The following is a 72,089-nucleotide window of genomic DNA, read 5'->3' as shown; positions in this document are numbered from 1 at the left end:
AAATAATGTTCCTCGCCCTGATATGTTACCCAGAGCCAGGCTGGGTACAGCATCCCAAATTTAATTTTGCTTTGCCAGGTCCGGCCCAATGTCCTGGTAGACTCTGATTTTATGTCTGTCCCATTGCAAGTCTTCGTCTGTCAAGCCCATCGAAGGATCCTTTCCAGGTCCTGGTATCTGTGCAGCTTGCAATGACCGCTCTCAGCTGCTCCCCTGCTCCCCTGACTTGAGTTTTGGCCAGAGTGACCTGTGAGCCCTGTTGATCTCCAGTGGCTTGGGGAAGCTGTCCCTCCCCACCAGGTTTCCCAGCATTTGGGCCACGCAGTCGGTCAGGAGCCTGCCCTTGATTCCCTCTGGCAGGCCCACTGTTCTGATGTTCTGTCTGATGTACCATCAATTGGACGCGAGACACGATGAAGATCCAAACTGTGGCTTTAATCAGCTAGTTGTTAGCCCGGTGGTCGACTACAGAGAAAGGCTGACCGCCGGGAAACCTGGGTACTTATAGCCCCCTTGGAGGCGGGGTCTATTTGCCTCTCGACCAATTGGTGAGCAGTCACATGACTAGTCCCAGCCAATCAGATGAGAGGCACATGACCAGCCAGAGCCAATGCTCTGCACAAATTGCAGTGCTCCCACTCATATCACCACATTCACCCCTTGTGGAGAAAGAAGGCGGGGGGAGGGTGGGGGTGTGAGGGGAAGAGAGGGGGGGGTCTGAGGACTGGTGATATGAGTAAAGATAATTGAAGATATGGGCTGCCCACTGGCTTGTGGCAAAATAAACAATACTACATACTAAAAAAAATTACAATAGAGTCCAATAAAGTCCCATGGCTGCATCAGATGGTCACGATCAGCCTGTTGGGTGCCCGTGATGTTCTGGTTAACCGTCGCAGTGGAGCCGGTGACGTCGGGCCGATGATTGTCCTTGCCTCCGGGAGCGTCGGTCGTAGATATGTCTCCGTACCCCGGGCCGGTGGTGGAGACGCTGTAATCGGGGAAGGGGGGGTATATGCGCTGGGTCGTGGGGGCGCGGCGGGGCGCTGGGGGGAATTGGGGTTGTGGGGGGGGTGTTGATGTAGGGGGAGAAGGCCGCACGCCGGCGGGTGCCAGGTCCCGAAGCGAGACCGTATCCTGCCGACCGTCGGGATACTCCACGTACGCATACTGCGGGTTGGCGTGGAGTAACTGGACTCGCTCAACCAACGGGTTGGACTGATGCACCTGCACATGCTTCCGGAGCAAGATGGGCCCGGGAGTGGCTGGCCAGGTCGGGAGAGGGGGTCCTGAGGACGACTTCCTAGGGAAAACAAGAAGACGTTCATGAGGTGTTTGATTACTGGTAGTACAGAGGAGAGACCGGATTGAGTGAAGGGCGTCGGGGATGACCTCTTGCCAACAGGGGATAGGGAGATCTCTGGACCGTAGGGCCAGCAGGATGGTCTTCCAAATGGTGTCATTCTCCCGCTCGACCTGACCGTTACCCCGGGGGTTATAACCGGTCGTCCTGCTAGAGGCTATGCCCCTAATGAGCAGGAATTGACGCAGTTCGTCACTCATAAAGGAGGATCCCCTGTCGCTGTGGATGTACGCGGGGTAACCGAACAGGGAGAAGATGGATAGGAGGGCCTTTATGATGGTTGTTGTGGTCATGTCGGGATAGGGAATGGGGAAAGGGAAGTGGGAGTGCTCGTCGATAACACTCAGGAAATATGTGTTACGGTTGTTGGAGGGCAGGGCACCCTTGAAGTCTATACTGAGACGTTCAAAGGGGCAGGATGCCTTGATCAGATGCGCTCGTTCGGGGCGGTAGAAGTGCGGTTTGCACTCGGCGCAGACGTGGCAGTCCCTGGTGACGGTCCTGACTTCCTCAACGGAGTAGGGCAGGTTGCGGGTCTTAATAAAATGGTAAAAGCGAGTGACCCCTGGATAGCAGAGGTCCGTGTGGAGGGAGCGGAGGTGGTCAATCTGCACGCTGGCGCAGGTACCACGGGATAGGGCATCGGAAGGCTCGTTGAGCTTCCCAGGATGATACAAGATATCGTAGTTGTACGTGGACAACTCGATCCGCCACCGCAAGATCTTGTCGTTCTTGATCTTGCCCCTCTGTGCATTATCGAACATGAAAGCTACTGACCGTTGGTCTGTGAGGAGGGTAAACCTCCTGCCGGCCAGATAGTGCCTCCAATATCGCACAGCTTCGACTATGGCCTGTGTCTCCTTTTCCACCGAGGAGTGGCGGATTTCGGAAGCGTGGAGGGTTCGTGAGAAGAAGGCCACTGGTCTGCCCGCTTGGTTCAGGGTGGCCGCCAGAGCTACGTTAGATGCGTCGCTCTCGACCTGGAATGGGAGGGACTCGTCGATAGCGCGCATCGTGGCCTTTGCGATATCCGCTTTGATGCGGCTAAAGGCCTGGCAGGCCTCCATCGACAGGGGAAAGGAGGTGGACTGGATGAGGGGGCGGGCTTTGTCGGCGTAATTGGGGACCCACTGGGCGTAATAGGAGAAGAAGCCCAGGCAGCGTTTGAGGGATTTGAGGGAGTTGGGGAGGGGGAGTTCCATCAGGGTGCGCATGCGTTCAGGATCGGGGCCTATCACTCCGTTATGCACTACGTAGCCGAGGATGGCTAGACGGTCGGTGCTAAACACTCACTTATCCTTATTGTAGGTTAAATTAAGGAGTTTCGCGGTTCTGAGGAATTTTTGAGGGTTGATGTCATGGTCTTGCTGATAGTGGCCGCAGATGGTGACGTTATCGAGGTACGGGAAGGTAGCCCGTAACCCATGCTTGTCGACCATTCGGTCCATCTCCCGTTGGAAGACCGAGACCCCATTTGTGACACCGAATTAAACCCTGAGGAAGTGATAGAGGCGCCCATCTGCCTCAAACGCGGTGTACTTGCGGTCACTCGCGCGGATGGGGAGCTGGTGGTAGGCGGACTTAAGGTCTACCGTGGAAAAAACTTTGTATTTCGCAATCCTGTTAACCAGGTCGGAAATACGGGGGGGAGGGTACGCGTCCAGCTGCGTAAACCAGTTGATGGTCTGACTGTAATCAATGACCATCCGGTTTTTCTCCCCAGTCCGAACTGCCAGCACTTGGGCTCGCCAGGGACTGTTGCTGGCCTCGATAACTTCTTCTTTAAGGAGCCTCTGGACCTCGGACCCGATGAAGGTCCGGTCCTGGGCACTGTATCGTCTGCTCTGAGTGGCGACAGGTTTACAATCTGGGGTGAGATTAGCAAACAAGGAAGTGGGGTCCACTTTGAGGGACGCGAGGCTGCAGACAGTAAGGGGGGGGAATAGGGCCACCGAATTGGAAGGTCAAGCTCTGCAGGTTGCACTGGAAATCCAGGCCCAAGCGTGCCGGAGCGCATAGACGGGGGGGAGAATGAGGAGTTTGAAGTTTTTGAAAACCCTCCCCTGGACCGTGAGGTCCGCCATGCAGCACCCGGTGATTTGGACGGAGTGCGAACCCGAGGCCAATTCGATTTTATGCTTAACTGGGTGGATGGGGAGCACGCAGCGTCTTACCGTGTCGGGGTGGACGAAACTTTCCGTGCTCCCGGAGTCCAGTAGGCATTTTGTCTTGTGTCCGTTGAGCTGGATCGTTGTCGTAGTCTTGGCGAGCGAGCGTGGTCGTGACTGGTCGAGAGTGATGGAAGCAAATCGTGGCGAGAGTTCCAGATCATCCTCGGTGGCAGAGTAATCGCTGGCAGGGCCTTCCATGTTGGCCCAAGATGGCGGCGCCCAGGGCCCGCATGTGGAATCGGGGCCCCAAGATGGTGGCGCCCAGGACCCGCACATGGAATCGGGGTCCCAAGATGGCAGCGCCCAGGACCCGCACATGGAGCCAGGGCCCCAAGATGGCGGCACCCGTGGGGACCTCGTGGCAGCTGGGGGCAGTGTTAGTGGCATCTGCGGGCCGGTCGGGGCAGCTGGGAGCGGGGGTCGGGAGGACCGTGGGCCTGTTGCGGGGGCCGGGAGGCGGGCCGGAGAGGTCGGTGTGTGGCCCTGGGGGGGCGCGGGGAGGGGCGATTCGCGGTCGCTGTGCGGAACAGCAACGACCGACTTGGTCTGGTAGACCACCGCGTAGTGGCCCTTCTTCCCGCAGCTCTTACACAGAGCGGAGCGGACCGGGCAGCGCGGGCGGGGGTGCTTGGAGAGGCCACAAAAATAGCAGCGGGGCCCCGCTAGCTTGTCGGAGCGTCCCGCAGCGCAGGCCTGGGGGGGGGTTCGGGGTCAGCGGAGGACGGGTGTGGCGCATGCCACGATGTCCAGGGGGTTGTTGCGCGGCCGGGGGCGTATGCGTGGGTGTTTAGGTCAGCAACCTCCAGGGAGGTTGCAAGGGTCCGTGCCTCAGCTAGGCTGAGGGCGTTCTTCTCCAGCAATCGTTGGCGGATAGAGGAGGATTGCATGCCGGCAACATAAGCGTACCTAATTAAAAGTTCCATGTGCTTGGTCGCCAAAACTTGGGGACAGGCGCACATTCTCCCTAGAGCTGTGAGGCCCTGGTAGAATTCGTCAAGTGACTCACCAGGAAACTGCTGTCTAGTCATCAGGAGATGCCGTGCGTATACTTCGTTGACCGGCTGGAGAAAGAGTCCTTTCAGGATGTCCTTGGCCGCATCATAATCGCTTTCGTCCTCAATCATTGAATATACCGCCGTGCCCACGCACGAGTGGAGGATGTGGAGTTTCTGCTCCTTGGTGGGCAGTTGTCAGGTAACTGTTGAAACACGCCTGCCAATGTTTAAAGATTACAGGCGCATTTGAGGCATGCGGCCTGGTGCGGAGGCAGTCAGGCTTGATGCGTAGCTCCATTCCAAAATTCTAGCTGATTTAATTGATGTACCATCAATTGGACGCGAGACACGATGAAGATCCAAACTATGGCTTTAATCAGCTAGTTGTTAGCCCGGTGGTCGACTACAGAGAAAGGCCGACCGCCGGGAAACCTGGGTACTTATACCCCCCCTTGGAGGCGGGGTCTATTTGCCTCTCGACCAATTGGTGAGCAGTCACATGACTAGTCCCAGCCAATCAGACGAGAGGCACATGACCAGCCAGAGCCAATGGGAAGCCAATGCTCTGCACCAATGGCAGTGCTCCCACTCTCATCACCACACTGTCACCACGACCAATTTTCTTGGACCACCCCTTTCCTTTCAGGCTCCCCTGGATCGCCACCAACCTCTTGATTTTGGTCTCCAGGGCGATGATTTGGTCACTCTAGTCCATCAATGCTTTTTCCAGCTTTCTTATCGTGCTCCCTTGGGCCTCCAATCTCTTTCCCATGCCATCGAGAGCCATCTGCATGCTGGCCAGCTCCTCTGCCACTGCAACCTTGACTGCTGCCTTTGCTTCGGCCTTACTGTTGTGCCTCATCTCCTTCAGTTCTGTGGTGAGGGAAGTGAGGTGGGGGTACACTAGCGTTTCGGGTCGCTGGTCTCCTTCTCTTGGGGGTGGCCAGAGACCCCTCACCTAGTGGGTCTGCTGACCCATTTGTTTGCCGCTCTTTTGCCTTGCAGTAGTTCTTGGTATCCCTGTGGCTGATTGAGCTGCTGCTTCCTGCCGCTTTTACTCTATATCTTGTCGTTGAGGGCGAGGGGATGTTTCAATCCATATTGTGTCGGCTAAGTCAAAGGTGCCTATTTTTCTGTTTTACGGAGGAGAGCCATCTGATGTGCGACTACTCAGCACATCCCCATCACCGGAAGTCTCCTACAATCTTTTAATACTTCTATATGACCTTTGTGGTTTCCTGTCCAATCATGCCCAACCTTCTTTTCCTGCGAACCCTTGGCAGTTGTAATGGCTGGTTTTAATCTTCCTTAATTGCATGCAATACTGTTCTCCTGTGAGTTAAATGCATCAGCTGCATAGAATGCCTTTTGTTTCAATCAAATTTGCCTCTGAAAATTGCTGATCAAGCATAAAAGTTTTTGCTTTACATGGACCTTTCTTTTATCCATTTGGACATGCATTGCTTTATGTGTTTGCGAATTGTTTTAAACAGAACCCATTTGTCCTCAGTATTGATTGTTTATTGAATAATTGATTAGCTCAGTCCGCTCTTGATAAACTGCAGGGCCTGTAGCAATACGGAGTAACAATCTTACTTCCTTCATATGATCTAAGTAACATGTCTCAGTTCCAATCTCAGAAAAAATGCACAATGGTCGATAGGATTTTCAACCCTGGTAGAATTACAGCCAAGCCCAATCCAGCATTTCTGATAAAGGGTCATCTCCACCTGAAATGTGAGCTGTTTCCCTCCACAGGTGCTGCCTGATCTTTTCTGTGTTTCCAGCATTTTCTTTGTTTTTATTCCCAATCCAGCATTCACACAGATTCCAGGAAGGATCACTCAGAAGTGATCAGTAACGCGGGCAGCACGGTGGCGCAGTGGGTTAGCTCTGCTGCCTCACGGCGCCGAGGTCCCAGGTTCGATCCCGGCTCTGGGTCACTGTCTGTGTGGAGTTTGCACATTCTCCCCGTGTTTGCGTGGGTTTTGCCCCCACAACCCAAAAGATGTGCAGGGTAGATGGATTGGCCACAATAAATTGCCCCTTAATTGCAAAAAATTAATTGGGTACTTTAAATTTATATTTAAAAAATGAAGTGATCAGTAACAATAGCTCTGAACATTATTTTTCCTTGCTAATTAAATGGCGCTGAGGCATTACAATTTTCTGAGGTTAACAAACTCAATTTTTAATATTTATTCTTAGGACATGAATGCCACTCTCAAGAATATTATTTACTGCCCATCCCTCACTGCCCTTGAACTGAACGGCTTGCTAGATCATTTCAATTAAGAGTCAGCCACAATGCTGTTGATCTGGGACCCCATTTAGGCTGCAACAGGAAAGCAGATTTCCTTTTTTGGAGATGAATGAAACAGATGGGTCTTTATGATAATTCACGAGTTTAATAATTATTCCAGATTTATTAACTGAATTTAAATTGGTAGGATTTGAACTCATGTGGCCGGATCATTCGTCGGGGCCTCTGGATTACCATTCCAGTAACATAACCACTCTGGTAATATTCCCGAAAGACACACTTCCGTTTACTTGTATGGTTCAAGTTTTATTTGTTGAGTCATCAAGAGAAACATAGGATTTTATATATAGCTCATTCATGACAAATTTGAACTGTGATTTATTTTAATTTAAAATACATAAATGCAATATCTTTATGACAGTTCTGATGGTTACTCCAAGCCAGACACAAGACAATAGTTTTGAACAGCAGGGATTTTATTATTGAATGAGTTTTGAACCAGTATCTGATCAATGACATTTCTAGGCTCATTTGGACTTGAACTCCTGATTACAAAGTGGTATTTCTTTCCAGATGGCAATAATACCTATCCAGTTTTATGTTAAGACACCACAATCACCCATGTTGCTCAGCTTCCAAATTCAAGCTTTCAGTGGGTTTTCAGACCGACAGGCCATATTTCCATCCACTCTCAGCTCTTCCACTGCTGATTATAGGTGGGCTCCTATCTCAACAGTGCTGCTCAAAAGCACCCAGGTGAACAACAACAGAATGAAATTGATGACAGGAAGCTTGGATTGAACAGGAATTAGGTGGTGAGTGAAAGTTCTGCGGATCCATCAAATTAACGTTAGTAAGAGATAGCTAACTCATGAATAGTTAGTATGGTAGAACAGATAAGGTCAGAGTTGTGCGCAGCCTACATGGCAAGGCTGTTAATGGATGCAAAGAATACCCATAAAAACCTCAAATACAGCAAGAATCTTTCGGTGAAGTTGGTTAAGTTTAATTTCTTGAGGGCAGCACGGTGGCGCAGTGGGTTAGCTCTGCTGCCTCACGGCGCCGAGGTCCCAGGTTCAATCCCGGCTCTGGGTCACTGGCTCGGGGAGTTTGCACATTCTCCCCGTGTTTGCATGGGTTTCGCCCCCACAACCCAAAGATGTGCAGGGTAGGTGGATTGAACATGCTAAATTGCCCCTTAATTAGAAAGAAATGAATTGGGTACACTAAATTTATTTTTTAAAAAGCTTAGTTTCTTTACAAAAATGGAGAAGCAGGTAAGCTTGGCAATTACAACAAAGTTAATCTCACAGCAAGGATAAATTACATCGTGCAATAGGTGACGATTCTGAAAGGGAGGGAATAAATGCAAATCATGATTTGGAACCCAATGGTACAGGGAAGAGTGATGGTCACTGTAAATCAGTAACCAAGTTCTAATCCCCAGCAAGTATATTCAATGTTCAATAATTATGAATCATCTGTTTCCTCATGAACAATACCATGGAATATTGTATTATATTTAAAAGTCTGTATTTGTGCGCATTTCTGGTCAACGTTTTTGACTGTAAACATTTAAGTTCACATTTACAATGGAAACTGTCCAGCAACTTGTCGCACTATAATTGTGCATTCTCATCAGTCTAAGCACTGCAAAACTGTGGACATACAAAGTTAGAATGAAATATAAAAACAAGAACAAAATTTATTACTTTAAATTTAAGTTTGTATTATATCTGCACACTAGGTCCAAATATCATCTAACTCCACCTCTTTGACTTGAACTTGACTGCCCCTCAACAGTAACACAACCTCATCAGTACCACCTCTATCAGAAAAAATATCACTCCTTCTCACCCCCTGTGCTACCCCTCCAGCATGTTTCCTCCCCTTCAGTTTCTGATACTGCTCTATTTCCTCCCAACAACTTCTAATCTTGTTTCTCTTCCCCGTCAATCTTTTTGTTCTTCCTTCATCTTTTATCCACCTGACCCTCATTTTCTCCAATCCCCACATTCTACCATCCCCCTCACCCAACGTTACTGGAGCTTCCAGACATGCTATTCTCAGTCATCCCGGGTTCATTTATCCTTTAAGTTCAATCTCCATCTGGTCTTAATTCTGTACATGGAAGATTAACCTATCAGTAACGCTGGGCGGTCATGGATCAGTGTTTGTTTGGCGTCACCCGTCAGTAGCCAGTAAAACCCAGGGAAGCCAATGATCCTACAAGCAAATCTAATTTTGCAAGCTCAGGCTTCAAGAATCCTGGTATCACATCTAAAACCGCCAGCAATATTATTTATGTCCTCCCTTTAATTTCCCTTTATTCAAATTTTTTTTGCTTTGCTTTATTATTTTTGGTCTGTGAACTCATAATCGGAATGCACCTTTAAGCAGTGTGAGGCAGTCTGCTTGTCAGGACAGTGTGTTCCAGGATTTGTTTTTTGGAGCGGAGAATACCCACTGGGTGAATCTTAAGAACCAGCTTTGGAGGAAGTTGGTTCGATTGGCTGGCTGCCAACCTGTGGGTGGGGCAGGGACAGTATTCTGGCTCACAGCAGTCAGTGATCGATCTTGTGTGATGCTTATGGGAGAGCTGGTCAGAAGTGATTAGGCCTTGAAAGGAGTAGGAGCTCTCTCTCTGCTGAAGTAAAGGACTGCTCTATTGTTCTAAAACAAGTGCCTGGTACATCTTTACTATGCAGATCATTTCAACTGTGAAGGAAATAGACAGCCTTGCCAGAGAAAACCAACTCAAGCTTAGAAGGAAGAAGCATTGAAGCAAAAGGTTGTACTCCTGAAAGTTTTTAACCATTTTAGCGCATGAGAGATCTTTTATCCTTTTCACTTTATCATTTTTCTTCCCTCTCAACCAGCCTTTCCCTCTATGTTGGCTGTGTGTGTGTGTGTGTGTACATATCCTTAATAAACAAATCCAATAAACAATATACAATATTGTATAAACTATATACAATATACAATAAACAAATCCAATCCAATATTGGATTGGATTTGTTTATTGTCACATGTACCGAGGTACAATGAAAAGTATTTTTCGCAAGCAGCTCAACAGATCATCAAGTACATGAAAAGAAAAGGAAATAAAAGAAAGTACATAATAGGGCAACACAAGGTACACAATGTAACTAGATAACACCGGCATCTGGTGAAGCATACAGGAGTGCAGTGTTAATGAGGTTAGTCCATAAAAGGGTGATTTAGCAGTCTGGTAACAGCGGGGAAGAAGCTGTTTTTGAGTCTGTTCATGCATAGAACATAGAACATAGAACAGTACAGCACAGAACAGGCCCTTCGGCCCTCAATGTTGTGCCGAACAATGATCACCCTATGTTTTGAGACTTTTGTATCTCGTGCCCGATGGAAGAAGTTGGAAGAGTGAGTAAGCTGGGTGGGAAGGGTCTTTGATTATGCTGCCCGCTTTCCCTAGGCAGCGGGAGATGTAAACAGAGTCAATGGATGGGAGGCAGGTTTGTGTGATGGACTGGGCTGTGTTCACGACTCTCTGAAGTTTCTTGCGGTCCTGGGCCGAGCAGTTGCCATACCAGGCTGTGATGCAGCAAGATAGGATGTTTTCTATGGTGCATCTGTAAACGTCATTAAGAGTTAATGTGGACATACCGAATTTCCTTAGTTTCCTGAGGATGTATAGGCATGTTGTGCTTTCTTGGTGGTAGTGTCGACGTGGGTGGACCAGGACAGATTTTTGGAGATGTGCACCCCTAGGAATTTGAAACTGCTAACCATCTCCACCTCGATCCCATTGATGCTGACAGGGGTGTGCACAGTACTTTGCTTTCTGAAGTTAATGACCAGCTCTTTAGTTTTGCTGGCATTGAGGGACAGATTGTTGTAACTGCACCACTCCACTAGGTTCTCAATCTCCCTTCTGTATTCTGACTCATGGTTATTCAAGATCTGGACCACTATGGTCGTATTGTCAGCAAACTTGTACATGAAAATGAAAATGAAAATCGCTTATCGTCACAAGTAGGCTTCAAATGAAGTTACTGTGAAAAGCCCCTAGTCACCACATTCCGCCGCCTGTTCGGGGATGGAGTTGGAATCAAATTTTGCCACACTGTCACGTGTGTACAGAGAGTAGAGTAGGGGGCTAAGTATGCAGCCTTGCATGGCACCGGTATTGAGGACTGTTGTGGAGGAGGTTTGTTGTTTATTCTTACTGATCGTGGTCTGTGGGTTAGAAAGTCGAGGATCCAGTTGCAGAATGAGGAGCCAAGTCCTAGGTTTTGGAGCTTTGATATGAGCTTGTCTGGGATTATGGTGTTGAAGGCAGAGCTGTAGTCAATAAATAGGAGTCTGATGTAGGAGTCCTTGTTGTCGAGATGCTCTAGGGATGAGTGTAGGGCCAGGGAGATGGCATCTGCTGTGGACCAGTCGCGGCAGCATGCGAATTGCAGTGGATCAAGGCGTTCTGGGAGTATGGAGGTGATGTGCTTCAATCTCCCTTCTGTATTCTGACTCATGGTTATTCAAGATCTGGACCACTATGGTCGTATTGTCAGCAAACTTGTACAAGAAAATGAAACACAATGTACACAATGCAGGACGGTAGCATTGTGGAGAGCACAATTGCTTCACAGCTGCAGGGTCCCAGGTTCTATTCCGGCTTGAGTCACTGTCTTTGCGGAGTCTGCACATCCTCCCCGTGTGTGCTTGGGTTTCCTCCGGGTGCTCCGGTTTCCTCCCACAGTCCAAAGATGTGCAGGTTAGGTGGATTGGCCATGATAAAATTGCCCTTAGTGTCCAAAATTGCCCTTAGTGTTGGGTCGGGTTACTGGGTTATGGGGTTAGGGTGGAGGTGTTGACCTTGGGTAGGGTGCTCTTTCCAAGAGCTGGTGCAGACTTGATGGGCCGAATGGACTCCTTCTGCACTGTAAATTCTATGATAACCAACCTCTCAAAACACTTCATTACCACTCAAGTCAGGGCCACCGGACAGTAGTCAATGACGCACATTGTCTGTTTTTTCTTTGGCACTGGTATGATGGTGGTCTTCCTGAAGCAGGTGGGGACCTCGGAGTAGTGACAGGTTAAAGATACCCGCGAACACATCTGCCAGCTGGTCCGTGCAGGCTCTTAGTGCACAATCAGGGATCCCCTCCGAACCCCTCGCCTTCCAAGGGTTCATTTTCAGGAAAGCGGATCTGACTTTGGAAGCTGTGATGCTGGGTTAAGGTGTGTTATGGTCTGCTGGGGCACTTGACAGCAGATCGTTGGGTTCCTGCTCGAACCGTGCATAGAATGCATTGAGTTCATCGGGGAGAGGTGCACTGCTGCCGGAGATACTGCTCGGCTTTGCTTTGTAGCCCGTTATGTTGTTTAGGCCTTGCCACAACCGCCAAGAGTCTGTAATGCTACTCTGTGACTCTAGCTTGGTCTGATATTCTCTCTTGGCATCTCAGATGGCATTCTGGAGGTAGTACCTGAATTTCCTGTGTAGGTCAGGATCGCCTGACTTGAATGCCTCAGACCTGTCCGTCAGTAGGGAGTCAACCTCACGACTGAGGCATGGTTTCCAGTTGGGGAACATATGTATTGCTTTCTTTGGCACACAGTCGTCCACACATTTGCTGATGAAGACTGTGACGGTGGTGGCAATACTCATTTAAGTTGGTCGCTGAGTTCTTAAATATGGACCAGTGTTAAGTAATGGGTTAAGAGACATTGCAATTAGTTGTCTAATTTATGTTAAGTGTTCAATGATTGTCTCATTTATGTTAAGTGTTCAATGATTGACACTGATATGTAAAGGGGTTTCAGGTGGCCTCTGGATTTGGTGATGTGATGATAGAGTTTAGTGCAGAGTCTGTTAAAGTGAAATAAAGGTGTTTGTGAAAAGGAGCTGGACTTTTGTCTCTTCATACCACAGCATCGATTACGTCTAACAATTGGTAGCAGAGGACAGTTGCTGTGTAAATGTGAAGGGTTGAAAGATACAATTTTTCCAGATCAAACCAAGGAGTAAAAAAAAAGGGATATATGGCTGAACCCAGGATGAAGATGGCCGGATATGATTATCCTCCCTTATTTTCTGAAAGGGAATCATATGACCAATAGAGAAGTGCGGTAGTTATGTGGACCAAGGTGACTGCTTTAGTAAAGAGAAAGCAATGTATGGCATTGGCTCTTTCTTTATGGCAGTAAAATCCAAAACAAAGTGCTTTCTGAGCTGGAATTGGAAGAGTTTGACTCAGAAGAAGGTCTTGCGACTTTATTACTTTATATGGATAAGATTTATAAGAAAGATGACTTGTTAAGTGCGTATGAAGCATGGTTGGATTTTGATAGGTTCCGGAAAATGGAGGATTTATCTACGGAAGACTATATAATGGAATTTGGCAGACTATATAAAAGGCTGCAGAAACACAGGCTGGAATTTCCACAGTCTGTGTTGGCCTTTAAATTACTTGACTGTGCTAGAGTGAGCAACATGGATAGGCTCTTGGTTTTGACAGGAGTTCACTTTACGGATAACGATACCTTATTCAAACAGATGACAACAGCTTAAAAAAATTTTTGGGGGGAAACATTCGATTCCAATGGCTCTGATGACCCAAATAGGTCAGCCTGCAATAAGGCAGAATATGGAAGATACACTACTAACAGGATGGCGAAATCGTATGGCTACGAACAGGCCTCAAGAGTATAAAAGGAGACCGAGACAAGGAAATTATGGAGACAGAAACCTAGTTAGAACCTACAATAGGAGGATGAACCCCAGAAATGCACGGGGCATGATGTTTTCGATGTGACTCTCAATACCATTATGCTTTCAACTGTCCAACTCGTTATGATAGAGTATTTGAAGTGACACATGACACGCAAGAGTCAGAAAAGGAAAAAGATAGTGACCAGAAAGAAGGCATTGTCCTATTAACAAGCTGTTTTACGCCGGTAATGAGGGTGTTGGTTGCAGAATCTTTCAACTGTGCCGTATTGGACAGTGGCTGCACATCTACTGTGTGTGGGATTGACTGGTTAAAATGTTATCTGGACTCCTTCGAAGCTGAAAATCGTAACAAGGTTAAGGAATTTAAAAGTTCCACAAGTTTCAGGTTTGGGGATGATATCACTCTGAAGTCGCTGAAAAGAGTGGTGATCCCTTGCAATATTGCTGGAGTAAATCATTTCATTAGCACGGATGTTGTATCAAGTGAGATACCTTTGCTTCTGAGCAGACCGTTGATGAAGAAAGCGCACATGAAGCTGGATATGGAACAGGATAAGGCGACAGTTTTTGGAAAGACAGTGGACTTACAATTTACACAGTCGGGACACTATTGTATTCCATTATTGACAGATAATATTTCAAGTAGAGTGGTTAAGGATGTGTTAATGGCAGTAGATAATGTGACTTTGGCTGATAAAAAGCTTATTGTAGTAAAACTGCATAGGCAATTTGCACATCCGTCTCCTCGGAGGCTGAAAAATTTATTAAAGGATGACGACTATACTAAGCTGATAGAACAGGTTAGTGATCGCTGTGAAGTTTGTAGGAAGTACAGAAGGACACCAGCACTACCGATAGTAACCCTACCTTTGGCCAAGGATTTTAATGACATTGTGGCCATGGACCTTAAGATCTGGGATAAAGCAAATAATATATTTATTTTGCATTTTGTAGATTTAGCAACCAGATTTAGTCAATCAACGATTGTACGAAGTAAAGAAAAGAGAGTAATTTTGGATAAAATTGTGGAAAAATGGATCGGGACAGGAATGGGTCCACCAGCAAAATTCTTTATGGGCAACGGGGAGAATTTGCTAATGATGAGTTTAGGGATATGTGTGAAAACATGAATATCAGAGTTATGAACACGGCTGCAGAATGCCCATTTAGTAATGGTGTCTGCGAAAGAAATCATGCTGTTATCAATGACATGCTTCGGAAAATTTTGGGAGATCGACCAAACTGCACGCTAAATTTGGCTTTAGCATGGGCGGTACATGCAAAGAATTCATTGCAGATGGTTGGGGGCTATAGTCCTTATCAATTAGTGTTTGGTAGAAATCCTATAATTCCCTCCATTTTGGATGAGCAGCCTCCAGCTTGAGAAGGGACTACAATTAGCTCAGGTTTTGCTGAACATTTAAAGGTAGCATAGCAGTAGAAAAGCTTTTTTGGAAGCAGAAGTCTCTGAAAGAATTTGCAGAGCTTTAAGACATAACGTACGGCCATCAGATGCCGTTTTTCCGCAAGGAGACATGGTATACTATAAGAGAGACAATTCTAATGAATGGAAAGGCCCAGGGAAGATCATAGGCATAGATGGCAAAACATTTATTTTGTAACATGGTAATCAAACTGTTAGGGTACATTCCTCAATGATAATGGGTACCGATTACGAATTTTCAAATTTAGACAGAGCAGACAGACATGACGAGGAACCAGTGTCATCTGGTACGCATGTGTTACAGAACTATGAGGACCAGTTAACTGATATAGACAGGGTTTCTGTAGAGGAACACGACACTTCTGATAAATTAGATCAGGCCATTTTTCCGAAAGGGCAACTGCCAAAGGTTGGTACAAAAGTGACATACTTGCCTGAAGGGTCTAGTCAATGGAAGGATGCAACTGTTATTAGTAGAGCAGGGAAGGCCACTGGAAAGTATAAACATTGGTTGAATGTACAGCATTCAGGGGAGGAAGTTAAGACAATGGATTGGGAAAACGAAGTTCAAAAATGGAGGGCACAGAAACGCAGTGCCAGGTCAGATAGTACATCAGATAGTGAACAGGTCCGCAGGAAAAGGCCGAGAACTATTGAATGGACATCCCACAGCAGAAGGGAAAGATCAAGCAGTAGCAGTACAGAACGAGATACCAGGCAGGAGAGGGGACGTAGTTTATCAAGATCTTGGAACAGGAGTAAGACTACGAATACTAATAGACGTAGAAGCCCACATGCACGTGAGATTTTGGTGGCTTCAAATAAATTAGATGAAAAAATTATGAGAGATGCTAAACAGCAAGAATTGCATAGTTGGAGTGAATTTGGGGTATACACGGAAGTACCGGATAGGGGACAAAAAGCTCTATCCCACAGATGGATTTGTACAGAAAAGGTTCTTCCAGATGGAATTTATAAGGCAAAGGCCAGGCTTGTGGCAAGGGGATTTGAAGAAAACTTAGAAGATCAGGACTTAAGGGTAGATTCACCTCCAGCAGGAAAGGTTATTTTAAAGATCTTCTTGGCTCTATTAGCCACAAAGGCATGGGAATGCAAATCTATAGATATAAAAGCTGCCTTTTTGCAGGGGCATCAGCTCCAGAGAGACATTTTTCTCTGTCCTCCTAAAGAAGCAGCTAACACAGAAGGGGTACTCTGGAAGTTGAACAAATGTGTATATGGATTAAATGATGCATCTAGAGTGTGGTACTTTTCGGTAAGGTCAGTCTTGTCAAAGTTAGGCTGTTGCCAGTTGAAAGCAGATCCTGCAATGTTTTACTGGCACTATAAAGGAAATCTTGCTGGCATCTTCATGATGCATGTCGATGATTTTTTGTGAGGTGGGACTAGTGATTTTGAAGCTATTGTAATCTCTGGTTTGAGGAAAGAATTCAGGGTTGGGAGTCAGGCTTCTGGTGCATTTAAATATATTGGCTTGGAAATCGGACAGACTCAGTTAGGGGAAGCTTTACGTCAGCAATCTTATTTGGAAAGCATCAGCCCAATAGCAATTAGTCGTGGCCGGGTTTCACAAAAAGACGCAATGGTTTCGGAGATAGAAAAAGAGCAACTGCGAAGTTTAATTGGCCAACTGAACTGGTTAGGAAGACAGACTAGACCGGACGTGAGTTTTGATGTTTTAGAGTTGAGTACAAAGATGAATGATCCCAAAGTGGAAGACATAATAAGAGCAAATAAAGTGTTGGCCAAACTAAAAATGCAGGAGTGTGTTTTGAAGTTCCCTGTTTTAGGTGATCCTAGGCATTTGAAACTCATAGTTTATAGTGATGCGTCCTATGCAAATTTATGTGATGGAGTTTCAAGCGCAGGAGGTTTTATAATTTTCCTTTTGAGGAACAATGGTAAATGTTGCCCTCTTGTGTGGGAAACAAAGAAAATAAGGAGAGTGGTCAAAAGCACTTTGGCTGCTGAGACGTTAAGCTTAGTGGAAGCGGTGGATATGGCCTTTTATATAAGTCAGATATTGACAGAAATTTTGGGATTAGTGGATTTGGGTAATATACCTATTGACTGTCACATTGACAATAAATCCCTGTGGGAAAATGTGCACTCTATAAAAAGTGTCAATGAAAAGAGGTTATGGATAGACATCGCAAGTTTGAAGCAGATGTTGGACAGAGGGGAAATAACAAAAATTAAATGGGTTGACAGTAGCTATCAACTGTCACTGTTTTACGAAAAGAGGGGCTAGTTCACAGAAACTTTGGATATTGTGAATGAAGGGCGGCTGTTCCTATGAATAGTTTTTTCCCTTCTACTCAAAAAAAAGGGGGAATCACGTGTGTGTTTTAGTTTCTTGAAATTTTAGTTTCTTGAAATTTTAGTTTCTTGAAATTTTAGTTTCTTGAAATTTTAGTTTCTTGAAATTTTGTCTTCACATAATTGTTTTTTTTTTCTCCAAGGAAGGGGAGACTGTTAAGTAATGGGTTAAGAGACATTGCAATTAGTTGTCTCATTTATGTTAAGTGTTCAATGATTGTCTCATTTATGTTAAGTGTTCAATGATTGACACTGATATGTAAAGGGACTTCAAGTGGCCTCTGGATCTGGTGATGTGATGATAGAGTTTAGTGCAGAGTCTGTTAAAGTGAAATAAAGGTGTTTGTGAAAAGGAGCTGGACTTTTGTCTCTTCATACCACAGCATCGATCACGTCTAACAACCAGTCCACTGTCTCCAAGCAGTCATGTAGGAGCTCTTCTGTTTCCTTGGACCAACACTGCACAACCTTCTTAGCTGGATTCTCCCGCTTGAGTTTCTGCTTGTATGGCGGGAGAAGGAGCACTGTCTTATGGTCTGATTTCCCAAAATGCGGTCGGGGATGGAACGGTAGGTGCCCTTGATTTTTGAGTAGCAGAAAATATATGTCTTTCTGTTAAAGAATAAACTATTATTTGTGTTAAATTTACAAACCAGGTTTTTCGGGCTCAGTTATGGTTCTCATGTATTTTTAAATAGCATCTAATTTCACTTTTGTTGCGCCCCCGGGTCAAGTGGAGCTGGAATTGCCCGTGCACTAGCCCCGGTGGTCGTGACTATATGAATTCCTGTGGATCCCCTACTATCAGACCTGCATTCTGCATCCTGCAACTCAATGTTGAGGGGCCAACTGCCACCAAAGAACTAATCAGCACTCTTGCCACACAACTAACGTGATCTGTATCCAAGAAACACACACCCCAACCAATGGAGCTGGGAAATATAACATTTACTGCTTTGACCAGATATGTCATGCTACCCATCCAAAGCATAGGTGGGCCATTTATGTTTAATATATCACAGAGGTAGCCTATCTCTCTTCCACTGAACATGTTGACATCATTAAGATTGAGTTCTTCAAGATAGTAAATGTCTGCAAGCCACCCCAGCCCCAGGTGAGACAAACATGTTCTCCTTGCCCGATCACACGCAGATGTTGACAGTGGAGCCATCAACAGCCACCACACAAACTGGGGCTATAATGAGGTTGACGCTGATGGCGCAAAACTTGCACATTGGGCTGCACAAAATGACCTCAATCATCCATGACGCCAAAAGCTGGGAACTTGCCACTCTGAAAGATGGAAGCACGATGACTCACCTGACCATTGCTGGGTTAGCTCCAGAGATGTCAGGCACCAAGACATTACAAAATCATAAGAGATTCTACAAGCACACTATTGGCCAAAGCTTTTAGTGATTGCAGAGTATTTCAAATTTCACAAACGTGATCAAGACGACCAGGAATCAATTGCACAATTTGTGGCTTTATTAAAAAGACTTGCAGAGTATTGCAAGTTTGGTGTATTAAATGACACAATTCTGGACAGACTGGTCTGTGGTCTGAGAAGTGAGGCAATGCACAAACGGCTGCTAACCGAGAGTAACCTTAGTCTGAAAAAGGCCATGGAAATTCTTGTGTCGATGGAGCTGGCAACGAAAGAAACTCAGCAACTGAGTTTGAGTGCTCAAGTACAAAAAATGCTTGAAACCCAAGCTCATACATGCCACAGATGTGCAAAGACAGGATATTTAGCTGCGGGATGTTGGTGCAAGGACATTGTCTGCAGAAGTTGTGGGAAAAGAGGCCACAAAGAGCACGCATGCTGGAACAAAGTGGTATGGAAACAGACCAAATGAAAAAGTGTTCAAGCTTTGCAAAAGGGTCAAGAGGAACAAGACGTTTCGCAGTCTGGGGACAAATTGTCACTGAATGAATTAGCTATTGCTGGTGCTCCAAATAGATACTGGGTCACTCCACGGGTGGACAGACAGCCAGTAAAGATGGAGGTCAATATTGGGGCTGTAGTCTTGTCAGTGCCAGAGACTGTCTATAAGGCAAAACTCCCCACATTCCCTTGAAACTTTCAAGAATAGCATTGAAGGCATACACTGGTGAAGTGGTGCATTCAAAGGTCACATTGACCCAGCTGTACAAGTGAATGGACAGCTGGAAGATTTGTCTTAATATACAGTAAAGGGCATTGATGGGTTGAACATGGATAGAAAAGATTAAAGTAAATTGGGCCGAAGTAAACTTGATGAATAATGCAGAATCAGGACTTATAAAAATTCTCGAGAAACACAACAGCATGTTTGATGGCAAGCTGAGAAGCATGAAAGACATCACCGATACATTGAAGAAGGGAGCGAAGCAAAATGTTTGAAAGCAAGGTTGGTAATGGGCTACACCAGTTATTGAGGATGGAACTGTACAGATTTGTGGAGATTTCGACGTCACTCTAAACCCAGTAGTGTACAGAACAATACCGCTCACCCCATATTGATAATTTCTTCGCAGGATTTGCAGGAGGCCAATATTTCAGCAAGATCGACCCAAGTTAGGCATATCTGCAAATTAATGTTGACAGAAGTCTCAAGAGCTTCTGACTACTGTAACACATAAAGGTTTGTTTTGGTGAAGATTACCGTTTGATATCACATCAGCTCCAGCATTGTTCCAAAAAGCAATGGACCAAACCGCGAGTGGGTTAAGTAGAGTCTATTGTTACCTGGATGACATTCCGGTTACTGGTAAAAACGATGAAGAACACCGTCGGAATCTGGATGTCACTCTTCAAAGATTGGAGGACTATGGATTGAGTCCGTTAGGACAAGTGTGAATTCTTCAAGTCTTCAGTTAAGTATTTGGGATGTGATAGATAGAATATCTAGAGCAGAGGAGGCCATTCAGCCCATCTAGCTTGCACTGACCCCTGAAAGAGCAACCTATGTAGGCCCAGTCCCCCATCCTATCCCCGTACCCAGACCTAACATGCACATCTTTGGACACTAAGAGGCAATTTAGCATCGCCAACCCATCTATGGACTGTGGGGGGAAACTGGAGCACCCGGAGGAAATCACGTAGATACGGGGGAAAAGTGAAAACTTCAGAATTACCCAAGGTCTGAATTGAACCCTGGTTCCTGGCGTAGCAATGCTAACACTGTGCCACCATGCCGCGGGCCTTCACAAATCTCCTTCAAAGGTCAAGGCTATTACAGAATGTTAACCAGTTATGATCCTTCTTAGGATTGTTGAATTACTATGGAAGATTTGTTCCAAATTTGGAGACCATTTTAAAACTGTTGTATAACCTGCTGCGCCAAAACAAGTAGTGGAAGTGGTCCTATCAGTGCAATATCGTGTTTGTGCAAGCCAAAGAAGCGTTGCTCAAATCTGAAGTTCTGACACATTTTGATCCAAACCTATCTCTACAGATAGCGTGTGATGCATATCCCTATGTTGTTGGAGTGTGGGATCACACACCATGCCTTTGGATGAAGAGAAACCCATTACTTTAATGTCCAGAACATTGAGCAAAGCTGAATGTAACTATGCAGAAATCCAAAGAAAAGCCTCAGGAATTCTTTTTTTTTTAATTTTTAAAAAATAAATTTAGACTACCCAATTCATTTTTTCCAATTAAGGGGCAATTTTAGCATGGCCAATCCACCTAGCCTGCACATCTTTGGGTTGTGGGGGCGAAACCCACGCAAACACGGGGAGAATGTGCAAACTCCACACGGACAGTGACCCAGAGCCGGGATCGAACTTGGGACCTCGGCGCCGTGAGGCTGCAGGGCAAACCCACTGCGCCACCGTGGTGCCCTTCAGGAATTATCTTTGTCGTAAAGAGATTCCACTTGTATGGAATAGGAACTGTTTTTGGCCACGCACACCTGTACCATCAAAAATCAAGTCTTCATTGTAATGCAGATGGACTTTCTCATTTACCACTACCAAAAAGTTCACCAGCAAGTGGTTTGAAAGTATCTTCTATTTTGAACTTGAAGCTGTGCGGATCGGGGAGGGGAGTGAGGCCTGCGCAATGTGGCAGCTGACCAGCTTGACTGGGCCTGGGCTATGCAACAGGAGCGAAAGAGATTGGAGAGCTGATTGGAGAGTATTTCTCCAATACCACTACTGAGCAAAATGAGGCAAACTGCAAGGGAATCTGACCAGCACCCCCGCATCCTGGCTGACATATGGCACAAAATACAATAGGCTGAAGCTGGATTTCAATTTTTTGTAACCGTCATTATAGTATGTTCTATCATTATTTATAGTATGCTGTATGTATTTATGTATCGAGCAATCTGCCAGGACTGTAAGCAGAACAACTTTTCCTTTTCACTGTACCTCAGTACACATGACAATAAATAAATCAAATAATAATAATCAATGTTAGTGTCACAAATAGGCTTACATTGACACTGCAATAAAGTTACCGTGAAAAGCCCCGAGTCGCCACATTCCAGCCGGCGCCTGTTCGGTTCCACGGAGGGAGAATTCAGAATATCCAAATTACCTTACAGCACATCTTTCGCGAATTGTGGGAGGAAACCGGAGCACCCGGAGGAAATCCACGCAGACACAGGAAGAATGTGAAGACTCCACAGTCAGTGACTAAGCCGGGAATCGATCCCAGGTCCCTGGTGCTGTGAAGCAACAGTGCTAACCACTGTGCTTCAGGTAGATAGGACACCTATCAATTCAGGACAAGTAAAGAAAGTATACGCGGAATGATCCGATGAGGCAAGATCGCAGAATCAAAATCTGACAGGAAACCGTACTGCCCGAGGAGATTGGAGTCAACTTTATAATTATATCTTCTTTAGGGACTCAGAGTGATCATTCGCCATCATTGAGAAAATGAGTGTTGGACAAATTATGAGGGCTATTGCGAGAATGAAAGAGATAGTGAGGAGCTATTTCTGGTGGTCTGGATTGGTTGCAGAAATAGAGGACGGAACGTTATTCATAAAGATGTGAAACCTGCCACCGTTAGCACCGCTGCATCCTTAGGAATGGCTACAAGAGGTTTGGCAACAGGTACATAATGACTACGCAGAACCTTTTGAAGGACACATGTCCTTAGTCACAGTCGTGCTCAAAGTGGTCAGAAGTTGACATAATGAAGTCAACTTCATCAGAAAAGATGATTGAGAGGTTAGAAGTCTTCAGTAGATTTGGATTTCATGAGGGATTAGTGAGTGATAACAGACCACAGTTCATCTCTTAAGAATTTGAAAGCCTCAGGGCGCCAAGGACCCGGGTTCGATCCCGGCCCTGGGTCACTGTCCTTGTGGTTTGCATCTCCCAGTGTCTGCGTGGGTTTCATCCCTACAACCCAAAGATGAGCAGGGTAGGTGAACAGGTAGAATAGCTAAATTGTCCCTTCATTGGTAAAAAAGCATCGAGTACTCTAAATTATTTATTAAAATAATCTGATATTGTCCTGATCTGAATCAAAAATTGCTATCTTGTGTCAGTGGCCAAAGGCCAGTAGTTAAGAACAGAAACTCTGCTGACTTTTTACTTCCCTCGCTCAGGAGTGCCTTATCCAATTGTACCAGTTTTACGGTCTATAATCAGTCAATTCAATAAACTTAAAGGCATTGACTTGAATTCATAGAATCCTTGTAGTGCAGAAGGCCATTCAACCCATCGATTTGTATAAATTGCCATGCCAAGCGTCAAGGCATTTCATCTCAATAAACAACAAATTTCTAGATTTTGGGAATACATGAAGGATTTATTGGTTTTACAGTTGTTTATTTGATAAGCTACAAAATCTTTATAGAAAATAACCAATTCTAGTATTTTACCCCTGCTTGACTGAAATATAAGCTGTCTCAAATGCCCTGCCTCTGCTGTGCTGCAAATGTAGTCACAAAGCACAAGGTGAAAGTTCAACAGATTAATGCTCCATTGGTTCTTCTGGTTTGTCACATGGAGCTGTGTCATCAGCTGGAGGTGCCTGTAAGACATTTTCATGAGATTAATGAAGTCACAAAAGAAAATGCAGTTCAACTTGAATTAGTATCCTTGATGAAGAGAAGATTAAAATCAGGCCCCTCAGGTCTACCGGCCTACAATTATGATGAAACAAATCTGTAGTCATCAAATTTACCACTACATTTTTAAATAAACAGGATCAAAAGGGGTGCAACTCCACAACAGTTAATCGGAGACCGGAGCAATCAAGCTTCTGTAGAAAACTCAAATGTAAGCCTGAAACAAACAGGTTGCTAACATTCAAGATACTAATGGAATTTGACCAGGCAAACTGACTCAACTGGTGGAACCAGAAGGAGGCCATCTTGCCTGCTTCAAGAAATTCCTGCATACCAGTGTCATTTGAAGACAAAGTGATCCAAGTAACGTACAAATGTTTTATGCTGATAAGCCGAGACATTTTAGCCAATTAAACTCCAGCAATATTCTATGCATACTTAAGGGAACTCCAAACCTCTTGCTTACTTGTGCCCAAGATGTCAGAGTTTAGAAAAGTGGTAGGTATCCCTATGGAAAGAAATATAATTCTATAGCAGGTAAAGAGAAACCCCAAGTCAACTGGTAAACCCCAGCAGTTTGACTTAGCATTTGGAATATGATTGGTGACAAGTTTAAAAAAAAGAAATTTAGAGTATCCAATTCTTTTTTTGCAATTAAGGGGCAATTTAGTGTGGCCAATCCACCTACCATGCACATCTTTTTGTGAGATGTGAGATCTATGCAGGCACGGGGAGAATGTGCAAACTCCACACTGACAGTGACCCAGGACTGAGATCGAACCTGGGTCCTCAGCGGTGTGAGGTAGCAGTGCTAACCACTGTGCCACCATGCTGCCCCTTTGACAGGTTTCTGCAAGTGTCAGGCAACTGGCTGACCAAAATTGACAGAATGAAGCACAGTAATTTATAAGATTGTTGCAACTAAATTCTTGCATCTTACATCAAGAATATCTTCCACATATACCAAAGTGAAAATGCTGGAAAATCTCAGCAGGTCTGGAAGCAACAGATGACCCTTTGTCAAAGCTCTGCTCTCATGCCATCCTGGTGGGATGGAGGTGTAAAGAGATTGCACATCCATGGTGAATAGGATGCGGTTAGGGGCCATGAACTGGAAGCTGTCAATATGGCGCAGGGCAGCAGAGGCATCTCGGATGTAGGTGGGGAGGGAATGGACCAGAGGAGTGAGGATGGAGTCATGGTAAGAGCTAATAAGTTCGGTGGGGCAGGACAGCTTTGACAAAGGGTCATCTGGTCGCAAAACGTTAGCTCTTTTTGCTCCCTACAGGTGCTGCCAGACCTGCTGAGATTTTCCAGCATTTTCTCTTTGATGTCAGATTCCAGCATCCGCAGTAATTTGCTTTTTTCTTCCACATATACCTTTCTCTGAGGTCTTTCTTCCAAGCCTTCCAAAAATGATGCAACATCATTGTCATCATAAATGGTGAAATCAATGTCTTTGCCCACAATTCCGATTGAGACATTCTGACAGGAAAAGCAACAGAAAATACCAATATTTAGAATAAAGTTGCACATTAGTCTGAACAATGATCTCAATAATTGCACTGTTGCAAATGTCACACTAACACAGGGGTGGGCAAACTACGGCCCGCGGGCCGCATGCGGCCCGCCAAAGGTATTTCTGCGGCCCACCAAGTCATTAAAAAAAAAAAAAAAAAAAATTTGTTTTAAAACAAAATTTTTTTTTTTTTTTTTTAATTTTTTTTTAAAGGTTAATGGGTGGGGGGGCTGTTGGGTTACTTACTGGTATAGGGTGGATACGTTGACTTGAGTAGGGTGATCATTGCTTGGCACAACGTCGAGGGCCGAAGGGCCTGTTCTGTGCTGTACTGTTCTATGTTCTATATGAGGCGCCCAGAATCATAACCGGGTGACGTAATTATTTTACTTAATATACTATGCGGCCCTTTGTGAATTGTGAATTTCTGAATGCGGCCCTTGCACGGAAAAGTTTGCCCACCCCTGCACTAACATCTCATAGCAAAGTATCCAATTATGACAGCCACATCACCCAAACAAAAGTGCCCACACACACAATCTGTCTCTTTCTGTCTATATCCAATCCTCCTCACATCATTCCGCAACCACTCACTCATTCCACAATCACTTCTGAATCAAAAGCAGCAGCTAGTGAAAGCATGTACCTCTTGCTTTTTATCCTGTCCCGCACCACAACCCTAGCTTTATGGCTTTCTCCTTCCATGAGAGACAATGGCATAATGGTACTTGACTCGTCGTTGAGATCCAGTGCAATGGTCTGGGGGTCCCTGGTTTAAATCCCGCCATGGATTTTTAAAAATTTTAATTCAATAAAAATTAAGTGAAATATTGCTGATTGTCTACATTTGACCCCAGATCCACAGCAATGTGGTTGATTCTTAACTGTCCTCTGAAATTGCCTAGCAAGTTCAAGGGCAATTAGGGATGGACAATAATAGGCAGCACGGTGGTGCAGTGGGTAGCATTGCTACCTCACGGCGCTGAGGTCCCAGGTTCGATCCCGGCTCTGGGTCACTCTCTGTGTGGAGTTTGCACATTCTCCCTGTGTTCACGTGGGTTTCACCCCACAAACCAAAGAAGTGCAGGCTAGGTGGATTCGCCAAGCTAAATTGCCCCTTAATTGGAAAAAAAAAATGAATTGGGTACTCTAAATTTATTTTTAAAAAGGAATGGACAATAATTGCTGGCACAGAATGAGGTAAAAAAAAATGACACCCAAGAACTGCAACCTGGTCAGGCACGAGGGGAACAGCAGGAGGTGGAAGAACAGGAAGACAGTGAAGGAGCACTCACTCGCTCTTACACTTATAGCCACTTGCTCAGATACTGACACTTTGCCTATGTTAAAAGCTAGCTAAGAGGTGTAACTTGCACTTGGTGAAACATGAGCAAGAGTGGCCTGCAGCTGGCACAGGGGCCAATTCACTGGAGGATGAGATGACACAAATTCTGCTGCAGCAAATTCAAAAGAGGACTTTTTTAAAAATGTATTATTTTATGGGAGGTGGATGCCCCTGGCAGCAAGGCCAGCGTTTGTTGCCCATCCTTTGAATCAGGTGGCTTGCCATACAGCCGTAAGAGTCAACCACACTGCGTTGGGTCTGGAGTCACATGTAGGCCAAGGCAGGTAAGACTGGCGGTTTCCCTTCCCTGAAGGACATTAGTGAACCAGGTGGATTTTTAACAATGGTTTACCATTACGAAGACTACCTCTTCAATTTAAACTCTGCCAGTTGCCCTGGTGGGATGTGAACCCTTATCGCCAGAACATTAACCTGGACCTCTGGATTACTAGCCCAGTGACATAACCATCTCCGCCTTGATAGGGCAACCTAAAGGCGAACAGTATATACAATTAAATGCTTGGTGCATAGGCAGGCCTGTCAAAATGCCTGCAACCAATATCAAGGAGCATGAACGGGTCCACCACCATGACATAGGGGCTTTCCTGAGAGTCGAAGCTCACACTTTCAAATGTGCAACTGATGGCTAACTCCAGTAGCACACTTGTAGACTCAACCATGGTACACGGTCTGATGGCCAATGTCTCAGCTTCAAATGCAGTACAAGCAGAAGCCTCCCAATGTCCAAATGCCCTACTGGAGGTCAAACAAGCTCAGACTTCTGCCATATACTTATGGATGCCATTGTTCAAAGGAATTTAAAAGGTACCAAAGCAGTCCATCAATCTGTCCTCCAACACATTACCAGGATTGCTGAAGTAACACCCGGGAGGATTAACAGGGACACCATGAAGTATGAAACTGCGGTCTTCTTTCAGATTGACAGTATTTATCTCCCACCAGCTCCCTGCTGTTGCCCGTCAGCCAGCCAGCGAGGCTGGCAAACAACCCAGACTGCTGCTGCTCATGGAGAGATGGTACAGTCCAAAGCCAGGCCTCCTAAGGTCAAAGGCACTCAAGGCCACCCTGCAAGGCCATTTGGAATATCCCCTACAAAGCAAACAGCCTTCTACCAATCATGCTGCAGCCACTGGTGTAGAACTGTATGGGAACACGAGAACAGGTAAACACAGAAAACAGGCACAATAGTGAAGTACAAGCATGATTAATTGATGTTTGTATGAAAAAATGGCATGATTTGATTCATAAATTTGGTTTGGAAAATTAATTTCACAGTGGCTTTTCTTTTTGCATTCTGGCCAAACGTAAATGGAGATGGCCAGGAAAAGAGGTACAGTTGCAGAATGAGGAAATTGGGGTTGCGTTTCCATTTACCGGCAACATATATGGATGAGTCAATCACAATCAGCTTGGGCAGAAAGGGATTGCATGTTAATTGTCTCCTCCCTTCCTCCTCTGACAGTTGCCATATAGCTCATGGCAATGCCTGCACAGCAGATCATAAATCTTAACACAGTCCGTATCTCTTCCAGAGCAGTCATGGCAGCGGAAATATTGTTTAGTCACTCCATAGTGTGTGCACATTTAATGTCATGTGATATATACTTCACCACAGTTTTTATATAGTATACTGGTTTGTGTTACACCAGAAACTTCAGCATGACACTCAAAACACTTCAGTATAACAAAGTAAAATAATACCTTTGTGGTAAGATCCTGTTCAGCGGGGAGTGTTTCCCTCAATGCACGCAGACCATGTTTCACTAATTCATTCAAATTACCTGGCGAGGACGAGCCAGTGAGATCGGAGCCGGTGAGTCAGTGGGGTGGGGGTGTTGTGGAAGGAAAAGGGAACAGTTAGAACAATGGTCAGTAAAAATATGACACACTCGAGAAACACAACATGCAATTTGTCAAACTTACAATCCTGGAATTCTTCCATACGTCTCTCCAGGTATGTTCGCGCAGACTGTGAACGGGCACCAATCGACATGGCCTTACAATCAAAGTAGTTGGCCGATGGGCAGGTTTGGAAAATGTGAGGGCCGATATCCTTCAGATGATATGAAAAATGGGTTTAATCGGACAGGCTGACACAGAAGGACCATTCTAAGACATTGCAGTATAAATTTTCCAATATATATATGTATATAAAATATAACACACCATATATATTAAATATAGCACTCATACAAAATCAGGTCTCACTCTGGACAGGGATTAATCCAGCTTGTTTAATCTTCTTAAAATATATGAGAGAACTTACATCATAACCAGCAATAAGTAATCCCACGCCATATGGTCTCCTTCCATATCGTTGTGTTGGAATTTGAGTTTCTTGATAAATGTGGTTAAAGAATCATCACGCTTCTCAACCAAACACAAAATTAGACAATTTTGAATATTAATTTGTTTTGCATAAAAGACAAGGGTTCATAGCAAGTCAGGAACAAAGTCCTCAACTCAAAATTTGCAGAAAGATTTTGGTAATTTTGGTGCTAGCTATGCATTAAAAAAAAAAGTTTAAATTTATTTCACAGACAGAAAAGCTGCGTTTTGTTCTTCAAAGGATACTGCTTCCAATCAGGCTCACAAGACGTGATACTGGCAGTGGCCTGTCAAACACAAACCTCGAGTCCAAACACTCCTGACGCATGAAGTTGCTGTCACAAAAAGCAAGGGGTGGAGGCATTACAAATCATAAGCATGGATGTAAATTAAGTATTAACGATGCACTTAGAAAAGTTACTGATCAGCAAGAGTCATATGCAACTGTTTTATGCACAGAAATACAATGTGATTCATCATCAAGTGCTCCTCTGGTATTTTGTTTCAACCCCCATCCACCTCTTCACCACTAGTCTTCTGGTCCACACACTCTCCTCCTTCCTCCTCCTCCTCCTCCTCCTCCTCCTCCTCCCCCTCCTCCTCCTCCTCCTCCCCCTCCCCCTCCCCCTCCCCCTCCCCCTCACCCCCCCCCACCTCCTCCTCCTCCCCCCACCACATCCTCGCCCCCCACCTCCTCCTCCCCCCACCTCCTCCTCCCACCCGCCCCACCTCCTCCCCCCACTTCCTCCTCCCCACCCCCCCACCTCCTCCCCTCCACTTCCTCCTCCCCACCCCCCCCCACCTCCTCCTCCCCACACCTCCTCCTCATCCTCACCCACACCCCCTCCTCCTCCCCCATCTCCTCCTCCTCCCCCCACCCGCCCCACCCCCACCCCCCCCCACCTCCTCCCCCCCACCTCCTCCCCTCCACCTCCTCCCCTCCACCTCCTCCCCTCCACCTCCTCCCCTCCACCTCCTCCCCTCCACCTCCTCCCCTCCACCTCCTCCCCTCCACCTCCTCCCCTCCACCTCCTCCTCCCTCCACCTCCTCCTCATCCTCACCCACACCTCCTCCTCCTCCCCATCTCCTCCTCCTCCCCCCCACCTCCTCCTCCTCCCCCCCACCTCCTCCTCCTCCCCCCACCTCCTCCCCCCCCACCTCCTCCTCCTCCCCCCCACCTCCTCCCCCCCACTTCCTCCTCCCCACCCCCCCACCTCCTCCCCTCCACCTCCTCCTCCCCCCCCACATCTCCTCCTCATCCTCACCCCTCCTCCTCCTCCCCCCCACCTCCTCCTCCCCCCCACCTCCTCCTCCCCCCCACCTCCTCCTCCCCCCCCACCTCCTCCTCCTCCCCCACCTCCTCCTCCTCCCCCACCTCCTCCTCCTCCTCCTCCTCCCCCACCTCCTCCTCCTCCCCCACCTCCTCCACCCCCTCCCCCCAACTCCTCCCCCCACCCCCCCCCCACCTCCTCCTCTCCCCCACTTCCTCCTCCCCACCCCACCTCCCCCCCACTTCCTCCTCCCCCCCACTTCCTCCTCCCCACCCCCACCTCCTCCTCCTCCCACCCCCTCCCCCCCACCTCCTCCTCACCCCCCCCCCCTCCTCCTCCCCACCCCCCCCACCTCACCCCCCCCCACACCCTCCCCCCACCCCCTCCTCCTCCCCCCAACCCCTCCCCCACCTCCTCCTCCCAACCTCCTCCCCCACCTCCTCCTCCTCCCCCACCACCTCCTCCTCCTCCCACCCCACCTCCTCCCCCCATCCCCACCTCCTCCTCCTCCCACCCCACCTCCTCCCCCCCTCCCCACCTCCTCCTCCTCCCACCCCACCTCCTCCCCCTCCCCACCACCTCCTCCTCCTCCCCCCCACCCCCTCCCCCATCTCCTCCTCCCCCCCCCCCCCTCCCCACCTCCTCCCCCTCCCCCCCACCTCCCACCCCCTCCCCCACCACTGCCTCCTCCCCCCACCTCCTCCCCCCCCCCCACCACCTCCTCCTCCCCCCCCACCCCCTCCTCCTCCTCCTCCCCCCACCCCCACCTCCTCCTCCCCCCTCCTCCACCTCCTCCTCCCCCCTCCTCCCACACCTCCTCCCCACCACCTCCCCCCCAACCTCCTCCTCCTCCCCCCCAACACCTCCTCCTCCTCCCCCCCAACACCTCCTCCTCCTCCCCCCCCAACCTCCTCCTCCTCCTCCCCCCCAACCTCCTCCTCCTCCTCCCCCCCAACACCTCCTCCTCCTCCCCCCCAACCTCCTCCTCCTCCTCCCCCCCAACACCTCCTCCTCCTCCCCCCAACACCTCCTCCTCCTCCCCCCCCAACCTCCTCCTCCTCCCCCCCCAACACCTCCTCCTCCTCCCCCCCAACCTCCTCCTTCTCCCCCCCCAACCTCTTCCTCCTCCCCCCCAACACCTCCTCCTCCTCCCCCCCAACACCTCCTCCTCCCCCCCCCCAACCTCCTCCTCCTCCTCCCCCCCAACCTCCTCCTCCTCCTCCCCCCCAACACCTCCTCCTCCTCCCCCCCAACCTCCTCCTCTTCCCCACCCCACTTCCACCTCCATCCTGCCACCACCATGAATTTCACAGTGATGCACCTCTATATTTTTTGCCCTACCCACATCAAATGAAGGGGAAGATTGCTGAAAAAAGCAAGTACATAGCAGCTGTCATTCGGTCAATTGATAATTTCAAATCTAAAATTCACAAGATCTGTTAACTTGAGAGATGTTGCGCAAAGGTGAGCAATTGGCAGCATGCCCAAAAGCTAAATGGCCTCCACCTATTCCTAATTCAAGGTTCTTTCCTGAAACATCAACATTTTTTACTCTTTAAAATGCGGATCAACCTGTTGTTCTTGTAAAATTACTACTTTTGAGGGGCGGGGATCAGGTTGACGAAGATGAAAATTCCTGAAGATTGTTCAGAAGATAGTTTATCCTAAGACAGCGCGGCAATGATACTCTTTCATGGAAAACTACATGCAACATCTGAGAGGACATGGAATGGAAATAATAAGATGTTAAAAAAGATGTAATGCTAATGTTTGGAACAACATCTGAATTCACTATTGAGACCACCATCAATTTTCAAAGTGTCCCATTTCAGAAAGCATAATCGTATTTCTGGACACATTTGCTTTCAATAGCTATGTCTCTATGATAAACTAATTGCAGCTAAACAAATTAGTAGCGGACTGACCAACTGCAGATACTCACCACAACAGCCTGGCATCAGCAGTGAGACCAGCAATGGAGATGCCAATATGATTGTCAACATGGAGGACCTTTTTTTGGTGAGCAGCCAATTCTGACTGAGCTCTCTATAAAATAAATGCTTAAGATTAATACAATAAAAGCTTATGCTGAAGGGTGGAGGCAGGAAACATAGTGGAGGAAGGAAAGAGTAGAGGATGAAAAAAAAGTGGGGAATAGTTTAGAGAGGAGGATATAGAGGTAGAGGAAAATTCACGGATAGTCCCAATCTTCCAAATGAAGAAACCCATGATGTTTTAGGATTTGAGGTGTGGTGGTGGAAAAGGTTTTTGGAGCCACTTCTTTGGAGAGAAAAGGAGCCTTGTCCCTCCAGATGAATCCTGGAGGAAGAATTGGCTGGTACCAAGATAATCTCACTTTCCTCAAAGCTCCAGAACGTTTCCACCAGTTGGGGTATGGTTAGATATAATCGGACATTCATCACACATGCTGAAACATTCGAGTGTCAGCAATTTTTTCTAAATTTAGGAGTATTACAAGTGAAATTTACCCAATTGTCATTAGATTTTTACACAAATCCCTCTCCAGCTGTAATACATTCAGTGTTGATTAGAGTTCGGAACACAAGGTACAATGATCATGTGGCACAAGGCAGCTTTTAGGCAATTTGCTCCCCTGATTGCCTGGTGGATAAACATAAAATTGTTTTGGTTCGTACTGGAGAAGAGCTAGGAACAATCAAGTTGGAGCTTCTAAAGTAGAAGACAAAAAATCTCATCTTCAATGACATGTGAGACCAAGTGAGGATAAAATTGAACCAAGCACAAACAAGAAAAATTGCACAGGACAATGGGTGATCTTTATATTGTTCCAGGAGTGTGCTAGGTACATTCCAACAAGGGAAAACGGTCGGGAACAAATGTCAGTGCACCTTAGATGACGTGGGAGATCGAGAGTATAATGAAATACAAAAAAAAAGAGGGTGTATGATGCATGTAACGAAATCTTCAAATGTGAAGCAGGCCAAATGCACTAAGTTGAGAGGGGAAGTTAAGAGTAAAACGAGACTGGCAAGAAAGATTTTGAGATTAGAAGGCAATCAGCATCAAGGGAACCAAAAAATATTTCCTGACGTGTAAATAGTAAGTAGGAGGTTTAGACTTAAGAGGTGCAGGGCAAGGTTGGAATACTTCGTGAATAGTTTGTATTGCATTTAGTAAGGAAGAGTAAGTATCAGTGAAAACAGAAATGGCAGAGGTAAAGTACAGGGTGAAAATTGATTCGTAGGATGTACTGGAAAGACTGGCTATGCTTAGAGCGGATAAGTCACCTGGTCCAGGTGACTTGTATTCCAGGTAGTCAAAAAGTAGGAGTGGGGGAATAACAAAGTATTTTCCATAATCTTCAATGCTTGTTGGATAGGACATGTCAGAAGACTGGAGAGTGGAAAATGTTATCCCTTGATTCAAGAATGATTGTAAGGATAGTGCAAGTAACTGCAGGTCGGTCAGTATAAGTGTGATGAGGTTTTAGAAACAATAATCAAGGGAGTAAAAAAACAAGCAGCTGAGAGATTTGACTTAATTCAAGAGAGCCAGCACAGATTTCAAAAGGCAGATCATGCTCGACTAATAAATTGAATTTTAAAATTAAGTCAGAGAAAAAGTTGATGAAGGTAATGCAACACACACGTCCAGTGTCAGTTGTGCTCAGAAGGCAACACTCTCACCTCGGAGTCTGAACTGCTTCGACGATAGAGTTGCCTGTTATCCTGGGAAAATCATGCCGAGATGGTTGAATGACGAGGGTTGTGCAGTACTTACTTGTTTTTTTTTTTTAAAGTGCTGTAATCTGTGCTTTTACACTGAGCGAATATATTTTCTGGTATCCTTCACGAGCGCCACAGCTGGGTAGTGGGTCAGTGGTTTGGTATGGGGGTAGTTGGTATGGTGTTATAAGACCTCAGTGTGGGTGAGGAAAACCGAAAAACTCAATCTCGCACTCAAGCCCCGCAACCAATAAGGATACTGCGTCCCCAAGGAAATAAATTTCAAGAAGCAGAGCAGTCCAGAAACGCTCAAATGGGGAGACCTTGGTGGAGGGTCACCTGCTCCCCTGCCCACCATACTCGCCACCTGACCCAGGTATACTGAGTTACTACTGCCCCAACCTCGTCAATCGAGCTAAAGTAGGATCAATGACACACTGAATAGGGCTGGCAGGCCAAGGGTAGATACTAACCTCACTCTTAGAAATGACCATGCTCGAGCATGCACCATTACGTATTTCACCCCTACTCCGACAAGAGCAGAGGTACCAACAACAGAGACAAAAAAGGTACCCAGTCTTTTCCAGAATACATGATCCATCTGTCCCTTCACAGGACACAAGCAAGGATTTCTTAATCCCAAAATAACATTTTGAACAAATGGTGTCCTGGTGTTCTCGTTTTCTCGAATATCCTTTCTGGCTTGGAACTCTTGGGATGCTGAGTTACGTCCTGATTGATTGCATTCTACCCCAAAAGGGATCCTATTGTGTAGCTCTGTCTGTTGTTCTGTAGAAGGCATACGTCATGGTGCCATGTGCTCATGGCTTTATCCTGTTATCCTGAAATCCTCTGATCTATTTGGTATCCTTTTATCCTTTCTTTTTTGTATGTACGAAGGCGCCAACTGCAACAATTTTAACGAATTACAATTTAAACCGATTGTATGAATATATGTTGACCATCTCCATGTTTGTGGAATAATGATCATTTGGCACTGGACTAGATTTGGGGGATTTGTTGCGTTTTGTGGTTAAATGTGAAACTACTGTCTTGGCAAATTTTTTTGGTATTTCTTTTCTTTGTATTGGGGTTAAACAATTGTTGACTGGCTCCTGCAACCGCAGGTCTCACATCTGAGAAAAAGACATGTGTCACTGGGGCCTCTGGATAATTGGAGCTGGAAGAGGTCTGTTTTGGTGCATGCCCGAATGTAGAGCGAAAGTCTTATCCTACATTTTCATTGGCTAGCTGAGCAATCACTACACATGAAGGTACGCACCATTTTTTAATGGCTTTGGGCAGGACGGTGCCACAGTGCTTCGCACTGCTGCCTCATGACCGACGACCTGGGTTTCAATCCCGGCCCTGGGTCACTGTCCTTGTGGAGTTTGCACATTCTCTCCCATGTCTGCGTGGGTCTCACCCCACAGCCCAAAGATGTGCCAGGTTGGTGGATTGGCCACGTTAAAATTGCCCCTTAATTGGAAAAGAAAGTGAATTGGTACTCAAAATTTTTTAAAAATGTTTTATGGCTTTATTCTCTTCTCCCCCATTCTCTAGCTTAGCCGTTCGCTGGTTTTCCTTGTATAAATGGAGGCACCAAGTTTAATGATTAAGCTGAACCAACTGTGTTGGTGTTCTCCTGTCTTCTTCTGTAAACAAATATGCAAAAGCATTTATGCTGTACTGTACCAGTTTTGAGGGTCTGTTGCATTATCTGTAAGAATGGAAAAACTCTATGATCTTTCTCATTTCTGAGTTTTGGCTTCAATACAACTTCCTATCAAAAGTACAATGCGTCTCTTCAGGGAGTAAACTATTGGCCGAACAGTACAAGGTGTTGTCTATAACTTCACGCCTGCAGAAAGGTATGATAATTTCATATTTCTGTATTGTCCACATTTTACCTTGAGAGCAACCAGAACAGCATGGGTTTTGACTTGAGCCCGACAGTGGCTGAACCTGTTTGACTGCCTCCATAGCATATTCAATCTGATGTATACGCCCCTGTAACAACAAAATCATAATTTTCGAAAATTAAGTACAGGCAGTATTGACTCATATACTATTTCAAAACATAATTGCTATAAGAAAATTATACAATTCAACTAAGGAATAATACAATTTTGTTTGGAATACTTCAAACTGAAATTATGAATGATGTTACCTGAAACGAGTTGTAACCTCACAAATCCCTGAGCATTTCCTGCAAATTCATGTTTGAAATTCTCCAAAGATGTGCAGGTTAGGTGGTTGGCCATGATTATGTGCGGGGTTACAGGGATAGGCGGGGAGTGGGCCTTGGTCGAGTGCTCTTTCGAAGGGCAGGTATTGACACGATGGGCTGAACGGTTTCTTCTGCACAATAGGGATTCTATGGTATGTGCCCCATCACAGCTCAAATGCCTCTCAGCAATGTTACAAATTACATTCTTTGGTGCTGTAAGTTAATGCACTATCCTTCCTTTATCTCTCGGCCACGCTGAAGCCCTTGGTAAAGTCATCATACTATCCTCCTCCAACACTTCCCCACTGTTGTCCAACGCATGCATATTCTCACCTCTCCAATCACTCATCGCCTCTCATCCCGCATCCAATGTTCCTTCTAAGCTGTGCAGCTGTCCAGCAAGCCAAAAGTGCCCATCCGGGCTGTGCACAATTGATCCCTTTAAGCTGCTGCGTGTAGCAATGCAAAAACACTTGCTGCACACCATAAAAGAATTACAAGGTACAATGCCGACAACCTTCCAAGAACTCTGCATTCTTCCAACTCTGGCCTTTTTGCATCCTCCACTGCTCATAGATGCCCATCGGCCATCCAAATTCTAAGCTGTGGAATTCGCAATCATATCCTGTCTCCCCTTCTTCAAACTTATCTCTTTGACAAAAATTTTAGTCAAACAGCCTAAATTTACTGGTTCAGTGTCAATTTCTGCTGCGGTAGGCTCCTGTAAATCGGTTTGGGTCATTTGCCTGAAGAGGCTACATGAATGCAATTCATTGTACAAGCAGTTTCTTCAGTTCGCAATGTTAAGTTTATCTCCTTACATACATTGGTGAACACAGAAAAAAACGTTTCCACTTTTGGGAAGTCCAAATTAGAGGTCAAGTTAGTCCCAAATAAACACAACAGTGAATTGAGAATGAAAAGTTTTGCCTCAAACAGCAGTCACAATGTGCAATGTGCTTCCATGGGGGGAGCTTGAGGCAAATTGTACAGATGCATTTAAAGGAAAGCTAGATAAGCACAAAAAACAAATAGGTTATGCTTAATGGGTGAAATGAAGAAAGAGAGGGGGCTTGTGAGGAGAATCAATGGTGGAACACATCAGTTGAGCCAAATGCCCTATTCTTGTATACTCAGTGTGACTATTTACTTGCCATTAAAAAATTAAACAAGTATATTTCCACTGCATCATAATCAATGATTCACTGCGTAAGTGACAGTTCATTTAAAAAATTGATCTGTCCTGCCTTAAATGCAATGTCAATTATCAACCATATTGAGTTGCTAATTATACTAAATTGCTAATCAGTGATGACGCCATTAAGTATCAATTGCATATTAGTATCAAGCTGAAAGAACCAAAATGAATTAAAAAACTACCCTTCAGAATAGAATTTTGCAAGTCAAGTTCTATCTACGATTTTGGCAATCTGAATTCTTTGCAAATCGCAATGAAATTGAAAGTAAAGAAAACTTTCTTACCTGCGGGCTCCAAACTGTGACATCATGGTCATATTGATTACGGAACTGTATGAAGAAAGAAATAATCAAATTTATATACACATGTAATGAACACCAATATAGATCTTCAAACTAATATAGTGATCAAGTTATTACGGAGCACAACGAAGCACAAATATTACCAGGATGCACCAGCATTCTTCAAAGATGGTATAACAGATTTCCCTTCTACATTTCACAGTGATCAAATGATAATCCCCGTACAAGTTTCAATACCAGACAGGAACAGGACAATTGGTCCGGTTTGGACCTATACTTTCTGCAAGAACAGGAAGTGATCTTATTGATACATAAAACATTCTGATGGGGCCTGACAGGGTAAACACTGAAGTTGTATCCGAGCTGGGGAATCTAGAACTGCACAACAGTCTCAGGATGAGGAGTCAATTATTAGGAACTCCTTCCCCCAGAAGGCTGTCGTGCTCCATTGTGGAAGATATGCAATATGCGATTGATATGTTTTATATCTCTCAGGGAATTAAAGGATATGGGGAGCAGAGGTAGAAAATCAGGTAGGATTATATGGAACGATGGAGCAGACTCGAGGGGCGGAATGTCCATGCCGGGCCTTATTACTTAGATTCTTCTGAGCTCTTTATCCCAATAACAATACTATAAAATATACAACATAACATATGAAAATATATAGTTTCCAAGAATAACTATGTAATATGAACATGAATATTCTTGAAAGAAAATGGCCCATTTTACTTGCCCGACAGAATCCAAAGCAATCCAGACTATGACTAAATTAACACCAATATACAGCAACAACTCGAGGGTTTCATTTTCGCTGTAATGCAAGTGGAAAACCAGGATCTAACCGGACTCCAGAGCTAAGCAGACAAAGGATCAGTGGATAAGTTTACTCCACTTTGCTTCAGAAGTCAGATTGGGATCCAAACTCCAAATTCCCAACGCAACTACTTTTCGATCACCATTTCTGGAGCCAGCGCATCATCCATCGCATTCATGGGCTCTCACAACCAGCTTGACGACACTTCCTCCCACTCCTCATCCTGTTAACACTCTATTCCATTCTAACCACTTTCCTCAGTCTTGGTCGGAACAGCCTCGATGATGCCACCTTCCTCACCAATGCTTCCGATATGTTGTTCTTGGTCCTCAACCTGTGTATTTAGCTCCACTGCAGTTGGGCATGTCATTCCACTTTCTAACATTTGTACTCCCACTCCTTCCCATAACCACAATAGTATTTCCCTTATCCTTAGCTTCCACCCACCAGCCTCCAGGTCATTCCTCACCATTTCTATCACCTCCAGCGCAATGCCACCATGAAACACATTGTGTTTGTCCCCTACACCATTCAACATTACAAAGGAACCATTCCCGCCCCAACTCCTCAGTCACATGCAGCAAAACCTCATCTGCTACTGAAAGTAAGATGAAAATGAAAATCGCTGTATTGTCAGGAGTAGGCTTCAATGAAGTTACTGTGACAAGCCCCTAGTCGCCACATTCCGGCGTCCTGTCCGGGAGGCTGGTACAGGAATCGAACCGTGCTCTGGGCCTGCTTTAAAAGCCAGCGATTTAGGCCCAGTGAGCTTAAACCAGCCCCTAGATGCAACCACCTTCTCCTTTTACTTTCTCTCTTCCCATCATCCAGCTCCTTCCAGGTGAAACAGAGATTAATAGTAATTATTTTTAATCCACACTGCATTCATTGTTCACAGTGGCAGCCTCCTCTATATTAAAAAAACAATACGATTGGGTGACTGGCTTGTGGAACAGCCGTTCAGATGGCAAGTGTAATCCTGTGTTTTCGGTCACATGCCATTTTAATTCTGCGCCCTGGTTCCACTTTGACCCTGACCTCCCACAACTCTTCAAATGAAGCTCAACAGAAGCTCGAGGAACACCTGTTCAATTCGGCACTTTACTCAAGACTTAGCATTGGGTTCAACTATTTTACATAACCTCTACCCTATTTTCATGGTGGCAGCTGTTGGTAATTATTTTGTTGTTCCCATTTATACCTCCTCTATGTCCATTTTGTTTCTATATCTACCCCAGTACCATAATCGATTTTGCCATTTAATCCAGTAGTTCAAGCTTTTGGATTGTCGGATCCTTTGTCAAATGGGTTCATAATCAAGGACCCACCATTATAACACAATATAATACGTTTTTTTAAATACTGAATTTTTCAAAGGAAACATGTGTTTATTTTCATTTTGCTCACAATGCTTCTTCATGCATTCCATGCCAGCCAGCTCACCCTTTTCCAGCCTTACATTTACACATTATTTCAGAGACTTCCTGGAAAATTTCTTCATCATAGCTGGAAAACCACTAAATTAATCTGTCCTGCCTTCACACCATTCCCTTTCAGGTTTCTTCCCCATCCTCCACCCATTTTCCTGCATAAAATCTGATACTTCTCTCACTGTTAATAAAAGGTCATCAACCAGAAATCTTAACTCTTTCACTCCCCGGTGAAAGGCTGCCTGAGGCCCCTGTTCACAGTCCACTGAGGGGCTGGAAACCATGGCAGATAATGTATGTAACAAAACTGATTCAGTTAGCATTTTATGTAATGTCAAACTTGAACTTTTACATATTGGCAAATTTTATGATGGATGTATAATTTTGGCCAAAAAAAGTATTTACGCTGCAACCTGCTGAGCATTTCCAGCATTTTCTGTTTCAGATTTACAGCAGCATTGCCTTCTGTGGGATATTAAGCACAATCACTGCCACATCACATTGCCAAGCAGCAAGGACGTGCTAAAGAACTATGCAACTGCAACTTCCACGGATATGTTGTACCAAAATAATCTGATGTGCCAAACCACTGAAGCAGAACAAGTGCTCCCAACATCCCAAATATGTCTCTGTGCAGTCCTTCAAATATCAAAACTGGCCCCACTCTCCCTATCCCCGGCGAATCTGGGCATCTCCAAAACGAATTTGCATCTACTTCCTTGATCCAAAATAACCTCATTCTCCCAGTTAATCGCACGACGTTGTGTTTGTGATATCTGCACAGACACCAAACCATTTAAAATTATCAAATCTCACTAACTGTGTGAATTAGAGGCTGGGTGAGAGAGATCTGGGGCATTCATTGCTCCTGTCCCGGGGCCGTGCGCTCACCGGCGGAGGCCGATGCGGCAGCGACAACAGGACAGCCGCCGATCAAAGGCCAGGCCCGGGGGAGGGGGGGTGGGGGGTGGAGGCCCCCGGGGGGGGGGGGGGTGGAGTGGAGGCCCCGGGGGGGGGGGGGGGGGTGGAGTGGAGGCCCCGGGGGGGGGTGGAGGTGGAGGCCCGGGGGGGGGGGGGGGGGGGGTGGAGGCCCGGGGGGGGGGGGAGAGGCCCCGGGGGGGGGGTGTGGAGGCCGGGGGGGGGGGGGGTGGAGGCCCGGGGGGGGGGGGTGGAGGCCGGGGGGGGGGGGGTGGAGGCCCGGGGGGGGGGGGGGGTGGAGGCCGGGGGGGGGGGTGGGTGGAGGCCGGGGGGGGGGGGGGGGGTGGAGGCCCGGGGGGGGGGGGTGGGTGGAGGCCCGGGGGGGGGGGGGGGGGAGGCCCGGGTGGGGGGGGGGGTGGAGGCCGGGGGGGGGTGGGTGGAGGCCCGGGGGGGGGGGGTGGGTGGAGGCCGGGGGGGGGGGGTGGAGGCCGGGGGGGGGGTGGGTGGAGGCCCGGGGGGGGGGGGGGGGTGGGTGGAGGCCCGGGGGGGGGGGGGGTGGGTGGAGGCCCGGGGGGGGGGGGGTGGGGTGGGGGGGGGGGGGGGGGGGTGGGGGGGGGGGGGGGGGGGGGGGGGGGTGGGTGGAGGCCCGGGGGGGGGGGTGGGTGGAGGGAGGCCAGGGGGGGGGGGGGGGTGGAGGCCAGGCCAGGCCGGGGGGGGGGGGGGGGGGGGGGGGGGGGGAGACCAGGCCCGGGGGGGTGGAGGCTAGGCGGGGGGGGGGGTGGAGGCGAGGCGGGGGGGGGGGGGGGGGGTGGAGGCGGGGGGGGGGGGGGGGGGGTGGAGGCTAGGGGGGGGGTGGGTGGGGAGCCACGCCCCGGGGGAGGCCAGGTTTGGGGGGGGGGGGGGGAGGCCAGGTTTGGAGGGGGGGGGGGGAGGCCAGGTTTGGCGGGGGGGGGAAAGAGAGGCCAGGCTGGGGGGGGGGGGGGGGGGGGGCAAGAAGGAGGCCAGGCCCCCGGGTGGAGGCCAGGCCCCCGGGTGGAAGCCAGGCCCCCGGGGGAGGGAGGGAGGCCCGGGAGGCCAGGCCCCATTTCCAGCAACATGACTCGGCAGAAAAGGTGGGAACAGGAACCAGCGCAAAAGAAAACACCGACCGGCTGCCAGACCGCTGCTTAAATTGACAAACAGCGACTCTGAGCGGGACCGGGGGTCTTGCCCACGGATGAGGGCCACACACGCCAGCGACTCCCCCCCCCCCTACCATTTTGCTGCTTCCGCGCCGCTTCCTCCCGCAAAGTTGATCGTGGTGCCTTGGATTGATGGATCACCCCTGGACGCCAGGCGAACACGAAGACTATCGAATCATCGGCACAAGCGGCTGTGACCATTTGGGGAGTGGCCGCCAGCAGATTGCTGAGCAGGGACTAACCTGCTGGACAGCCTGGCAAAGGGAATGCGGTGCACGGGGGGAAGGAAGTATCAAGCACCTTTAAACCAAAAGGCAACAGCAAATATATACATTCGAATAATTATAGGTCTGAGGGTGAGGAAAGGTCCAAAACCTATGTGATACCAGCCTGAAGGAGATACAAAATGCATTGCATATCAAGCTTGATACATCAATAGTTGATACTAAACCGAAGTGAGGGGATGTTCAGCTAAAAGAAATCTACAATCTGTAGATAGATTTTAATTCAATAATGATGGGACAACTGGGACCCATTGCTTGAAACTCCTGTGCTATAGGGAACTTGTCCAGGATAAAATGTGCCGGATATGCCTCAGTGCTCAATAAAAACACAGCCGCTGAGTCTTGGCAGTACTTTGTTACTATCCCAGTTGATGATAGAACTGGAAGGAAAGATCCCAGAACAGACACCCTGGCTCAACGACCATAACTGTAAAACGTGCAGGAACAGAATCACAGGACTGCGATTAGTTTTAATAAGAAGAAAAACATGATAAAATTGGACTGTGATACAACCCACCTGCACACAGGTTTTAGGATTGACCCAGATTTCTAATTGCAGCTGAATCTACAATGGTCTCATGAACAAAAACTCCCTCTTAAGCATGCTGGCTGACTGTGGGCAAATACACTTTCCACTCTGGACCCCAAATGAATGTTTGTGATAGGAAGGAAGGGTTTGCGTTTCTGTAGGTCGAGTTCCAAGAGCTTAGGAGGATATTGGAGAAGGACTTCCAAGTTGTGATCCTTGTTTGTGCCAGTGCCATGCGCTAATGAGGATCAGAGCAGAAGGGATGAGATGAGACAGAGAAACGTGTGGCTGGAAGAAATGGCACAATAATAAGGACTGCAGATTCCTTGCGTAATTCCAGGAAAAGATGGATGCGTTCACGGTTGGACTTTGATGGAGCTGGGATCAATGTCCTTTGAGGATGGTTAAATGCATACTGGGGACGGATTTAAATTAATTTTGCAAAGAGATTGGCACAATACTCCAACTGAGGCCAAACCAGTGTTCATACAAAGTTAATATAACTACAATAACCTATACTTACCTTCAGGGGAACCGGCTCTATGCAGATGGACAAGGCCTTTGTCTGGATCTTGCGTGGCTGGGTGGAAGAAGGGCACTGTTTCTGCTGGGCTCATCCGTCTGGTAGCGATCGTTGGTCTTGAACTTGTCTGTCTGGTTGTTATGCTGCACTTGGGTTGGCATAGGCCGGATCCAAGAGAGACCGAGCACATGGCTGTGTCTCTTCTTATCCCTCTGGGATTTTGCGCTCTTTGGGGCGGTCCTTAACTTGGACCCAATAATTTGACAGGCTTCGATCCACTGCCTTCGATTTTGGCCAATAAAGGAGCAGGTGCCTTGATGACTGGGTGTGTCCTGAGCGGTCATTGACCTTGGCTGTTTGGGCTTCCCTGAAGTAAAAGGGAGTGGCCACCGATTAGTCTGTATTGTATCGGTTACTGAGACAGTTCTTTTGTTCTGGGGAAATGGGCCATTAGAATGCAAATGAGCAGGGTTTCAATCGTGTCTAGCTATCTGGGTTGCAAATACACACCACAAGCTCTGAGTCTGTCTGAATCCTGGGTTGGCCATAATTCCGATGGTCCTTGCAGGTGGCCATCTGAGAGGGCTATATCCTGTCCTCTGATCCTGAACGTTGATCCTTATCCATCCCTGGAGTCCCGGTACTCTTGATCAAGGACAAGTTCTACACTACTCTGTCCTCATGTTTTTGGAGCATTTACCTAACATTTTTATTAACGCATCATACATTCATAATGTCTGAAGGGTCATTATAAAACATTTCACTGTTCTCCGCACAATTGATAACTAACTAACACTATCTAAGCCTACTCACATGCTGCTGGCAAAATATAAAAAAGAACTTATGTACAATACAAGATTTCAAAACAGCAGCATCACATTCCGACTTAATCTATCAAGTTAGAGGGTATCCGGTTTTTATTTTATCAGCGATTACAGTGTTAGTTGAGTTGGGTGAATTCCAAAGAAGGGGGCTCGGGAGTGTATATATCGGGGAGCAGGAGGCTCTTTTTCACCATTTGTGGAGTCTAAGTGGCTGGATGACACTGCAGATTATTGCAATTACCAGAAGGGCCTCTACTGTGTATGAAAGGCGGTTCCATTTGGCAATGTTTTCGCACCAAGTGGGGGTTTCAGTGTCTATCTCTATGTGTGGTGTGGTGTCCGGGCTAGGGGTGTTAGGGCTGGTGTGGTGTGCGATATAGAGGCTTGTATCGCGCGCAGTTGTAGGAGTCCCAGCGATGGTAACAATGTAGGTCATCAGTCCTCTCTTCATCTTGTCTTCTGTCTTCCATTTTTCCGTATATCCTGGAGGTGAAAGCATAATATCGGTTATTATCGTCGGTTAATATCTTGTTTATTTGTCTTTTTCTCCTTAACTTCAATTACCCATTAGAATCGTCACCATTTGTGACTCCCTCATTTTTTTTTGAAGTAACATTTTGAGAGACAAGACATTACCAAAAAAAAATTTCTTTGTAAGTGCAGAGATTCTCGCAGCTGGTGGTCGATGTGGGGAGTGGGCGGACAATTTCTCCATCCAGTCTTTCCTTTGCTGCAACCAGTGATGGCTGAGGCTCATCTTACTAGCCGAATTTTAGGGCGGCCAGTTTTATAGAGTTTCGTAGTCCCAGGTGCCAGAGGTAGTTCGCGCGTAGCAGCATATGTGGCAAACAAGTGTATCAAACGTGTAAATAGCAGATGGGGAATGACCAGAGGGTCGCGGAAGGTAAGGGATGAAGTGTGCAGACTGTGGCAAAGGGCATTCTTTAAACCACAATATACGAGCAGAGAAGGGAAAAACGAAGTCCTGCCAAAGACAGTGAAAAGTGTAAAGAACCATTCCAGAGTATTCAAAGTGATGGGAACATGAGGTGCATATGGGCCGCGGCAGGGCCAAAAATGGGTGGAATCCCCGGTAGGGCGGTGATCAGTGCCGTTGCTGCACTACCGAGCTTAACTGACCGGATGCATTTGGGGTCCTCAGGCAGGACGGGGATTAGTGCCGTTATTCCCTACCTGGGTGACCTAAACAAGCGGAAAGAATTTGCAACGCATGTGAGATCCAACAATTGTTCCTTTTACACGGCCATTGGTCAGTAATGGCGTCGGAAGGAGTAACTATGACTGTATCAAGAAATTGGGTGTCAGGCCGACATTAATTAAAACCATGTAACAAGAAGAAAGAACGAAGGAAAATAAAAAGGCGGGCAGGTGCCATCAGAAGTAGCGACACCGTAATTCTTATGTGGCGTCTTTTTCTCATCATCTGGACACCTCAGGGTTCTGTATCAAAAAGCGTTGTAAAAGGATTACCATAACCAGAGACAGAATCTGAATCATCACCATTTCCCGGTTGACAGACTTGTGTCTGCCGTTTTTTGTGCTGTGGCTGCGTGGGCCCTTGTGGAATCCGAATTGTCCTGTCTAACCAGTCTACAAGAGTTGTCGCGGTGCAAAAGGAGTTAATTTGTCATGAGGCGTAGGGGGCGGTGGCAATGAAGGGCAAGTTACTGTTGTTGGGCCTGTGGGCTCTGCTGTGCAAGGGGGTATAGGGGGCCAAACATGTCTTGGTCGTGGTACCGGGGGCTGGAGTGACTGGGGCCGGGAAGGTTGTACGGTGGTCAGTGATCGTGGTCAATTCGGGGAGGCTGGCGCTGTCGATGGAGTCAAGCTCAAGGTGGAAGGTCGTACTGTGGGCGGAGACAAGGTCGGATCTATGGGTGGGGATGTGCTGTCAGGGCTGGGGGAGGGGTGGACTAGGTTGTCAATGGGTGGGGCGGAATCGTCTGCTATTGCAAGGGAGATGTGGTGGGAGTAGCTACATTGGGTTCCATAGACTTTGAGCTGGTTGATGTGGAACCAACCAGTTTTACCATTGGGGACGTATCTTGTACACAGAGGGGCTTACTTCATCCACAATGGAGTAGGGTCCTGCAAATTTGGGGGAGAGGAAATAACTGGGATTGTAAAGGGATACCATTACTTGCTGACCGACTATGAACTCTATAGGGTGGACGGTTTTGTCAAAGCAGGCTTTACTCCGCCTCCTTCTAGCGCCTTGTCAGACAGCTGCAGCGAGCTGAGCTGCTTTAATGTTGTCTGTGACTTGTTGGCCCGCTTTTTAGGTGAGGGCAGTGACTGTGGGGCTTGCCAAATTGAGACCTAATAATATTCAATTCCCTTCATGGGTCTTCCGGTCATGAGACTGTGGCGGGGGGGGGGGGGGGGGGGAACCTGTGGAACTAGAAACGGTGTTCCGAGTAAACATAAGGGCAAATGGGAGAACTGTGTCCCATGTAGTGTTGTTCTGTTGCACCATCTTTCTAATGGTCACTTTTAAAATGCGATTCATTCTCTCAACAATGCGCTGGATTGGGGGTGATACATGATGTGAAATTTTTGTTTGATTCCAAAATTCGTTAGGACATTTTGCATGACTCTGCCGGTGAAATGGGACCTTGATCTGATCAATGCTGCGGGGGCGTCCCCAGCTGTAAATATCTGTGGGTCAAATCTTAGCTGTGGCGTCTTGCAGTGTTTGTCGTGAGGGAAAATGCTTTAGCCCATTTGTAAAGGTGTCGATTACCACTAATACGTATTTGAAACCATTTCTGCAAGGGGGGAGGGGGCCAATGTAGTCGAGTTGCAAATTTGTCCAGGGGGCATTAACAGGTCAGGTGTGTCTCAATTGTCCCCTTCTTGGAGTACCTTCAGGATTGTTCTGTGCACAGATTAAACAATTCTCAACATAATGTGTTACATCGGATTTTAAATCAGGCCACCAGCACAACGGTCTTAAATGGGCAATGGTATTGTCTATCCCCTCATGGCCGTGTCTGTCATGAAAGTGGTAAATTAACTGGTTTCTGTCCTGGGTGGGAACCACATAAATTCCATTTTTCAAAACTATACTGTCCTGTACGTCAGTGAGTCCTTGCATTGTCGTAGGGGGCTGGGAAGTCACTGTCTAAAACTTGTTTGAGAGTGTCTTCTGCCTTTTGGGCCCGGGATAGATCCTCAATATTGGTCTGAGAAACCTGGAGTGCATGTATCGGTTCACTTTCGGGGGGTTGCCAAAAGTGACCGTGGCGTGATCCTGACAGCTCAGGCGTCTGCCTTTACATTACCAGGTGGGGAGGAACGATGATGGCTTCTCACTTTAAAAAAATATATTTTTATTGAAAATTTTTTACAAAATATATAACAACAAACAGTAACAAGCAACAATAAAACAACATGATAAGCATAACACCCCCAAGACGTAGCAACGCATATATCAAACCCCCCCCCCCCCCAAACCCGGTAAACAACAAGAGAACTTGAAAATAAATTTAAATTAATAAAACATAGTCAACGCCCCCCCCCCTCCCCCCCGGGTTGCTGCTGCTGCTGACCTAGTTCCTATCGCTGAGCCAGAAAGTCGAGGAAAGGCTGCCACCTCCTAAAGAACCCTTGTACCGATCCTCTCAGGGCGAATTTGACCTTCTCCAGCTTAATAAAACCCGTCATGTCATTGATCCAGGTCTCCACGCTTGGGGGTCTCGCATCCTTCCACTGTAGCAAGATCCTCCGCCGGGCTATGAGGGACGCAAAGGCCAAAACACCGGCCTCTCTCGCCTCCTGCACTCCCGGCTCCACCGCAACCCCAAAAATCGCGAGTCCCCAGCCTGGCTTGACCCTGGATCCCACCACCCTCGACACTGTCCTCGCCACCCCTTCCAGAACTCCTCCAGTGCTGGACATGCCCAGAACATATGGGCATGGTTCGCTGGACTCCCGAACACCTGACACACCTGTCTTCGCCCCCAAAGAACCTACTCATCCTAGTCCCGGACATATGGGCCCGGTGCAGCACCTTGAATTGGATGAGGCTAAGCTGCACACATGAGGAGGAAGAGTTAACCCTCTCCAGGACATCCGCCATGTCCCATCCTCGATCTGCTCCCCCAGCTCCCCCCCACCTAGCCTTTAGTTCCTCTACTGATGCCTCCTCCACCTCCTGCATTACCTTGTAGATATCAGATACCTTCCCAATCTCCGACCCAGACCCCCGAAAGCACCCTGTCACTCACCCCCCTCGCGGGAAGCAAAGGGAATCCTCCACCTGCTGCCTAGCAAATGCCTTTACCTGCAGGTACCTGAACATGTTCCCCAGAGGGAGCTCAAATTTCTCCTCCAACTCTCCCAGGCTCGTAAACCTCCCATCAATGAAACAGGTCCCTCAACTTTCTGATGCCCGCTCTGTGCCAACCCTGGAACCCCCCATCAATGTTCCCCGGGACGAACCAATGGTTCCCCCTTAGCGGGGCCTCCATCGATCCCCACCACTTCCCCCCTATGTCGCCTCCACTGCCCCCAGATCTTGAGGGTTAGCAGCCACCACCGGACTCGTGGTATACCTCGTAGGAGGGAAGCAGCAACGGCGCCGTTACCAGGGCCCCCAGGCTTGTGCCTCCACAGGATGCCATCTCCAACCATTTCCATGCTGCCCCCTCCCCCTCCATCACCCACTTGCGCACCATCGACACAGTGGCCTCCCAATAATACCCCGAGAGGTTGGGTAACGCCAGCCCCCCCCACCATCTCTGCCCCGCTCCAAGAAGATCCTCTCACCCTCGGGGTCCCATGCGCCCAAACAAAGCTCATGATGCTGCTAGTCACCCTCCTAAAAAAGGCCCTATGGATAAAGATGGGCAGGCACTGAAAAAGGAACAAGAACCTCGGGAGCACCGTCATTTTGACGGACTGCCACTCTACCGCCAGCGATAGCGGCACCATGTCCCACCTTTTAAATCCTCCTCCATCTGCTCCACAAGCCTGGTAAAATTAAGCTTATGGAGAGTCCCCCAACTCCTGGCACCTGCACCCCAGGTACCTAAAACTCTTCACTGCCCTCTTAAACGGGAGCCTACCAATTCCCTCCTCCTGATCACCGGGTGCACTACAAATACCTTGCTCTTACCAGATTCAGCTTATAGCCCGAGAAGCCCCCAAACTCAGCCAACAGCTCCATCACCCCCGGCATTCCCCCCACTGGGTCCGCCACATACAGCAGCAGGTCGTCCATCATACAACGATACCCGATGTTCCTCTCCACACCGCCACCAGACCCCTCCACCTCCCCGACTCCCTCAACGCCATAGCCAGAGGTTCAATTGCCAGTGCAAAAAGCAAGGGGGAAGGGGGCACCCTGCTGTCCCACGGTAGAGCCTGAAGTACTCTGACCTACTTCCATTAGTAGCTACACTCGCCATCGGGGCCTCATAAAGCAACCTCACCCATTTGATGAACCCCTCCCCAAATCCAAACCTCTCCAGCACCTCCCACAGGTACCCCCCACTCAACTCTATCAAAGGCCTTCCTCTGCATCTAGCGCCACCACTATCTCCGCCTCCCCCTCCACCGCCGGCATCATAATAACATTTAGCAATCTCCGCACATTCGTGTTAAGCTGTCTTCCCTTGACAAATCTTGTCTGATCCTCGTGTATCACCTCGGCACACAGTCCTCTATCCTGGTGGCCAGGATCTTCGCCAGCAACTTAGCATCCACATTGAGGAGCGAGATTGGCCTGTATGATCCACACTGCAGGGGGTCCTTATCCCACTTCAGGATCAGAGAGATCAGTGCCCGCGACATCGTCGGGGGCAAAGCCCCCCCTCCCATGCCACATTGAAGGCCCGCACCAACAGGGGGCCTACCAGGTCCGCATACTTTTTATAAAATTCCACCGGGAACCCATCCGGCCCCGGCGCCTTCCCTGACTGCATTTGACCAATCCCCCTGACTAGCTCCTCCAACTCAATCGGCGCCCCCAGCCCCTCCACCAGCTCCTCCTGCACCTTTGGGAAACGTAACCTGTTCATAAAGCTCTCCATTCCCCCCCCCCCCCCAAACAGTGGCTCCGACAGGTACAGTTCCTCGTAAAAGTCCCTAAAGACCCCGTTCACCCTCTGCCCCCTTCCGCACCATGTTCCCACCCTTATCCATCACCCACCTATTTCCCTAGCCGCATCCCGCCTGCGGTGCTGATGCGCCAGCATCCTGCTCGCCTTCTCCCCATACTCATAAACCGCGCCTTGCGCCTTCCTCCACTGTGTCTCCGCCTTTCTGGTGGTCAGCAAGTCGAACTTGGCCTGCAAGCTACGCCGTTCCCCCAACAATCCCTCCTCCGGGGCTTCCGCGTACCTCCTATCCACATCTAGGAGCTCCCCCACCAGTCTCTCCCTCTCCCTCCTCTCCCTCCCTATGGGCCCGGATGGAAATCAGCTCCCCCCGGAATCACTGCCTTCAGAGCCTCCCAAACCATCCCCACCCGGACCTCCCCCGTATCGTTGCCCTCAATACTTCCCCGGACCCTCCTACACACCTCCTCATCAGCCAGCAACCCCACGTCCAGACGCCACAGCGGGCGCTGGTCCCGCACCTCCCCCATCTCCAGATCGACCAGTGCGGAGCATGGTCTGAAATTGCTATGGCCGAATACTCGGCATCCTCCACCCTCGGGATCAATCCCTCTGCTCAGAACAAAAAAATCTATTCGGGAGTAAACCCTATGCACATGAGAGAAGAAGGAATACTCCCGCGCCTCGGCCTCCCAAACCTCCAGGATCCACCCCTCCCATCTGGTCCATAAACCCCCTCAGCACCTTGCCGCTGCCGGCCTCCTACCCGTCCTTGAACTGGACCGGTCCAGTGGGGATCCAGCACCGTGTTAAAGTCTCCCCCCATGATCGGGCCCCCCGCCTCCAGGTCCGGAATGCGGCCCAACATACGCCTCATGAAGCCAGCATCATCCCAATTCGGGGCATATACATTAACCAGCACACCCTTCTCTCCCTGCAGCCTACCCTTCACTATAACAAACCTTCCCTCCTTGTCCACCACCACCTCAGACGCCTCGAACGCCACCTTCTTCCCCACCAGAATCGCCACCCCCCCCCCCCGGTTCTTCGCATCTAATCCTGAGTGGAAAACCTGCACCACACCCCTTCCTCAGATGAACCTGGTCCGCCACCTTCAAGTGGGTCTCCTGGAGCATAACCACGTCCGCCTTCAGCCCTTTCAAATGAGGAAAATACCCTAGCCATTTAACCAGCCCATTCAGCCCCCCTCACGTTCCAGGTGATCATCCGGATCAGAGGGCACCCCGCCCCCTCCCCCGCCGACCAGCCATAGATCATCGACTGCTCGACCCAGGCCAGCACACCCCACCCGACCCGTTCCCCATGACGATAGCACCTCTCCCCTACCCCCCCGGCCCACACCAGCTCCTTCCTGGCCATTCCAGCAGCAACCCGGTATCCCCCCCCCCCCCCCCAGGCTAGGACCTCTCCTAGCCGCGACGCACCCTCCATGGTACTTCCGTGAGTCAGCTGACTTCTGCTGACCCCGGCAACTCCCTCCAAAACCCGACCCCCCCCGACATGGGGTCATCCCCCCTCCTGCCACTCCTCCTTGGCACCGCTTCAGCGCGGGGAAAAAACCAGTAGAGGCCACGCCCCCACCGCCAGCTCCACCCCTCCTGCCCCACAGCGCGGGAAACCAGAGGAAAGCCCGCGCTTTCACACTGCCCCACCCCACCCTTCTGACGCAGCTGCCCAAATTCCAGCTCCACCCCAACCCCCAGCCCCATACAGAAAAAAAACAAACCCCCAACATTCCCCATATAACACAAAACCATACCCAACAGAACCACCCGGAAACAGACCAAGAACCAGCACAAAAAAAACATATCAAAATTACAAAAACAGCAACAGCAAAAACAGCAACAACCGTAGTACACAAGACCCCGCAGCCCCCAAACCCTAGTTCGAGTCCAGCTTCTACGACTGCACAAAGGCCCACACCTCCTCCGGGGACTCGAAGTAGTAATGCCGGTCCTTATATGTTACCCACAGACGAGCAGGCTGCAGCATTCCAAATTTAACCTGCTTGTTGTGCAGCACTGCCTTCGTCCGGTTAAACCCGGCCCGCCGCTTAGCCACCTCCGCACTCCAGTCCTGGTAGATTTGCACCACCGAGTTCTCCCACTTGCTGCTCCTCCTTCTTGGCCCAGCGCAGCACACACTCCCGGTCACTGAACCGATGGAACCGCACCAGCACCCGCGGGGGTTCATTCGCCTTGGGCCTCCTGGCCAGCACTCTGTGGGCTCCCTCAAGCTCCAAGGGCAGATGGAAGGACCCCGCCCCCATCAACGAATTCAGCATCGTGGCCACATAGGACGGAAGATCCGACCCCTCCAGCCCCTCCGCAAGGCCCAGGATCCTCAAATTCTTCCGCCTCGTGCGAAAGTCCAGCTCCTCCAAGCGGTCTTGCCACTTTTTGTGAAGTGCCTCGTGCATCTCCACCTTCCCCCACGAGGACCATGGCCTCCTCCTCCCGATCAGCGGCCTGCCGCTGCAACTCCTGAATGGCTGCCCCCGGGCTGTCTGGGTCTCAAGCAGCTTGCTGGTAGTCGCATTCAGGGAGTCCAGCAACTCAGCCTTCAGCTCCGCAAAACAGCACAGAAGAGCAGCTTGCTGCTCCTGCGCCCACTGCCACCAATTCTCGGGTGGTCTGCCGGCCGCCATTTTGTCCTCCTTCCCCCGCTTTTTCTGGGGAGCTGCTGCAGCCATTTTCTTTGCCCCACTCAGGGTGCGCACCATAAATTCCGGGGAATGTTTCTCCAAACACCTTCCCCCACCGGGAATCGTCGAAACAGCACCGTTTGGGGCCCTAAAACAGGCCCGAAAGTCCTTTGATAGCGGGAGCTGCCGAATGTGCGGCTTAGCTCCGCATTACCGCAACCGGAAGTCGGCTTCTCACTTTAATAATACCATACGTGCGGTCTTTAGCTGTCCTAAGAATGTGTTTCAACAATGCAGCTGAGGGTAGGGGTTTACCATCAGGGGATACGAATCCTCGAGACTCCCACAGGGGCAGGAATTCTGTCAAGCTATTGCACACATATAAACTGTCCGAATGTATGTCTGCGGGGGTTGGAAAGGAATTGGGGTGCTGCACTTCATATGCTATGGCTGCTAGTTCTGCTGCTTGTGATCCTAGGTGGCCGGGCAATTTTCGCAATTTTAAAGATATTTCTTCTAATGTGCGTCCCTGTGCTTCTTCTACATATATTCCACAACCAGTTATTCTCTTTCCATTTTCTATCGTGGAGGAACCATCGGCATAAATCTTTAAAGCGTTGTCTATGGTGTGTGGATTCTGCGTTTTACTGCCTGCTCATGTGTGTAGTAACTTCGGAATAAGGGGCCCTGTGTGGTGTTGGGCTGCTATGATCTAGCACTCATGTGGGGTCCCTGCATACTGAAGTTATCTGCTGGAAATGTGTGGGTCTTTGTACGTTTGACTGTAATGTCCCTTCCTTGTAACAACAGTGTCCAGCGAGCTGCTCTGATCTGGCTGACTGAACCGTCCTTTAACGTACCATCAAACAATAGCTGCATTGGGGTGGGCTCGGTTAAAATCATTACTGGGTTAAGGCCTGTGATGTATGCGAAATACTGCACTACCCAAAAGACTACGAGGAAGTGCCGTTCGCAAGCTGTAAATTCTTGCTCTATGGGATCCAAAGTTTGTGAGGCATAGGCTGCGGGTCCTGAGCGGTCATGTCTTTCCTGTAGGAGTACATGCTGATAGGGTTCGGTCAGTGGTTGCTACTTCTTTTTTAAAAAATTATTTTTATTCAAATGGCCTTTGTCCGGATCTTGGGTGGCTGGGTGGAAGAAGTGGCTCTGTTTCTGTTGGGCTCATCCGTCTGGTAGCGATCGTTGGTCTTGAACTTGTCTGTCTGGTCGTTGTGCTGCACTTGGGTTGGCATTGGCCGGATCCAAGTGAGACCAAGCACATGGCTGTGTCTCTTCTTATCCCTCTGGGATTTTGCGTTCTTTGGGGCGGTCCTTATCTTGGACCCAATAATTCGACAGGCTTCGATCTCTGCCTTGGATTTTGGCCAATAAAGGGGCGGGTGCCTTGATGGCTGGGTGTGTCCTTAGCGGTCATTGACCTTGGCTGTTTGGGCTCCCTGAGTAAAGGAAGTGGCGCCGATTAGTCTGTATCTGTATCGGTTACCTGAGTACAGTTCTTTTGTTTTGGGAAATAGGCCATTAGAATGCAAACGAGCGGGGGTTTCGATCGTGTCTAGCTATCTGGGTTACAAATACACACACAAGCTCTAAGGCTGTCTGAGTCCTTGGTTGGCCATAATTCCCATGGTCCTTTGCAGGTGGCCATCTGAGATGGCTACAGGGCCACTAATCAGGGAACTCGTATTCTAATTGGCTAATCTCAAAGACCTGGCCTAAGTCATTACAGAATTCAAATTCCACCAACTGCTTTGGTGGGATTTGAACCCACGTTCCCAGAGCATTCCTCCAGTGACAATAGCCTTATGCCACTGCCTCCCCTTGAAGATACGTTTGTCCTGAATTATCAGTTTAAACTGATTGGCATGTAGTTGCTGGGCTTAACTTTACAATCGTTCTTGAACAATATTTGCAATTCTTCAGTCCTCTGGCACCCCCAGGTCCATGGAAGATTAGGAAATTATGACCAGGGCCTCCACAATTTCCACTCCCACTTCCCTCAATATCCTTGGATACATCCCATCCAGTTCTGATGCCTCATCAACTTTCAAGTACAGACAATCGCTTCTTGGCCTTTTGGCTAAGATGAGCGTGAGGTCAGGTGTAATGCCTGGATCTGATTTGTCTCTCTTGTGGCGACCATGAGTTGGATTCAATTTGAAGTGGTTTTTGGAGCAGGCAAGGAGTTGGGTTAGGCGTTTGCCCCTATCCACACTCTGAGCTCTGTAACTCTGAAAAAGTGACAAAAACAACTTTCAAGTACAGACTGTCTGTCCAATACCACCTCCTTACCAATTTTAAACCCTCCAAGTGTCTGAATTATCTCCTTTTTCATCATGACCACTGCAGCATTTTCTTCTTTAGAAAGGACAGGTGCAAAGTAGTCATTTAATACCTCAGCTATGCCTCCTGCATCCATGCATAAATCTCCTTGCTCATGTACTCTATTCCCATATGGTAAAGCCTAGGATATTATGTGCTTTACTTTAAAAGGGGTGCAGCAACTCAGAAATCTGGGGTGCATTTACACAAATGTTTGAATGTGGGAGGATAAGTTGAAAAGGCTGTTATGAAAGCATATGGAATCTATACTGCAAAACAATACTGCCCACATTGTGATGTAAAGAGACACATGACCCAAGGCCACAGTCATTGTGGACTGGACAGACACCCGTGTAGCAGCAAGCACGGAGTTTGCTCATAGCTTAGGCTATACCTTGAATCCTATCAGAGTTATGTGTGAATCAATGTTCAACCATGCAAAACTCTGAAGCTCTTTGTGAGACCAACTGAACATAAAGCATATAACAGAATCCTTGGTTTTATTAATCATGTTGGTGAGTACAAAAGAAAATGTGTCACACAAAAGATTTATGAAACTATGGCTATGTGTCCAATTTGGTGCCAAAAGAAAGGAAGTCCAGGCTTTTTAGAGGCTACAGAAGAGATTTACCACCATTGTCCAAACAAAGAGGGACTTCAATTGGGTGGAAAGACTTTGTTCTTTGACAAACTCAAAGCTCACCCCAAAGTTTGAATGCCAAACACTGAGCTTTCTTTTTTTAAATTTGTTATGGGGAACTGGGCGTTGCCAGCTGGGCCAACATTTATTGCCCATCCCTAATGACCCTTGGACTGAGTGGCTTGCTAGGTCATTTCAGAGGGCAGTTAAGAGTCAACTACATTGCTCTGGGACTGGAGTCATATGTAGGCCAGATCAGGTAAGGATGGCAGAAAGGACGGACGAAGGGTATTAGCAAACCAGATTGTTTTTTTACAACAATCGATAATAGTTTCTTTGTCATCATTAGACTTTTAATTCCCGATTTGTATCAAATTCAAATTTCACTATCTGCTTAGGTGGATTTCAAACCCGGTTCCCAGAGCATTATCCTGGATCTCTGGATTACTAGTCTAGTGACAATATCACCATGCCAATGCCTTCAAGGGCAATGCTTGATTTTATCAGCCTGTGTAGTGTTGTGGCAGAAGAAACCCCCAAGAGAGAAAAACTTCCAGGCAGCAGGGTAGCATGGTGGTTAGCATAAATGCTTCACAGCTCCAGGGTCCCAGGTTCGATTCCCGGCTGGGTCACTGTCTGTGTGGAGTCTGCACGTCCTCCCCCTGTGTGCGTGGGTTTCCTCCGGGTGCTCCGGTTTCCTCCCACAGTCCAAAGATGTGCGGGTTAGGTGGATTGGCCATGCTAAATTGCCCGTAGTGTTAAAAGTAGGGTTAAGGGGGAGGTTGTTCAGTTACCGGTATAGGGTGGATACGTGGGTTTGAGTAGGGTGATCATGGCTCGGCACAACATTGAGGGCCGAAGGGCCTGTTCTGTGCTGTACTGTTCTATGTTCTATGTTCCATACTGAACAGTGGGGTGTATTGTTGATAGTGAATGTGGGGTTTTGGTGTACTTGGTTACGATGGGGGTTGACACAAGATCTCTGTCTTCTTTAGACTGAGGCCAAAGTGTCCTGAGGTTAGGGCAAAGCGATCGTCAAGCAGCTGAATACCTTCCGGAGTATGTGCTATCAGAGAGTAGTCGTCTGCGAACAAGAGTTCACTCAGTAGCTGTTCCACAACTTTTGTGCAAGCCTGGAGCCATTGCAAGTTGAATAGATTGGTATCTGTCCTGAATCAAATGAATAACATGTCTGAGAGTAATCATCAATAAACCTGAGATATCTGACAAGATGGTGTATTAAATTTAAGTAATTTTCTACCATTGGTAAAAGAGAAAGGACAATTCAACAGAGAACCAGAATCATCAAAAATGTTCAGTAATTCTGTAGTTTGAAATAAACAGATCATTTTTTGAGACAGTGGTTCACAATTAGAATTTTATAGATGGAAAGGCTAAATTATTGCTCCCATCCCACAAAACAAAATCAATGTCATTTTTGAGAAAATACACCTGATTAAGAAAATAGTCAATAGTAAGAATATCAATAACAGGATCAATAAACAAAACGTCTGCATAGAATTGATAAACCTGTACTTTAGGAGGTTGTAGGTTCAAATACTGTACCACCCCAGTGATGCGAATCTGTAAATTTAGGCTGACACTCCATCGTGACACTGAGGGAATACTGTACTATCGTAAGTGCCATGTTTTGATGAGACTTTAAACCAAGGCTCCCTGTACTGTCAGATGGACATAAAGGAACTAGTTGCACTATTTCAAAGAGGAGCCGAAGCTCTGGCCAACATTTCTCCCTCAAAGTACTTTGCCAAAATAATAGATGATTTGTTTATTATCATGTTGCTGTTTTTGGGACCCAGTTCTGCATACGTTTCTTAAATTGCAATAGTGGCTATAATTTAAAAGTATGACTTTAAAGCACTTTGGTGTGTCCTCCAGTCACAAAAGGTAAAATAACCATACACGTCCTTCTTTTCTCATAAGAGTCCTGTATTCGGATGAAAGAAAAGAATGAGGAAATTTGAGGAAAAGTCTGCACAGGATAAGGAACTGTGCTTCAAAAATTAATGGGACCAAAAGTACAATTACAAAAAAATGGCTGCAGTTCTCCCAGAAACAATGCACAACAATTTGCATTTTTTTTTAGAAAACATTTTATTGAAGCATTTGTAATTTTAGCATTTTAACACTCTAAACAACCGAGCGGTCCCACTCAAGCAACAACCTCACAGTAACATACCCCATTTCCCCCGCCCTACCTCCTGAATACCCATATATTAGATTCCCTACCCGTAGTCTTCACTGCTATGTCTCCCTTTCCCTCCCCCCTCCCCATTGCTGATGGTCAGTTTTCCTTAAAGAGATCGATGAACAGCTGCCACCTCCGAGCGAACCCCTGAATTGAACCCCTTAAGGCGAACTTAATCTTCTCTAGTCTGAGAAACCGCGCCATGTCACTGACCCGCACTCCTGACTTTGGAGGCTCCGAGTGCCTCCATCCCAGCAAAATCCGTCTCCAGGCCACCAGGGCAGCAAAGGACATAACGCCAGCCTCTCTCCCCCCCCTGGGTTCCCAGATCTTCCGACACTCCAAATATTGCCATCTCTGGATTCGGAGTCACCCGCCCTTCCAGGACCTCTGACATGACATCTGAGAATCCCTGCCAAAATCCCCTCAGCTTCGGAACGCCCAAAACATGTGTACGTGATTCGCCAGGCTTCCCCCACACCACCCACATCTGTCCTGCACAAAAAACCTACTCATCCGGGCCACAGTCATACAAGGCCAATGGACCACCTTGAACTGGATCAGGCTAAGCCTGACACACAACGAGAATTAATTGACTCTCCTCAGGGCCTTTTCCCATAGTCCGACACAATTTGCATTTATATTGTGTTTTTAACATTATACCAGAGCGGAATCAGATAAAAACTGACATCAGGTCAGGAGAACATTATATCAAATCTATGGTCGAAAGGGAAGGTTTTAAGGAACATCTCAAGGGAGCAGAAAGTAAGAGATGTTTAGGGAAGAAATTCCAAAGCTTGTGGCCTAGATAATTAAATATGTGATCAATATTTGCAGAGAAGTTGTGTACCATGTTTGTCTTCTGAGGTGGTCGGTGCGTTTTTTTGCTGTGGCGCGTTGGAACTGTCGATCGATGAGTCGGGCGGCATATCCCGTTCATACAAGGGCATCTTAGTGTCAAAGTATCGTCTTGCATGTCTGTATATATGTTTCTGGAACTCAGCTCTTCATTCACCTGAGAAAGGAGCTGTGCTCCAAAAGCTAGTGATTGGAAACACACCTGTTGTACTTTAACTTGGTGTTGGAAGACTTTTTACTGTGCTCACCCCTGTCCAACGCCGGCATCTCCACATCATGCCTATTCAGTTGGACAATGGAAGAGAGGCATTGGAGGAGGATGGTTTTGTCAACTATATCAAAGGCTGCAGGCATGTCGAGAATGAAAAGGAAGGATAAGTACGTAAAGATTGTAGTTACATAGGATATCATTAGTTACCTTGATTACAGCTGTTTAAAAAACTGGCAATGGTGCAAACCTGATTGGAGAGGCACGAACATATGATGAAGTTGTGGGAAAGATAAGCATGGTTTTGGAAAAAACGAATTTAAGGACTTGGAGATGGGTGGCAGTTTGAACGGACTGGCAGCAGCTGTGGAAAGGAGAAAGGCAGTGTCTGAAGAGAAGGAATTTCAGTCTGCATGGAGGCCAGGAAGTGTAGCTGAGTGGTTTGCAGTTCAGTGGCAATAGTGTTGAGAAAGTAAAAAGATGATTTAATCGGCAACTGAAGAAAAACGAGTGAAAGGTGCGAGTTCTGGACTAGAGCGGTGGGAAATCTTGAGCAAAGTTTGGCTGGGTGGCAAGGGAAAGGGAAGAATGCAAACATAGGTAGAGGAGGGAAACGATAGAGAGTAATGGAGGGAGGAGGCGGGGTAACGCATAGGTAAAAAGTGACGCTGGGAGATCATGCTTGCTGATTTGAAAATAAGGCGACTGTTTTGGTTTGAAATGCACAGCCAATTTGCACATGTTTGCAGTTCAGCCCCGTTGGACTTCCTGAGTCACGTAACGTTACACTGACAGTACCCGCAGGCACAGTGTCGCTCACATGTTGGTCCACTCATCGTTTTTAACGTGAGATTTATAACTAAATGGTGAAAGTACGAAATGCACAGCTCAGCAAATCAAATCTAAAAACGTTATGAGTTAAAGGAAATGTTTAGCAATAAGAACAAAAGCATGCTGGAAATATTCAACTGGTCAGACAGCTTCTATAGAGAGAGAGAGAAAAGAACAGGTCGGTGACCTTTCATCAGAACTCAGTAAGGTCGCAGCAATGTTAAAGAATCCGCTGTTCAGCAAATAAAGGCGGTGGCCTTGAACACATTTGTGTGACAGTCTTCTGGGAGAGTTGCAGAAATTCAGAAAGCCTTATTCGAAATTAAAAACATGTCAAATTACTAACAGTAATTAACAACAGGCGTCTTTGGCAACAATGTGTTCAAAATGTGTAAAGATCGGCACAGCTGGAGCAAATGTCGGTCTTAAAAATCAACAAACTTGAGCAGTTACTTAATTCTGCATGCCCTTATTTTGGGGATAAGATAAACATCGCAGCATCTCTTTGTCAGCTCGTCTTCAACCTCGCTGACCTGATTATTCAGATGCTCACGTAAGAGTCAACAAGCGTGGGGAAAAGTGCAAATGAACAATAATGCCATGATAATGGCAGCTTGTAAAGTACATTATTCTGATTTGGTTGAAGCAAGCAAACTAAAAATACGAAAAAAAAAAATCCCAGTTCCGTTAAACCTGGAGAAAAAACTCTACTAAGTAAAAATAGCGCGAGAAAAACCGCCGGTCAAAATATTTTAATCAAGAACAGGCGTTATAAAAATCTTGGTTTCGTTTTCGAATCAATTTCTCAATGAGCAGCTTTGTGGCCTCCACTGGTGGCGCCAGACAGTTCAAAACACATGTGCTGCGCTTACATTACAACGTAGTTTCCTACCGAGCGGACAATTGCTTTATGTTTTAACGTTTGAGTCCACCAGCCACCACTCCACCCTGGCCACACCGCTACAGTATTTTCATGGAAATAGTCTTTCATAGATTCACAGACAATACAGCACAGAATAAGGCATAATTTATTTGACAACAAATATTTCAACAGCACAGTGGTTAGTTCTGTTGCTTCACAGCGCCAGGGTCCCAGGTTCGATTCCCAGCGTGGGTCACTGTCTGTCTGGCGTCTGCACGTTCTCCTGGTGTCTGTGTGGGTTTCCTTCCGGTGCTCCAGTTTCCCTCCACAAGTCCCGAGTGCTGTTAAGTGAACTGCGCATTGTAATTTTCCCTCTGTGTACCCGAACAGGCGCCAGAATGTGGCGACTAGGGGCTTTTCACAATAACTTCATTGCAGTGTTAATGTATGCCTACTTGTGACAATAAAGATTATTATCTCTCATATGTTGCCTTCGTTGACGTTAGTGGCATATGTTCAGCATAAATTTTAGGAATAGGAACATGTTACAATTCAATCTTGAAGATTCACCTCATCATCCAACTCCAGCACAATTTTCTCAAACGATTACCTGCCTGTACATACATATTGCACTGTTCTGAAATTCATGGCATTTTTATACTTTGATAAAATTCTTTACTCAGAGAATTGTTGGGTTTTGGAATGCGCTGCCTGTAGTGCTGCAGGCAGATTCCGTAGGCGATTTCAAAAGAGAGTTGTATATATATTTGAAAGTAATGCATTTAGAGAGCTACAGAGAAAGGGCTGGGGAATGGGACGAGCTCGGTAGCTTTTTCCATTGCTGGTGCAGACACGATGGGCTGAATGGCCTCCTTCTGTGCTGTAAAATTCTTTAATTGCTTGAGGGCATAAATGCTCCACCAATTAGTGTTGTACAAATGTGTAATGCATAATCATAGTGGTTAGCATGGTTGCTTCACAGCACCAGGGACACTGCATCCAACATCCTTAGCTGACCTCATCATCCCATCTTCTCTAAACTTCCCTACATCATAACATATCGATTTCAAAATTTACCTCCTTGTTTTCACATCATTCACTCCAACATGATTTATTTCACAAACGTATACTGTTTTTCAGAAGTCCTTAAAGTAAAAGTCCAGTTGAAGTTGAAAATGTGTGCTCATTTTTGAAACCGCTTGAGCACACTTTGAACAATAATCTTTTGTAGTTTTCCTTTAATACCTCGAAACTGCAAAAAGCAACCCAAATTACCTGGAAGATTTTAAAATACAATAGTAAAGTAGATATTTCATTGAGACACATAAAAGGTTGGAACTAACTTCTGAAAAATCAAGATTTCATACTTCAATAACTTGTATTTAAGAATGCTTAAAGGACAGGCACCTCTCTTTCATTAGTTGGAATCTAAAATTGTCCAGAATTGGAAAGGACTGTTATTTTTGAAAAATGAACATTTTCTGTTTCATTGTAGTGGAAATAAAGGTGTTAGAGTCAGTGTCTACCATTGTGGAACTTCTTTGGACAGATTTACTAGAACTTAAAAGGCAATGATTTTGTTGCAGAAAGTTTACAATAAGTATATTTAATTCAAAGTCACACATAAACATTTACTGGCAACTTGACAACCACTCCAACCAATGGCTAGAACAATTTGCAACCTTTTCCTGATTCATAGAGCTCCAAAGATGAAATAGTCCACACAAGTAATTAGGAGCTTCTGACAAATGATCATAGTATTTACCTTGTTTTATTGTTGTCATGGATGAGTGTGCTTTTTTAAAAATACAGTTTTATAGGAATAGCGGTACTAGTTTAAAATTATCAAAGCATAAGATAACATCTGATGCATTCATTGAAACATACTCTGAATTTCTCCTGATATAAGAACATAAGAACTAGGAGCAGGAGTAGGCCATCTGGCCCCTCGAGCCTGCTCCGCCATTCAATTAGATCATGGCTGATCTTTTGTGGACTCAGCTCCACTTTCCGGCCCGAACACCATAACCCTTAATCCCTTTATTCTTCAAAAAACTATCTATCTTTACCTTAAAAACATGTAATGAAGGAGCCTCAACTGCTTCACTGGGCAAGGAATTCCATAGATTCACAACCCTTTGGGTGAAGAAGTTCCTCCTAAACTCAGTCCTAAATCTACTTAATTTAGTTCACTCAGCGGCACCATTTGCAATGGGTACTTTCCACTAAACCACAGTGCACATGTTTGCCATGGTATTCTACGTGCACAGATTGAAAGTTGGTTTCCCTTTGCAACTTTCTGATTGCAAATAAGATATTAAAAACAATGTGGTTGAAAATCAACCGCTTCTTCTCAGTTGTTACTTTTATTTCTGCTCACTCTTAAACAATAGAGTATATAATCGAAGGCTGCATTACCCGGGCTGTTGTCTTATGGATTAAATACTAAATGGAAGTCCACCTGTCCTGTTAACAGGATGCAAAGTGTTCCATAGTATTTCCTGGCTAACACAACAATGCCATGCATCAAATTGCTGTTTAAGAGACCAGGCTGTGGGTGAATTGGCTGCTGCACAGTGATTATATTTTGTGTTCCATTTCCTGTGACTCCTGTCATATAAGGGTTAGTATGGGACAGGGTACAGTGCCACCCACACACTGATGTAAAGCAACACATGACCTGTATTTAGAGGGCAGTCTTGTACTGGCCAGAGACGTGTGTAGAGGCAAGCATGGAGACAGCTCCTCACTTATGTAGTTACTAACAGCAAACTCACGGCTCTTCATGAGACCTACTGAACCACACATCTTACAACATGGTGGCAGTTATTGGAAAATAGGGTCTGGCACAGAAAGGGTTAATGTGGGACGGTATAGTATCACCCACACTGATATAAATGCAGATAAAAGCAAATTACTGCAGATGCTGGAATCTGAAACATAAACAGAAAATACTGGACAATCACAGCAGGTCTGACTATCTGTGGAGAGAGAAGGGAGCAAACGTTTGAGTCTGGATGACTTTTAAAAAAACTTTTATGGAGAGTCATCCAGACTCGAAACGTTAGCTCCCTTCTCTCACAAAAGCTGTCAGATCTGCTGTGATTGTCCAGTATTTTTTGCTGATGTAAAGGAATACATGGCCAGAGTCTGAGTCTTGTACTGGATAGAGACATGTGTAAAGGCAAGCACGAAAAGAGCTCTGAGCTTACACCTTATATTGCATATATGTATATAGTTACGAGTAGTTAATGAAAATCGCCATAGTCCCCGAGGATCATAGGTTGCTCACCCTTTTTCAGAGAGAGCCCACTGGTGCTGACTTAGCCTGAGGGTCACCACACATCAGGCGAGGGGCAAGGTTGAAAAGGTGGGGTTTTCATGAATAACCTCAGCCAGTATGGGAATTGAATCTGCATTGTTGGCGTCGCTCCACATCACGAACCTGCCAACCGAGCTAGCTCACTCCCCAAATACTACCTGGAACGCTGGTCCAGTGACAATACCACTACGCCACAGCATCCCCCCCATATGCTTCATCCGATGCCGGTGCTTATGTAGTTACGCACACAAACAGATTCAAAAACAGCTTCTTCCTCGCTCTTACCAGACTCATAAACGGCCCTCTTATAGACTGACCTGATTAATACTACACTCCTGTATGCTCCACCCGATGCCGAGGTATTCTTTTCTTGTAATCCAAATCCAATCAGGCGCCTTAATTTTTCAGTTTTATATACATACAATCACACACCTCATTTCACATTTTTTTTTGTTTTAAAATTTTTTTCGAGTACCCAATTCATTTTTTCTAAAAAAGGGGCAATTTAGCATGGCCAATCCACCTAGCTTGCACATTTTTGGGTTGTGGGGCGAAACCCACGCAAACATGGGGAGAATGTGCAAACTGCACACGGACAGTGACCCAGAGCCGGGATCGAACCTGGACCGTGAGGCAGCAGGGCTAACACACTGCGCCACCGTTCTGCCCTTACTCTTTTGCACATATAACCCGTTGTTACATTTTCTTTTAATTAAAAGACATTACATTGACGTATGTTTTACTGATGTACTTATCAATGTGGAAGATGCAGCCTCGAGTAAAATACAATTAAAGGGAAAATCTCATGAAGTGAAGCTGCACACTTGATGTGAACATAAATTTCCTGTAAAAAATATTTTATCTGAAAATACATTGAGTCTGAAAAGAACACATGGGTAAATGTTGCTTAAAAAAAGTTCATCTGCATGGGCGACACGGTGGCGCAGTTGTTAGCACTGTTGCCTCATGGCACCGAGGTCCCAGGTTCGATCCCGGACCTGGGTCACTGTCCGCGTGTACTTTGCACATTCTCCCCATGTCTGTGTGGGTCTCGTCATAATATACACACAAGTATATGATGGTGCATAGACACACACACTAACTGACACACTGAAAGACCAATCAACACACAGAACACAGCAGCCAATCACCAGACAGGGCACGGTTACTATAAAGCCAGAGGGCACTAGTTTTCCCGCTCATTTGGGATGCAGCCTCTGAGACAGCCAGAGCCCATAATCAGTAACACGAACATCTGCCATGTGCTAGCAGTATAGTCTGGTCAGGTTAGTCATAGGTCTTCAGTAAACTTAACATAGTGTCGACCCACAGTGCAAGCATGTTTAACAGCTCATAGTTAGATAAAATAGAGTTGTACTTTTACAAGTGTTGGTAACCTGTCTCTTCTACTGCTCTGGTAAACGCAGTCATCACAGACCCAGCATACCCAACACATCATGGTACCAGTACGTGATGTTAGAGTTTGATGGACCTACCCTAAAATAATCTGCCTTCGACCAGCGATCAGCCATCCGCTAGTATGGACAGCGTCCACCCTCCCCCGCCGCAAGATACGCAGGGTCGGTGAATTGGCCACGCTGAATTGCCACTTAATTGGAAAAAAAATAATTGGTCCTCTAAAGTTAAAAAAAAAACTTCCATCTGCATTTGAAACAAGTCAAAATATCTCGGCAGAGCATAACTCGTGACAAAATACAGTGCCGTATTTTAAAACGGTGGCGTGCCCTAAAAACTAGCATCAATTTATCATGCAGATAATGCGCCCAGCACTTCACCGGGGAGTGAATAAACACTTGCTGTCAAAACTGCACTAGTCACAGAACCTCTTTGACATCTCACATCAACTCCCTCTGACAAATGGAAGTCCTTTCATACTCTTCAGAGAGAGCTCCTGCTTTCTTTGAAGCCGGCATTGTTGCAATTGAAGTAAACAGTGGACGGCATGGACTCTTTCCATTTATAACCTCCCCAGTAGCTTCTAAGGTGAAAATAATGGATTCGGCGGGAAGCAGCCGCGATTTTATGGAGTTGGAAAAGAGGCAATTCGCATTTCAGGAGGGAAAAGAGGCAATTCGCATTTCAGGAGGGAAAACGCAACGTGCTGGATGGCAGCCGCGCGCGCTCGGCCCCCTCCAGGGATTCCATTCAGTTGAGCGCGCGAGGCGGTTTGAAGCGGGAATGCGGCGTTTGATTGGACGCCGAGTGGGTGGGTGGCACACGCGCTGTTCCGGCCGGGCATGGCGCGGGGAGGCGCTTTCAAGCGGCCTGGGCGGAGGAAGGGAGCCGTTGACGCGGGCCCAGGGGGGCGCTCGTGCGGGTGCTGTAGCAACAGCGGCTTCGCGGAGCTGGAGGGAGGCGGGGTCAGTGAGCTCAGGTCGGGTTCAATGTGTTTATGTGCGAGTGGTGGCGGTGCTGTGTATATATGAGAGACAGTGAAGTATGCGGGCTGTGTTTTTCCTATTATTCCTCTTCGGACAAAATGCGCGATCTTTCCTTCGCCCTCGCGGAGTGAGGGAGTGATTGGCGGCGGGGAGCGGTTAAAGGTTCCCGAGTGCGTGTGCGGACTAACGCACGGGGGAAAAAAAGGATCGGGGGGGGACTTAAACATGGCGTTGAGGGAGGAGGGGGATTCGGCGCCGCACAACAACACCAGCAGCAACGCCAAGTGCCAGGAGGAGAGCAGCCGAAACGGTTATGTGAAGAGCTGCGTCACCCCTCTGAAGCAGGACGGCGGCTTTTCCATCTGCAGGTGGTGTAACTTGGAGAGGCTCGGCTTGGCTCGTCCGAAACTCGCAGCCTTCTACCTCGGGGGCGGCTGCAGTGCCTTCGCAATCGTCGCGCTCTCCGTCGCGGCCAGGAGATGCCTGGACGCCGAGTTCCTTCCATCCTTGCTGCAGACTTTCCAGACGGCATGGGCTATCGCATTCCAGTCCCTCAGCCCCCTCTTTAGCATATGCTGTGCCTTCTTTTGGTTGACATTCTATCTGAGGAAGAGCAAACGGGAAAGCAGTACGGCTTGGCTCCTGTCATTGCCTCCATGTTGCTACCTCGGAGATTTCTTGGTGGTGCAAGTTTTGTTCGGCGAGGACCAGCTGTTTCTCTGCAGGTTGCTGGCCCCGGCCGTGGTGCTGGGTTGCGTGGGGCTGCTGACATTGCTCTCCACTTTGAAAGTGAAACAGAGCGTCCTCATCTTGCTGTTCGCCGGTGTTCTCAGGTTGGCTTCCATCACGAGTTTGATCGCCCTCCCAGCAGCCCTGAGACCCCTCTTGGCCTGTGGGGTCGGGATGGTGGGGGCGACCATTGCTGTGTATTTTGACTGCCTATTTCCGAGAGAAGCCCGCCGCAGGATAACCACAGAGGAGAAAATCCCAGTGATCAAACCACGCAGGAGATCGAGTTGTGTTTCTTTAGGAGAAATATCGACCAGCTATTATGGTGGCTGCAAGATGCCTCGGAGGACGTCTTTGCCTTGCATATCGAGAGAGCAGGTACGAGTTGCTGAAATTGACATTTTTTTTGAAATCCCATAAAATATCTGATTGAGCAGTTGATATTAAAGCACACGCGTAGTGTTTGCAAACATCTTCGAAGCAGACGAGCGTGTAAAGACCAACCATGCTCTGTTGGTTAATGTCTAAAATGTTGTGATAGAACGCAATATGTGCTTTATTTTGGCAAAATCTTTTGTGACCCAAAGTTGCAGGATCTGCAATGATCCGATAGTATTTTAATCGCCCAAACAAGGAAATATTTGCACGTGAAACCCTAAAGCTTTTGCAGAACATTGTACTTTCCAAGAAATAGTAAATACTTTTGAGTTGTGGAGTTTTGTTATTTTCACAGCAACATGCTTATAGTAAGGTCGATAGTGTTGATAACTGTGGTTTATTGAAGTGGAGAACTAAATGAAAAGGAGCTTTTTAATATTGTCTATGAAGTTCTTGGAAGATAAAATGTTGCAGGGCACTTGCGTAGTATTTTTAAATAATGTCTTGGGCTCTAAAAACAGTTAACAAAGCAATTAAAATGTGTTTAATTTTGTACAAGAAGGCTTGTACTGTGAGTTAAACCATAGCGTGAGATGTTGTCAGGTGTGTAATTCATTTTGCCAGTTTACTGTTATAAATGTATTTCGATTGTCAATTTGCATTTGTAGCAACACACTTCAAAAGGAGCCACAGTGACCCCCAGCCCACAACCTGTTGTTAGTTCCATTTCTCCATTGCAGGTAGAATTGTAAAAGCTAATAATTGAGTCATTTAAGAAGTGTGAAAAAATTCGGACCTGTAGACATTAGCTTATGACTGTCAAGGTTTCTATTAATAACTTAATTTTTAAGATTGGGCGAAGTTGAAGTCTGATTACTCAAATCTTTTGATTAACTGCTTTTACTTTCTAAATTTGTTAAAAATTGTTGCTGATCATTGAGGAATTTTCAGAACAGTAGTGCATACTCCAATCCAAATGCCCACTTTTAATCCATCCCTTAATTCAGGTGCAAACAATTATTAACAATGGCATGCTGGCCTTCATAGTGAGAGGATTTGAATATAGGAGCAGGGATGTCTTGCTGCAGTTATACATTACCTTGGTGAGCCCACACTTTTGAGTATTGTATGCAGTCTTGGCCTCCTAGTTTGAGGAAGGACATTCTTGCTCTTGAGGGTGTTCAGCGAAGGTTCACCACACAGTGCATGCAGATATGGAGCTTAAATCTAGAGATTTTATTATAAATAAAAGTATACCAACAGAAGCTATTTGCTTTTAACATTAAATGATAAGAATATGGTCATTCCTGGTGTAGGGAGGGAATGCAGTTTGCATAAAAATGTTTGGGCTTGAGATCTTTTAATTTTGGAATCAAAATTAGTTCATATTATTTGTGTGTCTGATATGGAACTAATCTTGCAATGCTTTGCTTTATGTTCAGCATTAGGAAAATGTGTTGGTGTAAGAGCTGATTGAACTGAAGTTGGTTTGAGAAGGGAGAAATCAGGACTTCAGGTCTCTATACTGGAGTTTAAACTTCGTATACATAGATACATAGAAAATAGGAGCAGGAGGAGGCCTTTTGGCCTTCAGCCTGCTCCGCCATTCATCAGGATTATGGCTGATCATCCAACTCGATAGCCTAATCCTGCTTTCTCCCCATAGCCTTTGATCCCATTCTCCCCAAGTGCTATATCGAGTCACCTCCTGAATATATTCAATGTTTTAGCATCAACTACTTCCTGTGAGAATGAATTCCACAGGCTCACCACTCTTTTGTGAGAAGAAATGTCTCCTTATATCTGTCCGAAATGGTTGACCCTGAATCCTCAGCTTGTGATCCTTGGTTCTGGACATACCCATCATTGGTAACATCTTCCCTGCATCTGCCCTGTCTCGTCACGTTAAAATTATATAAGTCTCTGAGATTTCCCCCCCCATATTCTTCTGAACTCCAGCGAGAACAATCCCAACTTAGTCAATCTCTCCTCATATGACAGTCCTGCCATTCCTGAAATCAGTCTGGTAAACCCTCGCTGCACTCACTCGAGAGCAAGAACATCCTTCCTCGGAGAAGGAGACCAAAACTGCACACCATATTCCAGGTGTGGCCTCACCAAGGTCCTGTATAATTGCAGCAACACATCCCTGGTTCTATAATCAAAACCTCTTGCAATGAAGGCCAACATACCATTAGCATTCTTTACCGGCTGCTGCACCAGCATGCTGACTGACACCCAGGTCCTGCTGCACACTCTCCTCTTCCAATTTCCAACCATTCAGGTAGTAATCTGCCTTCCTGTTTTTGCTTCCACAATGAATATCCTCTAATTTATCCAAATTATACTGCATTTGCCATTGATTTGCCCACTCGCCCAACCTGTCCAGATCATGCTGCAGGACCCCAGCATCCTCATCACAATTCACCCTCCCTCCCACCTAACTTGGTATCATCTGCAAACTTTGAGATGTTAACATTTTGTTCCGTCATCCAAATCATTAATATATATATTGTGAATAGCTGGGGTCCCAGCACAGATTCCTGTGGTACCCCACCCGTTACTGCCTACCAATTTGAAAAGGACCCATTAATCCCTACTTTGTTTCCCCTCTGCCAGCCAGTTTTCTATCCACCTCAATACATTTCCCCCAATCCCATGTGCTTCAATTTTGCACAATTATTTCTTATGTGGGACTTTGTCAAACGCCTTCTGAAAGTCCAAATGTACCACATCGACTGGCTCCCCCTTGTCAACTGTACTGGTTAAATAGAATCATAGAATTTACAGTGCAGAAGGAGGCCATTCAGCCCATCGTGTCTGCACCGGCTCTTGGAAAGAGCACCCTACCCAAGGTCAACAACTCCACCCTATCCCCATAACCCAGTAACCCCATCCAACACCAAGGGCAATTTTGGACACTGAGGGCAATTTATCATGGCCAATCCACCTAACCTGCACATCTTTGGACTGTGGGAGGAAACCGGAGCACCCGGAGGAAACCCACGCACACACTGGGAGGATGTGCAGACTCCGGACAGACAGTGACCCAAGCCGGAATCGAACCTGGGACCCTGGAGCTGTGAAGCCATTGTGCTATCCACAATGCTACCGTCAAAGAATTCCAACAGATTTGTCCAGCATGATTTTCCCTTCATAAATCCATGCTGACTCTGACTGATCCTGCTAATGCTTTCTAAATGTTCGGCTATAAAGCCATTGATAATGGATTCAAGCATTTTCCCCACTATCAATGTTGGGTTTACTGGTCTATAATTCCCTGCTTTCTCTCTACCTCCCTTTTTGAACATCGGAGTGACCCTCCAATCTGCAGGGACAGTTCCAGAGTCTATAGAATCCCGGAAGATGACCACCAATGCATCCACTATTTCTAGAACCACCTCCTAAAGCACTCTGGGATGCAGAGTCTCAGGCCCTGGGGATTTATCTGCCTTTAATCCAATCAATTTTCCCAGCACCATTTCTCTACTAATGTTGATCTTCCTCAGTTCTTCCCTCTCTCTAAACCTTTCATTCTCCAACATTTCTAAAATCTGATTTGTGTCCTCCTTTGTGAAGACAGAACCAAAGTATGTATTCAATTGCTCAGCCATATCTTTGTCCCTTATTATGCATTCCCATGTATGTACATAATTATTTTAAACAACGTATTTCATGAAAACTTGTTCTGCAGTGCAATTCTTATCAACATTGGTTATATTGACGAGATAATTTTAAGATTAAATTTGAGTTATTTACTTCCATTTACAAGATTATGTGGTTATGGGCTAGTTACTAGGCATTTACGATCTTCATATTGGTCATTACTTTTGACTTTACTCCCTTTCCCATTTCACATTTAAATATTATGTATCTTCCCTTGAGTGCATCCTCATATTGATTTACACTACCATTGGTAATAAAGCTTTCAACTGTCTTTGTCCAACCTACTTTTTAGAGCTTCTTCATAAAATACCGTCAACTTTTTAAAAACGTGAAGATCCGTCATTGACGAATTTAGCATTCAGCTCTCTTGATATGTCCCTTCTTCGTTGGCACCTGTTTACCCAATGCCTTTTATGAAGTGCCTTTTGAATGTTTGTTTACATAAAGGTGCCATGCAAGCAGAAATTGCTGATCATTGTAAATTGGTGTCCCAGTGTACTGCTCCCAAGTTACAGCTGATAGTTTGTAATTAGTTGCTTGACGAAGAGAAGCCTGAGTGATGTGTCTTGGGTTCCCTTGTTGTGGGCACACGGATTGCTTTTATTTGGCACTTTGCTTTAACTAAGCAGTTAAAATAAATAACGTAGCGGTCAGAAGTCTTATGAAGTGAAACTATTTTTTGAATTCTGTACTGGGACACCTGAATGGAAGAGTGAATATGGGCAAATAGCTGCTCGAGCTGGCAGGTGGAAAGATCTATGGAATCTGAAACTAGTCTGGTGTAAGTGGCGTTAATGGCTTACCAGCCAATCTGAATCACTGGTTCTACACAGTTAGGCCTGTTCTAATGACCGAGGTCCTTACTGTTTGGCCTTCAGGGTTATTTGAAATGAATCAGTTAATAGGTATCAGTAGGATTGCTCTATCTGTCAATTTGGAATTCCAATATTATTTTACACTGGGTCTGTGATTTCTGGGATTACATGGAATAGTTGCAGTATGTGAAAGAAAAAGCCAAATAACACAGACGACATTTGCAAAATGTCTGAGTAATATAATTACATTAAATGGTTAAAATATTTTGAAAAGGTGCTACTGTGCAAGTTGTAGGTATAGCAAACTATCGATTTATGGCTTCTGGTTGAGAGCTGGCTGAA

The 72,089-nt window shown here is 46.8% G+C and overlaps 2 protein-coding genes across 5 annotated transcripts in view; one reads left to right on the top strand and one right to left on the bottom strand.

The window, feature by feature from the left end:
- Positions 1-23,024: 23,024 nt before the first annotated feature.
- Positions 23,025-41,810, bottom strand: psma1 (proteasome 20S subunit alpha 1). The gene is given in 12 exon segments (XM_038808101.1): positions 23,025-23,274; positions 24,692-24,796; positions 27,898-27,977; positions 28,120-28,249; positions 28,463-28,533; positions 28,771-28,859; positions 31,739-31,842; positions 35,414-35,445; positions 35,448-35,471; positions 35,474-35,513; positions 37,216-37,260; positions 41,654-41,810. Coding segments are annotated over 12 exon segments (783 nt in total). The 5' UTR covers positions 41,657-41,810; the 3' UTR covers positions 23,025-23,214.
- Positions 41,811-66,113: 24,303 nt separating this feature from the next.
- The window catches only part of pde3b (phosphodiesterase 3B), a 321,094-nt gene continuing 315,118 nt past the window's right edge, over positions 66,114-72,089 (top strand). For 3 of the 4 annotated variants that reach the window (XM_038808100.1, XM_038808097.1, XM_038808096.1), the window contains exon 1: positions 66,115-67,266. In XM_038808100.1, the coding sequence (XP_038664028.1) occupies positions 66,385-67,266 (882 nt within the window). In that variant the 5' untranslated portion in view covers positions 66,115-66,384. Of the gene's footprint in view, positions 67,267-72,089 lie in introns of all 4 variants that reach the window. The other variant, XM_038808098.1, reaches the window with a different exon arrangement.

The sequence above is a fragment of the Scyliorhinus canicula genome, chromosome 9, assembly GCF_902713615.1.
Source record: "Scyliorhinus canicula chromosome 9, sScyCan1.1, whole genome shotgun sequence".
Taxonomy (NCBI): domain Eukaryota; kingdom Metazoa; phylum Chordata; class Chondrichthyes; order Carcharhiniformes; family Scyliorhinidae; genus Scyliorhinus; species Scyliorhinus canicula.
This window is presented reverse-complemented; position numbering and strand designations above follow the sequence as displayed.